At 43.6% G+C, this 72,089-nt stretch overlaps 2 protein-coding genes and 1 long non-coding RNA gene across 3 annotated transcripts; 2 read left to right on the forward strand and 1 right to left on the reverse strand.

The window, feature by feature from the left end:
• Positions 1 to 24,423: 24,423 nt before the first annotated feature.
• LOC125544463 (uncharacterized) lies at positions 24,424 to 33,601 on the reverse strand. Its single transcript, XR_007299497.2, has 3 exons — positions 33,074 to 33,601; positions 26,039 to 29,202; positions 24,424 to 25,354 (listed from the first exon to the last, which is right to left on the reverse strand). It is a non-coding gene; the product is annotated as an uncharacterized LOC125544463 (long non-coding RNA).
• On the forward strand, positions 24,815 to 31,993 carry LOC125544462 (ABC transporter B family member 5). The gene is made up of 12 exons (XM_048708165.2): positions 24,815 to 25,180; positions 25,260 to 25,314; positions 26,056 to 26,231; positions 26,519 to 26,740; positions 26,830 to 27,068; positions 28,371 to 28,896; positions 28,970 to 29,243; positions 29,345 to 29,978; positions 30,062 to 30,290; positions 30,396 to 30,662; positions 30,752 to 31,015; positions 31,248 to 31,993. Exons 1-12 carry the CDS (start codon positions 24,815 to 24,817, stop codon positions 31,890 to 31,892), a joined length of 3,897 nt encoding a protein of 1,298 aa, XP_048564122.2. The 3' UTR covers positions 31,893 to 31,993.
• Positions 33,602 to 38,724: 5,123 nt separating the features above from the next.
• On the forward strand, positions 38,725 to 41,855 carry LOC125544464 (GDSL esterase/lipase At5g45910). Its single transcript, XM_048708166.2, has 5 exons — positions 38,725 to 39,259; positions 39,378 to 39,593; positions 39,685 to 39,836; positions 39,918 to 40,191; positions 41,343 to 41,855. The coding sequence occupies exons 1-5, from the start codon at positions 38,740 to 38,742 to the stop codon at positions 41,576 to 41,578; spliced, it is 1,398 nt and encodes a 465-aa protein (XP_048564123.1). The 5' UTR covers positions 38,725 to 38,739; the 3' UTR covers positions 41,579 to 41,855.
• The last annotated feature ends 30,234 nt before the right edge of the window (positions 41,856 to 72,089 follow it).

The raw sequence follows: 72,089 nt of genomic DNA on the forward strand, positions 1-72,089 counted from the left end.
TCCTCACTTGATGATTTTCGCTCAAAGTCATCGGAGGATGGGTTGCTCTCAAATGACAAGTGTCGGTTTCTCTTGGAGCAGCCAACCAGCTAGTGGTTGTAAGGGGGCGGCTATTTATAGCCTAGTGAGCAGCCCGACATGATAAGACATAAACGCCCTTCAATGATATGACCGTTAGGTGGATAGATATTTTGGGACAGTTGGCGCATAGCACAGCAACGGTCGGAATTCTAAGTAGCAAAATCCTCAGGGCTATCATGTTCCTCACTGTGTAGGCAATCCGCACTGGCGAATTCCTAACTCCTCAGTCAAGATAAATTCCTCATAGACCAGAAGAACTTCGTCTCTGTCACTGAAGAAATTGACTAAACTGTATGAGATTTCCAATGGCTTCACTCGAAGGGATTGGTAGACGTAGGATTTTGAGTTGAGCATCACATGGAAATTTTTCCTTATTATTTCCTCGACCCCCTTTAACAGTACGGTGTTTCCTATGACTCAAGAAAGAGAAAAACAAAACTATGAAAACGAAAGTCTTCAAGCTTCATATTCCTCGCATGAATATCAAGTCTTCACGGACACACCAATTTCTTCACTTTCAAAGTCTTCATGAAAGTCTTCAGAAATACCAAAATCTTCAGTCGAAGATATTCATTTTTAGGGGTCGACTTTTCCTGTAAATATCAAACTCCTCTTAGACTTATAGACCCGTGTACACTCACAAATGCATTAGTCCCTTAACCTATAAGTCTTCAATACACCAAAATCACTAAGGGGCACTAGATCCACTTACAATCTCCCCCTTTTTGGTGATTGATGATAATGTAGGTTAAGTTTTCAATGGGGATAAACATATGAAGTGTAACTACTGATATTGAGGAATTTGATTGCAAGATATAGAAGAACTCCCCCTGAAGATGTGCATAGTGAGGAATTTGCTTTTGAAGCAATGCACACTTGAAGAGTTGAATCATGGAGATCTCCCCTTATATCTTGTAATTCATACACGCATTTAACATATAATATGAAGAATTTGAAATGCATGATGAAATATGGTGCCTGATGAAATTCAGCATGCGTGCAATAATATTTAACGGGGAATAAGCATGCAGAATAGTGCATCAAAAGTATCAGAGCACAGTGCATCAAAAGTATCAGGGCACCATCGGGTTTAAGATTACAACTCGATCCAATAAAGTTTCAGAAGAACGAGAGTTGTAACTTAGCAAAAAAACGCCCATATAGTAGACCCGCTTGAAGACTAACTCATATTTCTCCCCCTTTGTCATCAAATGACCAAAAGGATCAAAAATGAGGACTATCACCCCTAAAGATAATCATGTTGCTGAAGGAGCGCCAGAATTGTTGGGGTCGTTTGTTGATGTAGGGCCTGCTGCAGTGTCGTCCAAATCTTCATGTTCATCAGTGTCGCGTGATGAAGAAAATGAGCTGGCCACCAGAGAAGGAACTTGGACCTTCTTGAATTTCTTCGGTGGAGGTGCGGACCAGTCAAAATCTTCTTTGAGACCCATGTTCTTCAGATTTTCTTCACCATATAGATGTGACAGGATTGCCCAGGTGCGACCGAAGACTTGATGGAGGTAGTAGTGGTTTTTCTTCACTGCATTGTGTGTGGCAGTCATGTTGTGAAGAAGTGAACCAAACTGACGCTTAACCCATTTGTGATTTCGATCCACCTTCTGGTGAAGACTAAGAAGAAGTTCACGGTCAGTCATCACGCGTGGAGCAATGGCTTGAGGAGTGGACTTAGGTGCATTGGCAGAGTCATGTGTGGCAGAGTCATCATTGGTGGAATAAGATGCAGCTTTGCGAAACTGACCATCCAATGGACGAATGCCTTCATCTACTACAGCTGGTGCCTTGCCCTTTCCATCAAGTGAGAAATATGTCTGCTTGAGGACTTCAATTGGGGGCAAGTAGCTGAGGTGATTCTGGAAATCAGCTTTGTAGTTGAGTGAAGACCTTGTCCTGAGGAATCTCATGATCCAAGGTGCATAGGGCTTCAGCTCAAACGGAGATGGTGCAACATTGGCCATAGTCCTCATAAAGAAATTGTGATAATTGACAGGAATGCCATGAACGATGTTGAATACCAGATTCTTCATGATGCCAACAATTTCCTCATCAGATGAGCCATGGCCTTTGATAGGACTGATTGTCCTCATAAGAATACGATAGGCAGTTCTGGGCACGTACAGCAATTCCTTCACGAGGAATTTGGTTCTTGGTGCTTGACCTGGCTTCAAAGGTTTCATTAGCACCTGCATGTAATGATGTGTGAGCTCAGGTTCACTGTAGATGCAGCGAGCTTCTTCAAGGGGAGGACTGAGTGGTAGAGCACGAAGCAATTTAGAGGCTGGTGCAGTGTAGTGAGTGTTTTCAGACATCCAGTCCAGCACCCATGAATTCACATCTTCAGCATCTCCGGTGATGTGCAGTGTTGCATAGAATTGAAGAATCAATTCTTCATTCCAATCGCAGATGTTAGAGCAAAAGTGGAGCAGTCCAGCGTCGTGAAGAACACTCAGGACTGGTGCGAAGCACGGTAGAGATTCCATATCCACATGAGGAATATGCTCATGGTAGAAAATCTTCTCCTTGTTGAACAGCATTGAGGAATATAAATTGGCTTGACTGGTAGTCCAGAAACGCCTCTTCCTAATGCGAGCAGAGTCATATGGGTTGTAGTCTTCGAAGAAGACGTACTCGCCGAAGAAATCATCAGCCTTGAACTTTTGCTTGCGTGAGAATGGATCCTTTGGCTTCGGCAGAGGAGTGTCAGTGAGTTGCATCACGACCTCAGGAATCTCAATCGCAGGTTCTTCAGGCTGAGGAATTTCTGGTTCCTCCTCAGTGGCAGTCTGCATCGTTGGTTGTTCAGCAGCAGCAGTTTCTTCAGCGCTAGTGGCTGGAATTTCCTCATGGACAGATGCAGTGGGATGAGTTTCTTCAGAGCCCATGTGAACAGTTTGTGTGGGGGACTGAGGAATTTGCTGTAGAGGGGTGAACATTGGAGAGTTTCGATGCTAACTTTCCCAAAATTCATCACTGATTACGGGTGTGGAGCAGCCAATGTCCACATCTTCATCTTCCATTTCTTCAACGCCAGCCTCTTCAGTTGTGAACTGAGGCATGGGCGAGGAGATGATAAGTGTTGAAGGGATCGCATCCACTTCGATTTCTTCATCCAATGGTTCGGACGAAGCAGCAGAAGGAGTTTCTTCATCAGATCCGCCGGGGATCACATATTCTTTATCAAAAGGAACGAGGTCCTTTGATGGCCTGGTTGAGATGGGAACAGCATCAATCGGATTTGCAAATGAGCTTGTCATAGGCTTCATTTTCTTCGAAGCTGAAGAATCTGAAGCAGCTGATGCTTTCCTTTTCTTCACTGCAGCATGCTCTACAGCCTTGGTCTTCTTCACATCTGATGCAGATGGAAGGATTGGAGTTGAAGTTGGTGCAGGAGCAGCTGAGGAATCTGGTTGATGTTCTCTAGGCACAACTGATGCAGTTGCCCTGAGTTCTTCAGTTTCTTCAGGCACACCACTAGTGGGTGCCCTGGCAATTTCTTCAGCGGCTGGAATGCAGTCATCAGCCCTGGAACTCACATTATCTTCAGCAGCCTGATTGTCATCAGCGGTGCTGGCATTTTCTTTAGTAGGCCGAGCAGATGCTTCAGCCTGAGGAATTTCCTGTTGCGTTGGGGCTACAACATTGGAAGTGAAGTTATCCGCAAGTTCCACAAAACGAACCTTGGCTCCAAGCCAATCAGCGCGATATGCGTCAAAGTCATCACTGAGTTTCTTAATCTCAGTATGAATAGTGACAAGTTCTTTAGTTGTCATAGAGACAACGTTTTTCTTCAAATAGCGCTCTTTCTTGTACTACGCTTTCTTGATCTGCCTGGCCTTCTCAAATTTCCACTTTTCTTCTTGAATGAAGTGGGTCAGCATGTGACTCTGGCCAGGAGTCAGCTTGAAGTCAGGCAAGGGAGTGTTTGGGTCCTTGTGCCAGACATCAATGTAGTCGAGGATTAACTTGGGATCCAAAAGCAGTGGCACCTCTGATCCTTTGGCTCTAGCGGCCCTGACTTGCCTGTCTCTGATGATTTCTGCAAGTTCATCATCATCAGCTTCGTCTTCTTCAGACGGTACTTGGAAAGCGACTTGTTTTTTTTGAGGACTTGGGTGAGGACCTCATCCAACAGTGACCTTTGTCTTCAGCAGTGAGGGGCCAGCTGAGGAACTAGCTGAGACACCTGAGGCAATGGAGATGCCGGCAGTCCTTTGGCACGAAGAGAGATGCGCAGGTGCTGAGGATTTGGTCGGAACAGCTGAAGGCTTTGGCAGAGGAGCTGAGGACTTTGGAGGAATAGAAGCAGCATGAGGAATTTGCCGTGAGGGCTTTGATGATTCTGGTCGTGAGGGCATTGCTGGTGAAGCACTTGGCTTGCGCGCAAGCTTCTTTGACATAGTCTTCTTTGGCTTGACAGCAAAGGCCTCAGCAGAGGCAGCAGCAGCAGCAACAGAGTCTTCATTGAATTTCCTCACTGCTTCTTTGGCTTGCATAACCAACTTGCCTTGGCGCTTGGCCCATTCATCAGGATAGTCTTCACCGCGCTTGAGGCTGGTGGGATCAGCGATTTGGCCAGGTGCCAATGGTGCTCTTGGGCATGGAGGATTGAGTGTGAATTTCTTCATATACTTAGGAGTGACATATTTGTACTCCCTCCATTCTCTTGCCCATCTCCTCTCTATCTTCTGAATGCGCACTTTGCGCTCATTCTTGGTTTCCTCAGTAGGTGTGCAGTACCCAGCATATATGTCATCAGGGATTTCAAACGCTGTATTTACCTCAAGCCTCTTTCCTCCCTTTTGTGGCTTCTTACCATCAGCCATTTTCTTTAGTTGAGGAATTTGAACAATCGAATTCTCTGAAGAAGTATGCAACTTTTCTTCGAGGAACGCTGCAAATGAGTTAAGTTGATGAGAACCTAGTGATTCAGCAGCTGACATGTGTACCTATGAACAGATTATAGTTGCGAGGAATGTGGAGAGGTCATATGCGTTCTCAGAAGGTTTTTCAAAATGAACAAGTTTGAGGAATTTGACCAGATGAGTCTTGAAGATTTTCACTAAGCGTTCTTTGTCTTAGGTTCCAGAGTTGTATAGATCAAAGATCCACACAATTGAGGAATCTTGAAGAAAAATGATGCTTAGAGAAACGAATCAAGAACGGATGACTTGTGAGGTGTTCAGTGTGTGAAGATATGAAGAAAAACACTTTTGAAGATTTTGTCGATAATCATTCGAATCAACGAGGGCAGTAAAAGTAACTTTTAATTACCCTGGACAAAGAACATGACGAACTGGAGTGAGGAGATGTGAAGTTCGTCTATGCAGATCTTCCACGCCCTAACTTGGCAGAGGAAGACGGCTACGGCGGCGGTGGAGTGAAGATGTCCGCGGTCGGCGCGAGTACGTCGGCGACGAGGTCGAGGCAGTGAAGCTCTTCCTCACCGGCGGCGATGAAGTAGCGGCGGCGCTAGGGTTTGAGAAGCTCGATCTGGAGAGAGAGGTCGAGCGGAGTAAAAGAAGTGAGGAAGGGAAGGAGGGGTATTTATAGCCACGGTGAAAAAACTGCTCGCCTGAAGAAATTGGACGAATGTGCCCCTGACCCTTCTCATTCGCATGACATGTGTCACCCATGCAGTGAGAGGTGGAGATCGTGTTAGATCGTGGGTGAGTGGATAAGTGTATCATGGGATGCGAAACGGTTTGAGCTGTAAAACCGACAATTTCGATAAGATAGGTTTTAAAGTTCCGTTCGCACTTTCTTCAGCTGACAAGGACACAGTGAAGATTTTGAACGAGTTTCAAATAGAATGCACATGAAGAATTTGTGAACAGATTGGGTTGAGTATAGCATAGAGGGGAAGGGTCCGATCACATTAACTTAGCAGAAAACCAACTTGAAGAAATAGCAATAAGTGAATGTTGTAGAGGACATAAACTCATATATATATATATAGCCAATGAAGAAAAACTACGGAACCAGTGAAGACTATGCAAAGTTGAAGAATATGAATAATTTGAGGAATTTCAACTTTTGGTGGTGGCGTGACCCACCGTATAAGAATGATGATTTCAGACACCGCGTACAATTATCGTAGGGTTCTGAGAATCAAATTCTTCGTTAATTTCTTCACACTAAGAGTGTTATTCTTCATTGATTGAAGAAAAACGTTTCTTCATGTGTTGCACATCTAAGTCATCAATTTTGCATAAGTGTTAGGATGAGTGTCCTTTTCAAAGAACATTCGAAGATTCTAGGATATTTGGCTCACACTGCAACTTGCTAAATCTCTTCTCATCCAAGGGCTTTGTGAAGATATCGGCTAGCTGTTCTTCAGTCTTCACATGCTCAATGGAAATGTCGCCCTTCAACACATGATCACGAAGAAAATCATGACGAATCTGAATGTGCTTTGTCTTCGAGTGCTGAACTGGGTTGTGAGCAATCTTGATGGCACTCTCATTGTCACAGAAGAGAGGCACATTCTTCATGTTGACGCCGTAGTCCTTGAGAGTTTGCTTCATCCATAGCAATTGGGCACAGCAAGAACCAGCGACAATGTACTCAGCTTCAGCAGTAGATAGTGATATGCAGTTTTGTTTCTTCGAGGACCAACAGACCAAAGATCGTCCGAGGAAATGACATGTACCAGATGTTGACTTGCGATCCACACGATCACCAGCATAGTCAGAGTCAGAATATCCAACAAGATCAAAAGTCGAGCCCTTGGGGTACCATAATCCAAGTGTTGGTGTGTGAGCTAGATATCGAAGAATATGCTTCACAGCCTTATGGTGTGATTCCTTCGGTGCAGCTTGAAATAGGGCACACATGCAAACACTAAGCATTATATCTGGCCTAGATGCACATAAGTATAATAAGGAACCTATCATGGAGCGGTATACCTTATGATCGAAGTCAATACCATTTTCATTAGTGCACAGATGGCCATTTGTGGGCATAGGGATTTTGACGCCTTTGCAATCTTGCATGCCGAATTTCCTCAGTACATCCTTGAGGTATTTCTCCTGAGATATGAATATGCCATTGTGTTGTTGACGAATTTGAAGACCTAAGAAGAATTTCAACTCTCCCATCCTAGACACTTGATATTCTTCACTCATCATATAGGCAAATTCATCACTATAATGTTGGTCAGTACAGCCAAAGATAATATCATCAACATATACTTGGCACACAAACAATTCACCATCATAAGATTTAGTGAAAAGAGTAGGGTCGAGTGAACCGGGTTTGAAGCCTTTCTTCATGAAGAGTTCCTTCAAAGTATCATACCAAGCCCGTGGGGCCTGCTTGAGGCCATAGAGGGCCTTGTTGAGTCTGAAGACTTTGTCAGGATTCTTTGGATCTTCAAAACCTGGGGGTTGAGCAACATATACTTCTTCCTCAAGCTTACCATTGAGGAATGCACTTTTCACATCCATTTGATATAAAGTGATATCATGACGGTTAGCATAAGCAAGTAATATGCGAATAGCCTCAAGTCTAGCAACAGGTGCAAAAGTTTCATCGAAATCAATTCCTTCAACCTGTGTGTAGCCTTGAGCTACAAGTTGTGCCTTATTCCTCACCACAAGGCCATTTTCATCTTGCTTGTTGCGGTAGATTCACTTTGTGACGATGATATTGTGCTTGCGAGGATCTGGACGTTTGACCAGTTCCCAGACATTGTTAAGCTCGAACTGATGTAATTCCTCTTGCATGGTATGAATCCACTCAGGCTCCAGAAATGCTTCATCTGCCTTAGTGGGCTCTGTAATAGAGACAAAAGCATACTGCCCACAAAAGTTAGACAAATGTGATGCTTTTGAGCGTGTGAGAGGACCTGGCACTTTGATGTCATTGATGATCTTTTCAACTTGCACTTCTTTTGCAATGCGAGGATGAGCTGGTTGTCGTTGAAGAATTTGATCAGCGTTTTCTTCAGCATCATTTTCTTCAGCATTTTCTTCAGGTGCATTAGCTCGATGTTCTTCATGTTCTGGAATGAATTCTTCAGCAGATTCTTCAGTAGGAATGACATCCTCAGTAGCCTTGAACTTGATAGTTTCCTCAAGTGCTGGTTCATCTATCACAGTAGGTAGGTGCTCTCTTTGCGAGCCATTAGTTTCATCGAACCGCACATCTACAGTTTCAACAACTTTGTGAAGAACGTTGTTGAAGACTCTGTAGGTGTGCGAGTCCTTTCCGTAACCAAGCATAAAACCTTCATGTCCTTTCGGTGCAAATTTTGAGTTGTGATGAGGATATCTAATCCAACATTTAGCACCGAAGACTTTGAAATAACTTACATTGGGTTTCTTATCAGTGAGGAGTTCATAGGTAGTCTTTTTGAAGAATTTATGAAGATATACTCTGTTGATGATGTGGCACGCAGTATCAATTGCCTCAGTCCAGAAATGACGAGGCGTTTTGTATTCATCAAGCATAGTCCGAGCCATCTCAGCAAGAGTCCTGTTCTTGCGCTCCACGACGCCATTCTGCTGAGGAGTGTAAGGAGCAGATAACTCATGAGTAATACCAAGTTCATCAAGATAGTCATCGAGACCAGAATTCTTGAACTCAGTGCCATTGTCACTTCTGATGTGCTTGATCTTCACACCAAAGTTGGTTGAAGCCCTCGAGGAAAATCGTTTGAAGACTTCATGCACTTCGTGTTTGTAAGTAACAAGGTGTACCCATGTGTAGCGAGAATAATCATCAACAATAACAAAGCCATATTGAGATGCTTCATTTGAAACAGCAGAATAATGATTAGGACCAAAGAGATCCATGTGAAGAAATTCAAACGGGCGAGTGGTGGTCATGATAGACTTTGCTGGATGCTTGGCCTTGGTCATCTTCCCAGCTTCATAGGCTCCGCATAGGTGATCCTTGAGGAATTTGACATTCTCGATACCAATGACATGCTTCTTCTTCGCAAGCGTGTGCAAATTCCTCATGCCTGCATGACCAGGTCGTCGATGCCAGAGCCAGCCTTCTGAAGCTTTTGCAAGCAAGCACACGGCTGGTTGTGGTCCTGTAGAGAAATCAACAATATACAGGTCTCATCTCCTAAAGCCTTCGAAGACTTTGGAATTGTCAGCTTTCATAACCACAACATAACGGTACTTGCCAAAACAACAACCATATCAAGATCACATAGCATTGAGACAGACATAAGGTTGTATCCTAAGGACTCAACAAGCATGACTTTGTCCATGTGTCGATCCTTTGTAATCGCAACCTTACCTAGACCCAGTACCTGACTTTTGCCTTTGTCAGCAAAGATGATATGCTTCAGATGCGACGGAGATAATGGAGCATCCATCAATAGATTCTTGTCACCAGTCATGTGGTTTGTACATCCATTATCGAGGACCCACTCAGTGGCTTTGGGTTGATCATCCTGCAGATGAATTAGTGCAGCTTACAAACTCATATACTTCATCAGTGAAGAATATGACATCAATTCATCAGATCAATTTCATCAAGTAGAAGAACTAATGACGCAATATGAGGACATGAGAAATGAAAGTTCATTTCTTCATGGTTAGCCTGCATCCTTTCAGGCATGCTCAGGTCTCCAGCAAATTTTTCAGACGATTATGTGCGTCTAGAGACCTGACCCTGCAAAAGAGATTAGTTCTTTTTCTTCACCACCCACATCTGAAGGGGTGGCAAAGAGTTCATCATTCTGCGAGCTCCATACGAGAAGGATGGCATAGAAGCCAGTCCATTTCGTTTCACATAAGAGGGGTTAGAGTAAGCATAAGAGTATGCAGAGAAATTCTTCGAGGACTTATGGACATAATGATTTGAAGAATAATGCATATATCCATAATCCTTAGATCTTCCCTGCGAAACAGACGTGTTAGCACGATGATGTTCATATGAGGACTTTGCTCCATATGAGGAATTTGGTCCATATGAAGAATTTGATCTGGGGTTCCTATTCTTCACAGGTGGCGTCATGATGAGATTCACCTGAAGATTTTCAAGACATCTTTTGGGAACCCAGATTTTCTTCATAGGGGAGCCGTTCCTGCAGTTAGTGCCAACATATCTAGCAAATACTTCACCATTCTGATTTTTGAATAGTTTATAGTTGGAGTCAATTGACTCATCATCAGAATGAGGAGATTCACATGCAAATCCAGATAAGTTAGATGGATCAACTGGAGGTCCCTTTGCAGCGACCCATTAGTTTTGGGGTACTGCTCAGGCTTCCAATATGTACCATCAGCATTGAGTTTCCTCTCAAAGGAGATACCCTCTTTCCTAGGGTTCCTGTTGAGGATCTGCTTTTTAAGCACATCACAAAGAGCCCGATGCCCTTTGAGGCTTTTGTACATGCCTGTCGTGTACAATTCCTTCAGCCCTGCATCGTCAGTGATACTAGCAATGTCCTCATATGAGGAATTAGTGATAGCAGAGGCATGTGAAGAATTTGAAACATTAGCAGCATTTGAACATTCAGGTGAAGAATTAGCAGATTCAGGTTCAATGCACTTCAAGCATGGTGGAACAAATTCTTCCTGAGAAGCGCTGATTTGTTGAGCAAGTAATGAATCGCGCTCCTTCTAAAGATCTTCATAACTCACTCTTAGATTCTCAAGGTCTTGCTTTCTTTGAAGAAATTCATAAGAAAGTTTCTCATGATCCGATAAGAGAGTGTTATGATGACTTTGATGTTTGTCAAGCTTGGACTGAAGTCTCTGAAGATTTTCAGTCAAAGTTTCAGTGTGATCCATTTCTTCACCCAACATATCATCACTTTTATTTAGCATATAGTGAGCTTTTTCCAAAGCTCTTTGTTGTTTAGTAGCAAGGGAAGCAAGTTTGACATAGCTGGGTCCAAATTCATCACCAGATTCATCATCACTGGACTCGGATAGGTAGCATTCAGTTACCTCAGCATCTTTTGCCATAAGGCATGATGCAGAAGATGATGATTCTGGTTCTAATGTCATCATTTTGAGAGATTCCTTGAAGTCCTCAAACCAAGGATCATGACAGGTTCGATGACCTTCATAGACCTCAGAGAGACGGTCCCAGATGAGCTTCGCATGATCGAGATGCATGATATTCCTGAACTGATTTTGTGACAGGCTGGAGCAGATGACATCCTTCGCCGTGAGGTTGAGAAGAGTATACTTGCGAATGTCATCAGCATCCGCCATCTTGCACAGATCAGTCAGGCCAATCTCAGTGACGGTCCACAACTCGCTGTTCATCGCCATGAGGCGTTTCTTCATCATGGCCTTCCACTTGGGATACTCGTGACCGTCAAAGATGGTGCATGTAACCTTCGTCATACCTGCGGTCGACATAACTAAAACTCTAGGAGGTTAAACCAAAATCACACAGAACAAGGGAGTACCTTGTTCTGATACCAATTGAAAGTGCGTTATATCGACTAGAGGGGGGTGAATAGGCGATTTTTATGAAATTCTTCACTGAGGAATTTGCCGGTGAGGAAATTCCTTAGCGAAGAACTACTAGCAACGGAATAAGTACTCAAAAGTAAACATAACAGAATACAAGCATAGTCATCATGATGAAATGAAGACAGGCACAGAGTACAGGAAGCGTAATCATAGGATAACACAGGATGAAGACAAACAGACTGAAGAAATTGAACTGAGGAAATTGAGAAAGTCTTCAGTCAAAGTCTTCAAACACTGATATGAACAAGCACACAACACAGTTATGAGAAAATGAAAGAGTTGAGGAAATAGAACCAGTAAGCTTGATGAAGACAATGATTTGGTAGACCAGTTCCAACTGCTGTCTCAGTTGTACGTCTGGTTGGAGCGGCTGAGTATTTAAACTCGAGGACACACAGTCCCGGACACCCAGTCAAGGACACTTAGTCCAAGACACCCAGTCCTCACTGTATTCTCCTTGAACTAAGGTCACACAGACCTCGTCCAATCACTCGTGTTAAGTCTTCAGGCGACTTCCAAACCATCACAAACTTGGTCACTCGGCGATCCACAATTCCTCTTGGATGCTCTAGACCATGACGCCTAACCGTCTGGAAGAAGCACACTCTTCAAAGGTAACAAGCGTCGGATCCACTCAGGATCAATCTCTTCAGTGACGCTCAATCACTTGGGGTTTGTAGGTGTTTGGGTTTTGGGTTTTTGGTTTTTCCTCACTTGATGATTTTCGCTCAAAGTCCTCGGAGGATGGGTTGCTCTCAAATGACAAGTGTCAGTTTCTCTTGGAGCAGCCAACCAGCTAGTGGTTGTAAGGGGCGGCTATTTATAGCCTAGGGAGCAGCCCGACATGATAAGACATAAATGCCCTTCAATGATATGACCGTTAGGTGGATAGATATTTTGGGACAGTTGGCGCATAGCACAGCAACGGTCGGAATTCTAAGTAGCAAAATCCTCAGGGCTATCATGTTCCTCACTGTGTAGGCAATCCGCACTGGCGAATTCCTAACTCCTCAGTCAGGACAAATTCCTTAGAGACCAGAAGAACTTCGTCTCTGTCACTGAAGAAATTGACTGAACGGTATGAGATTTCCAATGGCTTCACTCGAAGGGATTGGTAGACGTAGGATTTTGAGTTGAGCATCACATGGAAATTTTTCCTTAGTATTTCCTCGACCCCCTTTAACAGTATGGTGTTTCCTATGACTCAAGAAAGAGAAAAACAAAACTATGAAAACGAAAGTCTTCAAGCTTCATATTCCTCGCATGAATATCAAGTCTTCACGGACACACCAATTTCTTCACTTTCAAAGTCTTCATGAAAGTCTTCAGAAATACCAAAATCTTCAGTCGAAGATATTCATTTTTAGGGGTCGACTTTTCCTGTAAATATCAAACTCCTCATAGACTTATAGATCTGTGTACACTCACAAACGCATTAGTCCCTTAACCTATAAGTCTTCAATACACCAAAATCACTGAGGGGCACTAGATGCACTTACACTAGTTCTGTGTCACCCTAGGTTATGGCTGTTACATGATGAACCGCATCCGGCATAATTCTCTATCACCGATCCATTGCCTATGAGCTTTTCATATATTGTTCTTCGCTTATTTACTTTTCCGTTGCTATTGCTATCATCACTACAAAATACCAAAAACATTACTTTTACTATTGTTACCTTTTGCCACCGTTATCACCACTATCATATTACTTTGCTACTAAACACTTTGCTGCAGATATTAAGTTTCCAGGTGTGGTTGAATTGACAACTCAGCTGCTAATACTTGAGAATATTATTTGGCTCCCCTTGTGTCGAATCAATAAATTTGGGTTGAATACTCTACCCTCAAAAACTGTTGCGATCCCCTATACTTGTGGGTTATCAATACTACTTTCTGGCGCCGTTGCCGGGGAGCATAGCTTTATTCTTTGAGTCACTTGAGATATATATATATCTGCTTATCATTATGAAGAACTTGAGAGATCCAAAAACCAAGATCTATCCCTCAACTATGAGGGGAGGTAAGGAACTGCCATCTAGCTCTTCACTTGATTCACCTTCTGTTATGAGTAAGTTTGCGACACCTACACCTGCTTCTGCTATTCGTTCTGATATGTCGCATGTTATTGACGATGCCACTTCTGCTATGCATGATACTTATGATGAAAGTACCCTTATGCCTGATACTACTGTGCCACTTAGTGATTTTCTTGATGAACAACTTGCTAGGGATAGAGAAATTGAAAATATTGAATTTGATGATACTGATGAAAGTGATGATGAAGAATCACTTGTTATTCCTAAGGGTTATGTTTTTGATCAAGAAGCTTCTTTAGCTTCTTTAGCTTGCGAAAATAGAAATGAACTCAAAAGGTTATTAGCTAAATGGAGTAAGCAATCCCTAAATGCTAGAATGAAACCTGACCCTGCTTTTGCTACTTCACCTATCTTTGTTACTGATAAGGATTATGAATTCTCTGTTGATCCTGATATAATTACTTTGGTTGAATCTGATCCTTTTCATGGTTATGAATCTGAAACTGTTGTGGCACATCTTACTAAATTAAATGATATAGCTACCCTGTTCACTAATGATGAGAGAACTCGTTACTTTTATATCCTTAAAATATTTCCGTTCTCATTAAAGGGTGATGCTAAGATATGGTTTAACTCTCTTGATCCTTGTTGTGTGCGTAGTCCCCAGGATATGATTTATTACTTCTCTGCTAAATATTTCCCTGCTCATAAGAAACAAGCTGCTTTAAGGGATATATATAATTTTGTGCAAATTGAAGAAGAGAGTCTCCCACAAGCTTGGGAGAGGCTTCTCCAATTACTTAATGCTTTGCCTGATCATCCTCTTAAGAAAAATGAAATACTTGATATCTTTTATAATGGACTAACCGATGCCTCCAGAGATTACCTGGATAGTTGTGCTGGTTCTGTTTTCAGGGAAAGAACACCGGATGAAGCTGAAATTCTATTGAATAATATGTTGACAAATGAAAATAATTGGACACCTCCGGAGCCAATTCCTGAGCCTATTCCTAAACCAACTCCGAAGAAGAGGGGTATTCTATTTCTCAGTCCTGAAGATATGCAAGAGGCAAAGAAATCTATGAAAGAAAAAGGTATTAAAGTTGAAGATGTTAAGAATTTACCTCCTATTGAAGAAATACATGGTCTTAATTTACCGCCTATTGAAGAAACATATAATCTTAATCCATTACCTATTGAAGAAACTCATGGTCTTGATAACCCGACACAGGTAGTAAAGGTAAATTCTCTCTATAGATATGATAAAGCTGTAATCCCATTTAATAAATTTGCTAGCCCATGCTTAGATGAGTTTGATAAATTTATGGCTAAGCAAGAAGACTTTAATGCTTATTTTGGTAGACAATTGAAAAACAATTCAAATATGCTTGAACACTTGGGTGATTATATGGCCAATGTTAAAGGTGAACTTAAACTTATTAGTAAACATGCTTCTATGGTTACGACTCAAGTAGAACAAGTACTTAAAGCTCAAAATGATTTGCTCAATGAATTGAACAGTAAAGATAATGATTATGCTATTAGAGTGGCTACTAGAACTGGTAGAATGACTCAGGAACCTTTGTATCCTGAAGGCCATCCTAAGAGAATTGAGCAAGATTCTCAGAGAAATAATATAGATGCACCTAGTTCTTCTAAAAAGAAGAAAAAGAAAAATGATAGGACTTTGCATGCTTCTAGTGATCCTATTGTTGAAACACCTGAGAATCCAAATAATATTTCTATTTCTGATGCTGAAACTCAATCTGGTAATGAACCTGAAACTAGTGGTAATGTTAATGATAATGTTCATGATGATGCCCAACCTAGTAATGATAATGATATAGAAATTGAACCTGCTGTTGATCTTGATAACCCACAATAAAAGAATCAATGTTATTATAAGAAAGACTTTGTTGCTAGGAAACATGGTAAAGAAAGAGAGCCTTGGGTTCAGAAACCCATGCCTTTTCCTCCCAAACCATTCAAGAAAAAGGACGATGAGGATTTTGAGCACTTTGCTGAAATGATTAGACCTATCTTTTTGCGTATGCGATTAACTGGTATGCTCAAAACCAATCCTTATGCTAAGTACATGAAAGATATTATTACAAATAAAAGAAAGATACCGGAAGCTGAAATTTCCACCATGCTTGCTAATTATACTTTTAAGGGTGGAATACCAAAGAAACTTGGAGATCCAGGAGTACCCACTATACCTTGCTCCATTAAAAGAAACCATGTTAAAACTGCTTTATGTGATCTTGGAGCCGGTGTTAGTGTTATGCCTCTCTCTTTATATTGTAGACTTGATTTGAATAAGTTGACACCTACTGAAATATCTTTGCAAATGGCTGATAAATCAACTGCTATACCTGTCGGTATTTGTGAGGATGTGCCTGTTGTAGTTGCAAACGTTACTATTTTAATGGACTTTGTTATTCTTGATATTCCCGAGGACGATAGTATGTCTATTATTCTTGGAAGACCATTTCTGAATACTGCAGGGGCTGTTATTGATTGCACTAAAGGCAATGTAACTTTTCATGTTAATGGTAATGAGCATACGGTACACTTTCCGAGGAAACAACCTCAAGTTCATAGTATCAACTCTATTGGAAAAATTCCATCAATTATATTTGGAGGTTTTGAATTTCCTCTTCCTACTGTCAAGAAGAAATATGATATTCTTATTATTGGGGATGTGCATATCCCCGTTGAGGTAACATAGTGTTATTCGAAATTTCTCTGGTTCCATGTTATTCAGAATGAGTTCGTTAACAAGACTTGATCAACCTTGTTAGTGGATTCCTTTTGATGATCATGAGATGGATGAAACTAGAAGACACAACCTTCTGTACCCCACTTTTACTTTCTGTTATTTATATTAAATAAAATAAAATAAATATTTTTCTGTCTATTATCTGATTATCCGTGCAACATAAAATACCTCGAAAATAAAAGTTCTCCAAATGACCTGAAATTTAAATATGATTTTTTTCCAGAATATTTGAGAATATTTGGCACAAAGAACACAGCAGGGGGGGCCAACCACCTGCCCACGAGGGTGGAGGGCGCGCCCTACCCCCCTGGGCGCCCCCCCTGCCTCGTGGGCCTACGGTGGCCCTCCTCCACTTATTCTTGCACCCACACACTTCATCTTCCTCCCACAAACACGAATATCTAGATCAAGCACGAGTTCTAGCTTACTTTGCTGCCATTTTCGATCTCCTTGCTCAAAGCACCTCTCACAAAACTGCTTGGGGAGATTGTTCCTTGGTATGTGACTCCTCCATTGGTCCAATTAGTTTTTGTTCTAGTGCTTTCTTCATTGCAAATTTTTGCTGCTTAGGTGACCCTGTTCTTGAGCTTGCATGTCAAATTTATATGGTCAAAAGTAGTTTTGATGCATGATATAGGCCCTAGGCACTTGTAGGAGTAGTTGCTATCAATATTATTGAGTTTGGCTTACTTTTATTTTGAAGTTACTAAATTTTTTTAGAATTTTTCAGAGGAAGAAATATGCTTAGGAAAATGTTCCAAGGTGGTTCCTCAAGGAAGCAAGGACCCAGGCTTGCAATGCGTGATGCTGATGAAGAGCCACCAAGAGACGCTCCAGTGCGTCCTTGTGAGTGGCCCTCTGAGAACTTTATGGATCGAGCAGGAATTAAAGAAGAATTCAATGCATATTTGCGTAACGCTGATCTTGTGAGCTTCGAGGAAGAGAAGTGCAGCCAGTATCACAACCTCACCAGTACCTTTGTGAGGAGGTTTGAATTTTCAACCTCACGTAATTCTCCAACTGTCTTGTTTGATCTTTATGATAAATCTTACACTATGGACTTGGAGGATTTTACCACTGCTTGCAAACTTCCACAATGGGGTAGTATAAGGGATCCTCGCAAATCTGAAATTAGAGATTTTCTTGCTAGCATAAATGTGGAGAATCTAGAGATATTACACAAGCTACCATAGGGAGCATTCACTTTCCTGCTATACATTATTTTGCTCTCTTCATAGGTAGATGCATTAATGGTAAAGATGGGGCATGTCACATGTGTGTCCCCGATCTTAGTATTCTTAGGAGTGTTGTGTTAGGAGACAAATCATATAATTTGGGAGCCATTGTTGCACGTAGGTTGCATCTTAATAGACTTAATGGAGATTTCTTTGGTTGAATTTATGCAACCCGCATAGCTAATTTTCTTGGTATAGCCATACGCGAAGGTGATATTGAATTACCTCCTGCTTATCTAAATTTTAATGCTATGGTTCACCGCCAGTTTGTTGAGAGGAACAAATCACCTCTCCAGTATCGACTAATCTTTGACAGACGCCGCGCTGTCCGTATTACTCTCCCCGCTCCTGCCTTCTTTGATTATCAGGAAAGAGGAGGATATACTATTACCAGAGAGGAGGCAGATGAGTACGAGAGGAGAGAGGAGGACGCTCGTCGCCACGTTGCAGCTCAGCAGGCGATAGCTGCTGCATGTAGTATGACCCCAACTATTATTATGGATATCCGCCAGGCTAGCCGTGGCCATAGACCAACTTAGGCCAAAAGCCTAAGCTTGGGGAGTACGTATTCCCACCGACATTACATTTATGTTCACACACTCGTTGCTAGATGTCGGTGCTCATACTTTTTCATTGTATCATTCATGCTAGTTTATTTTCCTTTTTATGCTTTCTTCTTGTGTGTTTAATAAACCTTAAGAAAAACCAAAAAAATTAATTGTAGTTTTTAATCAGTTTAATTTTCATGCTTGTAGTAGTAATTAAAAAGAAAACCCAAAAAGATTTCCCATTCTTCTTTTGCTTGTTGGGAGCTTTCCCGTGTAAATAGTTTTATTTCTTTTCTTTTCTTTGGGGGTCGATAGGAGAAGACTATAGTTAAATTGTTGAAGTGGCTCTTATATGCATTATTGTTTATCTGACAAAAGATCCCATATTGCCTTGTCTTCTCCTGTTTATTGAATGCTTGCAGATTCCAGCTTAGTCCAATGCACGTGCACTATTATTATTATTCACATCATTTGATCGTTCAAGTGAAAGGCAATTATGATGATATATGATGGACTGGCTGAGATGAGAAAAACTGGTATGAACTCGACCTCTTTTGTTTTTGTAAATATGATTAGTTCATCGTCCCTGATTCAGCCCATTATGAATAAACATGTTTGCAATGACAACTAGAGATCATAGTTTCTTGTGCCATGCTTGATTAGCTATGAGTTATAATGGTTTACCTTGCGTGTCAACATGCTATTAAAATGGTTATGATGTGGTATGATAGGGTGGTATCCTCCTCTGAATGATTTAAGTGACTTGACTTGGCGCATGTTCACGCATGTAGTTGAAACAAAATCAACATAGCCTTCACGATATTTATGTTCATGGTGGATTATATCCTACTCATGCTTGCATTCGGTGTTGATTAATTTTAATGCATGTTCATGACTGTTGTCGCTCTCTAGCTGGTCGCTTCCCAGTCTTTTGCTAGCCTTCACCTGTACTAAGCAGGAATACTGCTTGTGCATCCAAACTCCTTAAACCCCAAAGTTATTCCACATGAGTCCACTATACCTACCTATATACGGTATCTACCTACCGTTCCAAGTAAATTTGTATGTGCCAAACTCTAAATCTTCAAATAATTATCCTGTTTTGTATGCTCGAATAGCTCATGTATCAACTAGGGTTGTCCGTATCTTCCATGTTAGGCGGGTTATTCTCAAGAGGAGTGGACTCCGCTCCTCACTCACGAGATAAATGGCTGGTCACCGGGATGCCTAGTCCCATGCTTTATGCAAACTAAATCAAAATAATTGCAAACAAAACTCCCCCTGGGACTCTTGTTAGTTGGAGGCACTCATTATTTCGAGCAAGCCATGGATTGATGCTTGTTGGTGGAAGGGGAGTATAAACTTTACCATTCTGTTTGGGAACCGCCTATAATGTGTGTAGCATGGAAGATATCGCCATCTCTTGGTTGTTATGTTGACAATGAAAGTATACCGCTCAAAATATTATTCACCTCTATTTCAAAACCGAGCTCTGGCACCTCTATAAATCCCTGGTTCCCTCTGCGAAGGGCCTATCTATTTACTTTTATGCTGAGTCATCATCCTCTTATTAAAAAAGCACCAGCTGGAGAGCACCGCTGTCATTTGCATTCATTACTGTTAGTTTACATTGAGTATGACTTCACTGGATCTCTTTTAACATGAATTACAATGTCTAGTCAGTCCTTAGTCTTTAAAGGTGCTCTGCATTTATGTTTTGCGGTCTTAGAAAGGGCTAGCGAGATACCATCTTATTATATCATATTATGATTGTTTTGAGAAAGTGTTGTCATCCGAGATTTATTATTATGGCTCGCTAGTTGATTATGCCATTGATATGAGTAAACTTGAGACCTATGCGTTATTGTGAATGTGGTTAGTTATAATCTTTGCTGAAAACTTGAATGCTGGCTTTACATATTTACAACAACAAGAGCAAACAGAGTTTGTAAAAGTTTTTCTTTATCACTTTCAGTTTGTCAACTGAATTGCTTGAGGACAAGCAAAGGTTTAAGCTTGGGGGAGTTGATACGTCTCCAACGTATCTACTTTTCCAAACGCTTTTGCCCTTGTTTTGGACTCTAATTTGCATGATTTGAATGGAACTAACCCGGACTGACGCTGTTTTCAGCAGAATTACCATGGTGTTATTTATGTGCAGGAGCAAACATTTTCGGAATGACCTGAAACTTCACGGAGCCACTTTTCAGAAAATAAGAAAAATACCTGCAAAAGATGAAGGCCAGGGGGCCCACCACCTCTCCACAAGGGTGGGGGCGCGCCTACCCCCTAGGGCGTGCCCCCCTACCTCGTGGCCCCCTGTTGCCTCTCCGACTCCAACTCCAACTCCATATATTGAGTTTCGGGGAGAAAAAAATTAGAGAGAAGAAATCATCGCGTTTTACGATACGGAGCCGCCGCCAAGCCCTAAAACCTCTCGGGAGGGCTGATCTGGAGTCCGTTCGGGGCTCCGGAGAGGGGAATCCGTCGCCATCGTCATCATCAACCATCCTCCACCACCAATTTCATGATGCTCACCGCCGTGTGTGAGTAATTCCATCATAGGCTTGCTGGATGGTGATGGGTTGGATGGGATCTATCATGTAATCGAGTTAGTTTTGTTAGGGTTTGATCCCTAGTGTCCACTATGTTCTGAGATTGATGTTGCTATGACTTTGCTATGCTTAATGCTTGTCACTAGGGCCCGAGTGGCATGATTTCAGATCTGAACCTATTATGTTTTCATCTATATATGAGTGTTCTTGATCCTATCTTGCAAGTCTATGGTCACCTATTATGTGTTATGATCCGTTAACCCCGAAGTGACAATAACCGGGATACTTACCGGTGATGACCGTAGTTTGAGGAGTTCATGTATTCACTATGTTTTAATGCTTTGTTCCGGTACTCTATTAAAAGGAGGCCTTAATATCCCTTAGTTTCCATAAGGACCCCGCTGCCACGGGAGGGTAGGACAAAAGATGTCATGCGAGTTCTTTTCCATAAGCACGTATGACTATATTCGGAATACATGCCTACATTATATCAACGAACTGGAGCTAGTTCTATGTCACCCTAGGTTATGACTGTTACATGATGAACCACATCCGGCATAATTCTCTATCACCGATCCATTGCCTACGAGCTTTTCATATATTATTCTTCGCTTATTTACTTTTCCGTTGCTATTGCTATCATCACTACAAAATACCAAAAACACTACTTTTACTATTGTTACCTTTTGCTACCGTTATCACCACTATCATATTACTTTGCTACTAAACACTTTGTTGCAGATATTAAGTTTCCAGGTGTGGTTGAATTGACAACTCAGCTGCTAATACTTGAGAATATTCTTTGGCTCCCCTTGTGTCGAATCAATAAATTTGGGTTGAATACTCTACCCTCGAAAACTGTTGCGATCCCCTATACTTGTGGGTTATCAGCGTGCCCCCACCCTCGTGGACAGGGTGTGGGCCCCCTGGCGTGGATCTTTCTTCCAGTATTTTTTATATATTCTAAAATAATTCAACGTTAATTTCCAGGTCATCCCGAGAACTTTTATTTCTGCACAAAAATAACACCATGGCAATTCTGCTGAAAACAACATCAGTCCGGGTTAGTTCCATTCAAATCATGCAAGCTAGAGTCCAAAACAAGGGCAAAAGTGTTTGGAAAAGTAGATACGACAGAGACGTATCAACCCACACCCCCTGGCGCGCGGCGGTGCCTAGTGGGCACCCCATAAGTCGGTTGGGGCTCTTCTTCAGCCGCAAGGAAGCTTATATCCGGAAAAAAATCGTGTTAAAATTCTAGCGTGATCAGATTTACGGATCTCCGGATATTTAAGAAACGGTGAAAGGCCAGAAAACAGGAACGCGAAACAAAAGAGAACAGAGAGATAGATCCAATCATGGACTAGAGGGGAAACTCCCCTCCCATCTAGGGGGGGAGGCCATGGAAGAAGAAGAAGGGGGGCTCTCTCCCCCTCTCTCCCGGTGGCGCCGGAGTGCCACCGGGGCAAGGATTGTGACGGCGATCTACACCAACAACATTGCTACCATCAACACCAACTTTCTCCCCCTCTATGAAGTGGTGTAATCTCTCTATTCCCGCTGCAATTATTTACTTAAACTTGGTGCTCAACAATATATATTATTATCCAATGATATGTGGTTATCCTACGATGTTTGAGTAGATGTGTTTTGTCCTATGGGTTAATTGATGATTGTGATTGGTTTGAGTTGTATATTTTATTTTGGTGTTGTCCTATGGTGCCCTCTGTGTCGCGCAAACGTGAGGGATCCCCGCTGTAGGGTGTTGTAATACGTTCATGATTCTCTTATAGTGGGTGGGGAGAGTGACATAAACCTATACCCGAGTATGGGGGTTGTTGCGTATGGGATAGAGGACTTGATACTTAATGTTATGGTTGGATTTTACCTTAATCATCTTTGGTAGTTGCGGATGCTTGCTAGAGTTTCAATCATAAGTGCATATGATCCAAGTACAGAAAGTATGTTAGCTCATGCTTCTTCTTCATATAAAATTGCAATAATGATTACCGGTCTAGTTATCAATTGCCTAGGGACAAATAACTTTCTTGTGTGACAAAAGCTTTCTACTAAACTACTAAATTTATTATCTTGTAATTTATTCATAGTTTTATTCTCGCAAATTACTTTCTAGTTTTATTCGTGTTCTAGGTAAAGCAAACGTAAAGTGTGCATAGAGTTGTATCAGTGGTCGATAGAACTTGAGAGAATATGAATCCTACCTTTAGCTCTTCGTTGGGTTCGACACTCTTATTTATCAAAAAAGCTACAGTTGATCCTCTATACTTGTGGGTTATCACTCGACCATGAAGGATGAGGTGTTGTGCGATGCGTGGTTGACCGTATCCATGGATTTCGTAGGCAGGAGTAGAGGAGGGGTCCTTTTGGGAGCAAGTGCATGAAAAATCTCACGCACAAAAACACATTGCGCCCTATGACATGTACATCATTCAACCACGCAACGTGGGGTCGTTGTCGTATTGCTAGCACGCAATCGAGATCAGCGTCACCAAGTTTTACGACATGGTTCGTCAGCTCGAGGCAAGGTGGCCATTGCACGCGGCAGAGGACGAGATTGTAAGTTTTTCTTCCTCTTGCTTAACTTGTTGATTGATACATTCACTCAATGTTGGTCTACACATTATATGTAGCCCGCACGCGCTGCGGTGGTGTACCACGGGATAGAGGGACGGCCATTTACGTGCACACACTGTTGGATGAAGATGAAAGGGGAGTTTGTGCGGAATGATATGATCCGTTCATGAAAAACTTGTTGGACATACAAGATCTTGTTGTACTAGACTTAATCTGCGTGGTATATATGGACGATTTATGCTATTTACTATCCGAACTTTGATGAATATCGTCTAGTTTATATGAATTTCATCAGATTTATTAATATGGGTTGAAATGTATGTGGCTAGCGTTAAATGACGTTTTTCCACATTTGTATCTGCAGAACGAATGCGGGAGGAAATTTACATATCTCCGTTGGAGATACTAAGGAAAACAAATGCTGATCGGCGGTCGAAGGTGCTGACCAAGACAAGCAAAGTCAAGAACGGACTCTTGTGTGGACTAGTTAGGTCGGCACCTCCGGAAAAAGAAGGGACCACGTGCGGGGTGCATGCTTGGCACCCAAGGAATGCCTGCCGTCCGTTCTTGAGCCCACACGTGCAATGGGCCCTCGAGAATAGCTGGACGAATTTTCTCTGCTGATTGCTCCTCTTTTTTTTTTCTTTTGAACTCCTGATTGCACCTTCTTGGTAACTTGGATGTGAAGCAGGCATAGTAGTAGAGTGGAACAAAACGCCTCGTGTTCTTTAACCGTGCCAGGTGTCTGGATAGTGTGGTCGAAACGTTGTGCCCAAGTTGCTGCATCAGCGTGTGTGCTGACGTCTGTACAGCCAACCTTCGCCCGGCCAAAATGTCCGTCGCCCATCCTCCACGGTCGATGCAATTTTTATTTTTTTGAACACTGGTGCCAGCGAGCACCCCAAAAGAAACGTATAGATTTTTAACGTTTTTCACCTCTTCAAAATCATGAACTTGTCATTTTTATGTAGCTCACATGTTAACTTATTTCATCATCAGACTTTACACCATATAGTATACATCCATATTACCATGCAGGATTTCTTTTGCTAGCTTTTTTTTGAAACCTCAAAACATAGTTTTCAAACTATTCAAAATAAAGTGCTCACTGGCACTGTGCTCCAAAAATGCACGCTCATGAATACATCCATATTTGTTTTTTGACGTTTTCATACTACACTGTCAAATCAAAAAGTAAAACGTGGTGTGACCTTTTCTTTTTTTCCAAGAGTAATTATCTGTGAACACCAAAGAGCCCAACTAGCTTAGCGCACCTCAGGCCACAAGATTAACGCAATCCATCCGACTGACTACGCTGACAAAGCACAAAAGTACGCTATGAATCTTGAATTGTCGCACCTACAGCAGCAAGAGTTGTGAACTTTCCCATAATTAATCACATGCCGTAACAATAGTCCGTGTAATTTTCCATGGCAAACTTTCCCGGTCGCTTCCAGCTCCGGAGCACCCAATCAGCCCAACAGTCAAAGGCACTCCGGGCGGCCCGCAAGATGCGTATATATAGTGCCTCCACCACCCCCGGGGACAGGAACTACACACAGCGCAGTGCGGCCGGGCTCGTCGTTGGGCTCATCAACAAAGCAAGTAGCAGCCAGGAAATGGACGCGACAGCAGAAGCTAGTAGTGGAGAAGGAGCACGCCACGCCCACGGCGCAAAAGATGACCGGCCGGAGAAGGTGCCGTTGCTCGGCATGTTCAGGTACGCCGACCGCCTCGACATGCTGCTCATGGTGGTCGGTTCGCTCGGGGCGGTGGGCAACGGCGTGTCGGAGCCCCTCATCTCGGTCCTCTTTGGAGACGTCATCAACTCCTTCGGCGAGAGCACGACCAGCACCGTCCTCCGTGCTGTCACCAAGGTGCGCCACGGCTTATGGTGATCACTTAACTTGAAGAATGGCTAGTTGAGTTAACAGAGAATATTCTTTTTATCTCCAGGTTGTTCTCAACTTCATATATTTGGGCATTGGGACAACAGTTGCTGCCTTTCTTCGTAAGTGGAACTTCCATTCAATTCTTGGAATGCATGTTTTCTGTCAATGAAACCTTAGATTAGATGTCAAGCAATAGTACACACAAGAAGATAGTTACACATTCAGCGGAAATCCGTTGGTGCGTTTTTTTTTTTGAAATGTCAAAAATATTCCAACAAAAATTTACTAGTATATATTTTTTTGTTTAATATTCATGCAGGAGTGCGTGCTCCCAGGAGCCAAAACGCCATTCTCACATTCAGTATATACCATTTTCAAATAAACTGAACTTGCAGAGGACAATTAACAAGGTTATTTAATATCACATGGAAACCAACTTCTCCATGAAAATTCTATGGGCAGAGCTGGTACTCTATAAACTTGTCAATTTTCAGTACCAACTCAACTGCATTTCCTTTCGCAAAAAAAGAGAGAGAGAGAACTCAACTGCATTTCAAAGATATAAAATTGGCCAGTAGTGATCAATGAATGTGCAATCATATAGCGCTGCGTTTGCGTTTAGTTAGCTGTGGATGCCGCCACCTTCTCAGCGTCGTCTTAATAAAAAATGACACACAAATTTGTTCTAGCTAAGGAACATGCAGATATAATGATCATAACAGAGCAATCGTCATCAGTTATCATGTATTCACTCCATGAGAAGTACCAATTGAATTCCTAATAATTGGATATGTTTAGTTAAATTATATGCTAATGGTAGAGATGTTAGTAAAAAAGGCTCACCCTTCATTTTCTTCCAGAGGTGGCATGCTGGACTATGGCAGGAGAAAGGCAATCAGCCCGTATCCGTTCTTTGTACCTGAAATCTGTTCTGAGACAGGATATTGCATTCTTCGACACAGAAATGACAACTGGTGAAGCAGTTTCTAGAATGTCTAGCGATACGGTTATAATTCAAGATGCTCTTGGTGAGAAGGTAATACTTCCTTTGTACTCCCTATCTAGAACTAAAATACATCTAGATACATCCATTTCTGCGACGAGTAATTCGGAACGGAGGGAGTAGTACCAAATAAAGAAGAATTGCAATATTTTTCATCACATTGCAAAGTGCGCACAGACCCGCAGGCACGAGTATCAGTATTTTTTATTGATACAACATAAGCTTTTGTGTTACTTACCTAAGTGTATTTCATAGTTCGTACATTCTATGCAGCCCACCTAGTGCTGCCGGTGCTGACATTCGTGCATTCTGATTTACAGGCAGGGAAGCTTGTGCAACTCGCATCTGCCTTCTTTGGGGGTTTTATCATAGCATTCACAAAAGGCTGGCTCCTAACTCTTGTCATGCTAACATCACTACCACTAATTGCTATCGCTGGTGCAGTGTCTGCACAGCTGCTAACCCGGGTTTCCAGCAAGCGACTAACATCGTATAGTGATGCTGCAGACACAGTTGAACAGACAATTGGATCTATTCGAACAGTGAGTTCAAATTATATCAGTTATTCATCAATTATCTCAGTTCATATAAATTGTGGTAAACATTAATTTAGCAACACTCGTGTAAACAGGTTGTGTCCTTCAATGGCGAGAAGAAAGCTATAGAAATGTACAATAAATTCATAAAAAATGCATACAAGACTGTTGTTGAGGAAGGCATTGTCAATGGGTTTGGCATGGGCTCTGTCTTCTGCATCTTATTTAGCAGTTATGGTCTAGCCTTCTGGTATGGTGGAAAGCTGATCATTGACAAAGGTTATACCGGAGGGAAGGTCCTCACTATATTGTTTGCCGTACTGACTGGCGCAACGTGAGTTTCTGAAATCTTTACATTGCAAATACCTTTGCTGAGAAGTAGTAATATTTATTGTATATAAATTGAAGGACTACTTGAATGGAAGGAAATATATACATTATATACCAAAGTTTAAAATTCAAGATAACCCTTTCTCTTACGGATGACCTGCGAATACATATTTTTCCGTAAATTATATAAGGAACTTTACATGGCAGTTTGATGTTCCTTTTAAGGAGTGTTCAGAGATTACCTTTAGATAGCTAATCTTGTTTACTTATTTATGTTTAGTTGTAAATAATGTAAATTGGTAATGCTTGAGTTCAAGGCTAATAATTGTTTTATAAATACAAATAGCCCACGAGATTCAAGGTGACTCCTTCCCTTTGAGGTAAAAGAAATTCAACTATAATCCTAAAAAAATGTACCATAAATTTAGAAGAAAAATAGAATGATCGAAATTGCTATTTATTTTGGATCAGATTATATATGAAAAAAAAGTCTTTCTAAAAAGATCAACCCAATCGACCACTGGAAGTACAATTTTGAAACAGGTGTAAATTGCAATTATTGCAACCTCACAGCAGGATCCCATGAATCCCGAGAAAGCTCTAACAGCAATCGCTAGATATTGTCGAAGCTACTTCAGATTCAATCATTATGTTTTAAGTATGGAATTATCATTACTCTAGTGTTGGTGAGAACTAAAACATTCCGTCAAACAATAAATATGACAAGCTTATATATTGCAGATAGCACTATCAAATTCTAGCAAACAAATCAACTACACTATTTATACTAAGTATGAACAATAATCCTACTTAAAAAAATAAGTTAAATGAAATTGTAAAAGTTATACATAGTATCATTAGAATTGTAAAACGAAGACAAGTAAAGGCAGAGAGAAATTTAAGCTTCGAAGAAGTATTCACCTGGAAGTTACAAGTACGTTGCATGTGATATGCGTAAATTTAATTTAGTAATGCTCTGTACCTACATGCCACTTATCTAAGTTCAATAAACTTTTCGACCTACAACACATGAGCAGATGAACTTGAATCAAATCAAATCACTAGTTGGTTTACATTTTTCAGTAGATGAGTATAATTCATCGGATAACCAGCTTGCAAACCCTCCACAGGACGCTAATTATTTTATTTACATTGCTCTATCTTCATCTTATGTTACCTCAGCAAAGCATACATATGTGAAGGACTAGTAGTTTAAACTGTATTTCATGCCAAGAAATAGAAAAGGCGACCATTGCATATGGTATGTTAATGTCCTAAGCCTGGCACTTACAATTTTTTGTAACAGTTCATTAGGTAATGCAACACCATCAATTTCTGCAATTGCTGAAGGTCAATCTGCAGCATACAGACTGTTCGAAACGATTGAGAGGAAGCCTGAAATAGATTCAGATGATACCAGCGGCATGATCATGGAAAATATCAAGGGTGATGTTGAACTAAAGGATGTGTGCTTTCGCTACCCTGCAAGACCCGGGCAGTTAATATTAGATGGATTGTCATTACAAGTAGCCAGTGGAACAACAATGGCCATAGTTGGAGAGAGTGGAAGTGGCAAGTCAACTGTTGTCAGCCTAGTTGAAAGATTCTACGATCCACAGGCTGGAGAAGTTTTGATAGATGGAGTCAACATCAAGAATCTGAATCTTGATTGGATAAGAGGGAAGATCGGCCTTGTTAGCCAAGAACCATTGCTGTTTATGACCTCCATTAAAGATAACATAATCTATGGTAAAGAAGAGGCAACACTTGAAGAGATCAAGAGAGCAGCCGAGCTTGCAAATGCAGCAAACTTCATCGACAAGTTACCAAATGTACGTAAATAAGATTGCATGCTTCAAATGAATTCTTGAACTTTAAATTAACAACATTTTAATTTCATACCAGGGCTACGATACATTGGTTGGTCAACGTGGCACTCTGCTTTCTGGGGGCCAAAAACAAAGAATTGCAATTGCGAGAGCCATCCTTAAAGATCCAAAAATCCTTTTGCTAGATGAAGCAACAAGTGCATTGGATGTAGAATCTGAGAGGATAGTTCAGGAGGCACTCAATAGGATAATGGTACAAAGAACCACACTCGTCGTTGCCCATCGTTTGAGCACTGTAAGGAATGTTGACTGCATCACAGTTGTTCATCAAGGGAAAATAGTGGAACAAGGTTAGAATCTCTTGAATATACATTATTTTTCCCATTCTAGATATATCTATTGTCAACCTATAATGAATCATTCACCCCACAAACATATCCTATGTGTACAGGTCCTCATCATGCATTAATGAAGGATCCCAATGGAGCTTACTCACAGCTTATTAGGCTACAAGAAACTCGTGGTGATGAAAGACGTAAAATACAGGATTCTGGAGTGCCCAATTCCTTATCAAAAAGCACTAGTTTGTCAAATAGACGGTCAATGACTAAAGATTCTTTTGGCAACAGCAACAGATACTCCTTCAAGAACCCCTTAGGATTATCAGTTGAGTTGCATGAGGATGAAATCACAGGTGAACAGAACAAAGACGACCTTTCCAATGGGAAGACCCTTCAGAAAGCACCAATTGGACGTCTTTTTTATCTTAACAAGCCGGAGGTACCATTTCTTCTGCTCGGTGCTATAGCAGCATCGGCGCATGGAGTCATTTTCCCATTGTTTGGCATACTAATGTCTGGCGTTATAAAATCATTCTACGAGCCACCAGATAAGCTGCGGAAAGATTCTAGCTTTTGGGCATTGATATCTGTAGTTCTGGGGTTTGCATCATTCATTGCAATCCCAGCAGAGTACCTTTTGTTTGGAATTGCTGGTGGCAAGCTTATAGAGCGTGTTCGTACTCTGTCATTTCAAAATATTGTTCATCAGGAAGTTGCTTGGTTCGATAATCCCTCAAATTCCAGGTAACATATTCAAATGGTCTCAATTACTTTATCTTCTCATACATAGATCTACACAGATGCTAAGATTCTGCTTTCACTTACAGTGGTGCACTTGGTACACGACTCTCAGTTGATGCATTAAATGTTCGACGCTTAGTAGGAGATAACCTGGGCCTTATAGTGCAGTCTACAGCTGCACTAATCACTGGCTTTGTCATAGCATTTACGGCGGACTGGAGGCTTGCACTGATTATCACTTGTGTCATTCCTTTAGTGGGTGCACAGGGTTATGCTCAAGTGAAGTTCTTGAAAGGGTTTAGTGAAGAAGCTAAGGTAACGTATAACAACTCTAAAATTTACTTCCTGTTTGATTCAGGATGAGCAATCCTAAGGACCCTGGAATCGACTATCACAATAATATATTCAATTATTGTGCAGGAGATGTATGAAGATGCAAGTCAGGTTGCAACTGATGCTGTTGGTAGTATCAGAACTATAGCATCTTTCTGTGCAGAGAAAAGAGTGGTTACAACGTATAACAAGAAATGTGAAGCTTTAAGGAAACAGGGAATTCGAAGTGGAATCGTTGGAGGGCTTGGTTTTGGTTTCTCATTCTTAGTGTTGTATCTTACATATGCTCTATGTTTCTATGTTGGTGCACAGTTTGTACGTCAGGGAAAAACTACTTTTGCAGATGTTTTCAAAGTAAGAGATCCTAAATCATTTCGAGTTACAGTTTCTGTATGGGTATCAACTTTTAATAATCAGTCACAAATGCATTGGATGTTTTTCAGGTTTTCTTTGCCTTGGTTTTGGCAGCTGTTGGGGTTTCGCAGGCAAGTGCATTGGCATCTAATGCAACAAAGGCAAGGGATTCAGCCATTTCTGTTTTCAGTATTCTAGACAGGAAGTCGAAAATTGACACAAGTAATGACGAGGGCCTGGTATTGGAAAATGTCACTGGCGACATTCATTTCAGTAACGTCAGTTTCAAGTACCCATCACGCCCTGATGTCCAAATATTCAGTGACTTCACCTTGCACATTCCTTCCAGAAAGGTATGATTTGCATCCTTTAATAGTCTTGTTTATCATTGTTGCACCCAATTGTTTTCCATTCAGATAACCAACTTAAAGTACCACCTCATAAAACCAAGAATAATACTTGAAAACAGGTGATGCATCTAGTTACAGTGTTACAATATAAGAAGCTTTCAGCTGATTTATTTCACATATGATCATTCAGAACCACAAAAACTGCTATGTTGACACTTTTTCCTTCCTTTTTCAGACCATAGCACTAGTTGGAGAAAGTGGTAGTGGCAAGTCCACTATAATTGCTTTACTGGAACGCTTCTATGATCCTGATTCTGGTAGAATCTCAGTAGATGGAGTCGAAATTAAGAGCTTGAGAATTAGCTGGTTGAGGGATCAGATGGGGCTGGTAGGCCAGGAGCCAGTACTTTTCAATGACACAATCCGTGCAAACATAACATATGGGAAACACGGAGAAGTGACAGAGGAAGAAGTCACAGCTGTGGCCAAGGCAGCAAATGCTCATGAGTTCATATCAAGCTTGCCACAGGGATACGACACTCTGGTTGGCGAGAAAGGCGTGCAACTATCTGGTGGACAGAAGCAGAGGGTAGCTATCGCAAGGGCCATTATAAAGGACCCGAAGATACTACTACTTGATGAGGCAACCAGTGCCCTGGATGCGGAATCAGAGCGCATTGTTCAAGATGCATTGGATCGAGTCATGGTGAGCAGGACCACCATAGTGGTGGCTCACCGCCTCTCCACAATAAAAGGGGCTGATATGATTGCAGTCCTCAAGGAAGGCAAAATTGCAGAAAAGGGAAAGCATGAGGCCCTGATGCGAATCAAGGGTGGAGTCTATGCTTCACTAGTAGAACTCCGCTCAAATTCCGAGTAGAATTGTGTATTATTTGACTTTTTTTCTTTTTTTCTTACTGCATTTGTTTGTTCCTAGTACAACTATTTCACCATGCAATACAATGATTTTTTATTTGAGAAGTGAATGCAAGAGGTTAGCGGTTTGTTGCAAGGAAGACCTATGAGCATGGTAAGTAATGAGAATAACAACTATGTGTGTAGCAACTGATAATACAGAAGATTAGACCAACATCATTAAATAGTTGTCTTTAAATACTAACATGCATCAATATGATAGAAGGAAGAAGAGACAGGATTTCTACCTCCGTCCCTAAAGAAATCGAGATCTGAGGTGCTACTTCACAAAAACTGCAGGTTCGACGCAAACGACTCGCACGTAGCATTACAGATAGTCTTCTCGCATACTCAAGCAAATATCATTTGGCTACAAACACATACAAGAAGTGGCGAACGCAGAGGAAAATGGAGGGTGGGCTCAAAGTTAATGGTGACTAAACTAAATCGGCATCATCATAGAAAAAATAGTCTCATGTATTCTGAATCCACACAACAATACATCAGTACAAGAGAAACAACAATAAAAAGGGAAATGTATTCCCAAGTGCCCAGCCGCAAGTTTGAAATTACCGCAATTATTAGTACTATAACATGCATCAATATAAGAAAGGAGAAAAGGATCAAAGATCCCAGGGTGTCACACAGAATGTGGCCTCACAGACTCAGCAAAACAGACAAGAAAGAAGAAAGGAGAAAGGAGGATAAACACTATCTAAAAGCCTCTGAAAAGATTTGCTGCTTTGGCTAGAGATGAGCTGAATCTTTTCAGAGAGGCTTTGTAATTGCTGCTTTGGCTAGAGATGGGCTGAATCTTTCCAGAGAGGCCTTTAGATAGTGTAACTTTGGCTAGAGATGAGCTGAATCTTTTCAGAGAGGCTTTTAGATAGTGTAATTGCTGCTTTGGCTAGAGATGAGCTGAATCTTTTCAGAGAGGCTTTTAGATAGTGTTTACCCTCCTTTCTCCTTTTAAATAGCTTTGTTTCGCCCATTCAACAAATACGCACTTTCCGATTCACTTCTAAGTTCAGAGGCATAATCTTCTATTCTTACATTGGTATTCTAAGCCCGGGATCGACTAGCAGTTCATAAACTACCTATTAGTGTTAGTCACTTAGCAAAATAGTTTGAGATTTAGAGATATACCTGTGGCGGCTTGGCCCTCCAGCGGCCGATGTGGAGATGCGTGCACCCAGATGCCCAGGTCGCGGACCGGTCGGCCGGCCGGGGAGCTCCTGCGGGCTGAGGTCCTGCCCTGCCTTGGCGCCCGGCTCCCCAGCCCCCCGCGGGCTGCCGCTTGCGCTAGCCGCAAAGGTGTTTGCAGACGCGGTCCTGTGTTTTTTTTCTCCCTGTGTGTGCGTGGGAAGCTGCAGACTGCAGAACGGAAGGAGACGACACGGCGAATGGGCCGTAATAGATGGGCAAGTAGCTGGGCCGGCTAGAATAGTAGTAGTACAATGTTTTTTATTTTGAAATATGTCGCAAAAGTATTATTATTTTGTGCTTTAGCAAAACTGTTTTTTGAAATAAGTTCATATTTCAACGACAAAATGTACCGAAATTTATTGGTGCTCGTTGCAACAAAATGTTGATTAACCGCACAGAAAGTGTACTGATGGGCCAGCCAATTAGCTAGCGAGATTGGTGCTAGAGGATTCCGGTTTTAGGAAGGTTACAGCTTTGGGTTTCTTTGGCTCAAAAAAATGCGGCTTTGGTTTTCCCGGCCTTTAGGGACCTTTTGAAAGGTTCTTTTTTGGTTTTTCTGTTTATTCCATATCAGTTTCTTTTTGTTTGTTTGTGCTTTTCTTACCTTTTTATTTTTTTGCCTTTTCTTTTCCCTTTTAAAATGTTTATATTTTTGCCAAATGTTCACAAAAAATAAAAATATTCTAGACTTAAAAATATAGATAGTTTTTTTTAAAATATTCATCTATAAAAAATATTTTATTTAAAAAATCAAATAATTTTGGCTTTTTGGAATACCAATTGAAAAAATGACCAAAAATAATAAAGTAGAGAAAAAAGGCTAAAAACTAGTACAAAAAGCTCCCTCGCTTAGTTATTGTCTCATGTGGGCTAGGTTGGATCAATTAGATGGAATAGATGGGTTGAAATGCCAAGAATTTTTGTCACTTAACATACAAATATGCGTTGCGATGTATTAATGAGCTTAATGAGCTAATTATGAAACTTGCTCATTAAGGTCGCTAAGTTTAATGAGTTGAAACTTATGTTTGACTCTATTCAAGAGCGAAAGAGGAGATTAATGAGTCGAGCTATCGAGTGTTCATTAAACTCGCCAGCTACGAGCTTTTGGTCTGATCCGGCTGAGACCAACCACGTACAGCACGAACGTGCCGACCAGTACACCATTACAGCTCTTGTGTCTAAGCAGAGCCAGATTGAGGCCCTGTTTGGTTCATAAGTCCTAGGACTTTTTTTAGTCCCAACTTATAAGTCCCAAGTCCGTAAAAAGTCCCTACCTGTTTGGTTACTGGTACTTATAAGTCTCTATAAGACCATATTACAACTATAAGTCCCTATAAGTCCCTCCTTGAGAGTCTTATTTCATAAGTCCCAAATGCCCACTTTAAGTCCCTATAAGTCCCTCATGTTTGGTTTAGATGGGACTCATAAAGACTTATTTAAATCCCTAGACCAATAAGTCTCTGAAAACAAACACCCTCTGACACAGAGCCAAATTTACTTCTAATCTTATAGCTTCAGACACATCCTGGCCGGTCGATGATCAGCTTTGCTGAAGTTGGCTTCCAGACCGACCGTACTTTTTCAGCTGTTTCGTTTCTTTACGTGTGTTTTCTGTTTTGTTTTTATCTTCTTTTCAGATATTTGGTTTTCTTCATATTCTTTTATTTTTGCACACTTCTATTTTTATGTAGGTTTTGCAATATATGGTAAACCTTTTTTTAATATATGGTGAACATATTTTTCAAATACATACTGAACTTTTTACTATACGTTGAAGATTTCAGAAGTACACTCTGAAAATTATCATATACATGCACACTAAACATGATAATATAATGTCGACCATTTTTTATGTACATTGAACATTTTTTAATATGCAATGAACTTTTTAAATTAGACGACGAACATTTTTTTGATACACACTAAACATTGTTTTAATATATGGTTAATTTTTAATATATACTGGACTTTTTTATAAAACACACACGGAACATATTTTTTTCGAGCAACCGGCAAGAGCTCTGCCTTTTCATTAAGAAGAATAGAATTGACCAGTTTATACGGGAAACTAGCCAAAAACCGAATACTGAACACATTTTCTAAAATATATTTTCTATTTTTAATAGGTTTTAAAAAACATCCAGCTTCTAAAAAACAATAACCGTTTTTGGGTTAAAAATCGACTAAAAATTGTATTAAGTTATCTAATCAAACTGCATTTGCAAACAGTTGTTGTTAGATGACATATTAAACTATTTAATGTTGAAACCATACGACAACCAACAAAGTATGTCCAAACTATTAGAACTAGTTTCGTGAGAGCGTGAAAAGGCTATGAGGTTTTTTCGAAGGATGAAAGGGTCCATCTATCTCAGCTTTGACAAGAATACTGGAGTAGTCTAGTGGTTAGCAAGCGCGCCAGCAAATGCTTGGTCCCTCTTTTGCGTAGCGCGCACTTTTTTGTTGTTGCTTTTAGCTATGTATCCGACTCACAAGAACTCTTAGAGAGAGAGGGAGGGAGTGCGAGAGAGAATGGTGAGGAATTTTCAGAGGGCGTGGATCAAGGAGAGAGCCGCCGGAGCAGCTTCGGAGCACCAGTTTGAGCGACGAGGCAAATCAGAGTAGATTGGTCAAAATCGGCAAGATGTACCTAAACACTTACCCGACGCCATCCTTGGATTATAGATGTTGGATCCCCGTTAATCGCCGGGCCCAAGAATCTGTCAAAAATATGATCCTACCAAGTTTAAAGATTGTAGAACTATACCGGCAAGTGGCACTGATAAGTTTTAACAACTTCCTCCAATTATTGTTAAGATGCAAAAATTGCAATTCATACACGTGCATATCTTGTTATGAAAGTTTGTGTGAGTGTGTGAGAGAAAGAGAGGGATTTTGCTGCCACCAGGATCTCATCATCGCCTCACAACCTTTGGCCCTTAAAAAGCATCTGTTTCATGCCTCAATCATTTGGCCACACCACAGCTACGAGATTAGGTTGTGGTTTGCTTTTCTTTTCTTTCTTGGAAAGAGGTGCACATGCGAATACAACTAGAAAAACCAGAGCCTGTATTTTTTTCTCTCTAACAACTGACAATTTGACAAATGACAACAACGTTTCGAGAGGAAACCACTTCCTTACACAATGTTTTCTTATGGTTAGACCAACTTGCTTTGGAAGGGTTTGGTTTGGTTTGGTGCTGGCTAGCTGCAGACCTGTCACCTACCGTTGCAAGAGATTATTAGAGGGAAACATGGGGATTGATTTCTTTTCTGATATACGGGTGATTCGTCTGGAGCCCATCGATCGCCCCGGCATATGCAGCAGCGACGGCCGGTTTGTAGCATCTCGTCCCCGTGGCATAAGTCACAGCCCGACTCAACTCGTTCACGATATATGAAATGTCTGCGAGGCGTGACAATGGCGAGGCGAGCGACGAAGAAGGAGCACGCGTATATATCATTTCTCAAGCTCTTGGTAGCATGCAAAGAAACCAATATTATATGTTGGTTCAATATACCCTTCACAGTTGGGACTACTAAACTTTCCACACTCTTTTATCATGCATAAATGGGCCATACATGCCTTTGATTTTTTCAGGAATTATTGAAAATAATAAACGAGCTAAACGCTAATAACTTCAACATGCGCATCCCGGCTTGCAGCAGCATAGCGACGTCCACCATCACCATGTCTACTTGGTCTTTTTGATGTCGTTAAATTACTATTTTTATTTTTCTTCAAATTTAATTTATTGTAGAACCGGTTGAAATTGGATGAACCGTTACAATACTTATTTGCTTGGTTGGTCACACATAATAGAATTTGGACTGTAGATAGCGCCTTGGGTGGCCAAACTGCGACCGATGCCCGTTGTGCAATCAGATGCGCGAGTCGGCAGCCCACCTCCTCTTCAGATGCCGTTTCTCCATGCGTGTTTGGAATGATGTGATCTCGTGGCTTGATCTGCATGTCAGCACCGCGTCTTGGCACCAATTAATTCGACATAGTTAAATCTTGGTGGGAAGGCGACCTCACCAACAATGCTCGGCCAAGGATAGCTCTAGCCTCATTGCTTCATCTTGTTAGTTGGGAGATTTGGAAGGAGCAAAATGCACACGTTTGCAGGGCCAAGGCGTCGCCGGTGGCGGTGATTGTGCGCATCATCAAGGACGGAGCTTGTATCTGGGCCTTAGCCGGGGCTAAGCGGCTGTGTAATATTATGCCGCGAGAGTAGCTATATGTTTTGCTTCGGCTGTTGCGGGTTCTGTCCCTCAAACTTTTTTTCTTAATCAATAAAAATGGCAAATCTTTTGCCTCGTTTGAAAAAACAATACTTATTTGCTTCCAGGGACGATCCGTCATTTTTGAAGCGGCTATAGGTTGACGAACGGGAAATTGTAATTAGGTGTATGTATACAATAAATCCTTCTTCTATGAAACAAAGTATTTAAAAATGGTTTCAACATATACAACAATAACAAGGTTAACACCCCGCAGAAAAAGAAGCAATAACAAGGTTAACAGATCAAGCGTGAAAGAACACAATGATAAAATCACTTTGCAAATAAACTATTACAACAACAAAAATTGCGAGTAACTATTTCAAAATATTAGCCACATGCGACACATAGAAAAAATCATAGGTAGTTGCAACATGTCCAAACAACCGATGCAACATCAAAGAGTTTTAAAAAATGGCCAACACCACCGTCATTGTCAGTCAGTTGCCTTGCTGCCAGACTATCGCCGTCGATGGATCTAACGGCGCACAACAACTCGCCATGGCATTTTACGTATAGTATACTAGTCTATGTACCCACAAAAAGAAAAAATACAAGTGTATGTAGTGCAGCAAGGAGCCAACGGCTACGGCTTGTCGTGGTATACTACTAGTACTACTGTAGCGCAACGATGCGGTAGCGACCCGTGTGGAAAGGGAAGAGAAGCAGACCAAAAACAGAAAGGAAAAAATGGGCAAGGTGGGCAGCCCGGGGACCAGGCACATGCGCTGGGATCGAGCCCTCGGAGATCGGACGGCGCGGCGTGAGAAATCAGTCGGTGGAGTGGAGTAGGAGTAGGAACGTTCCCCGTATTTTTTATATGATGATTATAATTAGACCAACTTGCTTTGCTTTGGAAGCGTTTGGTCTTTGGCCAAAAATGCTACACTTACGGCATTCTAGTACGGACTGCCTTCACGGACTGCTCTCTCGCCAATCAACCCCCTTGATTTTCGCTGGTGGGACCTCTTCTCCTTAATCTTCTCCAACTATAACTCTTCCGTGCGTCCGTAACCGAAATTCTGCGGAAATACGTCCGTAAGTCTAGCATCTCTGGGTCTTTGGCGCTGGCTGGCTGCTGACTTCCCACCTACCGTTGCATGCGAGAGATTAGGAGGATCCATTTCTTTTCTGATCCCATGTTATGTCACCGTGCATCGCGGGCGGTAGAGAAAGGTATTATCCACCTAACCCAATATTCCGTACCAAACCCAGCCCGATTTGTATTTGACCCATTTGGTGCCACCAGCTTCTATTTTTCTCCTCTTTCTCTCTTTCGGAACGGGAACGGAACACGATTGGTTCGTGGTTGGTGGGTGATGGCGCACTGTCATTTTCCTGCTGGTGTGGTTTTAAAATTCGGCAACCGGGGAAAGCGCCACACGAGCAGCCGCCACCGGCCGCGCCAGCAGGCAGCACCGCGTCCCCCTCCCTCTCCTACAAACAGCGACGACCGAGCGAGCGGTTCGACCCACCACCTCGTCTTCCGTCTCCCGCTTCTCTTCCTCCTCTCGCCCGCCCCGCGTGGAACCGAGCGACCCACAGACACCCAAGGAGCGGCCGGCATGGGGAGAAGGGAGGCGCTCGCGGTTCTCCTCGCGGTCGTAGTCCTCGCGGCGTCGGCGGCCGGGGAGGCGGACGCGGCCAAGGCCAAGGGGAAGGCCAAGGGGAAGTACCGGGCGCTGTTCAACTTCGGGGACTCGCTGGCCGACGCCGGCAACCTCATCGCCAACGGCGTGCCGGACATCCTCGCCACCGCCAGGCTGCCCTACGGCCAGACCTACTTCGGCAAGCCCACCGGCCGCTGCTCCGACGGCCGCCTCGTCATCGACCACCTGGGTGAGTTGACTGACTGACTGCCGTGTTTGATTTTGGTTTGGCTGCTTGCTTCCTCTGCCTCCGAGATTCGGTGGGTCCTGTCCTGACGCGCTTGCTCGATCGGCCACCGCAACTGCAGCGCAGGAATTCGGGCTGCCCCTGCTGCCGCCGTCCAAGGCCAATCGCTCCGACTTGAGTCACGGCGCCAACTTCGCCATCACCGGCGCCACCGCGCTCGACACGCCCTACTTCGAGGCCAGGGGCCTCGGCGCCGTCGTCTGGAACTCCGGCGCCCTCATGACCCAAATCCAGTGGTTCCGTGACCTCAAGCCTTTCTTCTGCAACGGCACCAAGGGTAAACAAACGTCAAAAGCAATCGCGCCTTTGCAGCCATATACGTGCTGGATTGTGATCAACTAATTGGTGATTTGGGAATGTTTCTGCAGAGGAATGCAAGGAGTTCTATGCCAACTCGCTGTTCGTCGTCGGTGAGTTCGGTGGGAACGACTACAACGCGCCCCTGTTCGCCGGGAAGGGCCTCTCAGAGGCGTACAAGTTCATGCCGGATGTCATCCAGGGCATCTCCGATGGCGTCGAGGTAGCCATTGCTTCTTCCTTGTTACTCACATATCTGTTTCCTCGCTGTCAACCACGATTCCTCATGTACGGCATGGTGCAGGAATTGATCGCCGAGGGGGCAGTGGATCTCATCGTGCCAGGGGTGATGCCCACTGGGTGCTTCCCCGTGTACCTGAACATGCTCGACATGCCAGCCCACGAGTATGGCGCCCGGAGCGGGTGCATCCGTCAGTACAACACCTTCTCATGGGTGCACAATGCACACCTCAAGAGAGCACTCGAGAAGCTCCGGCCCAAGCACCCCAATGTGCGGATCATATATGGCGACTACTACACGCCAGTTGTCCAGTTCATGCTCCAGCCTGAGAAGTTTGGTTAGTTCTCAAACACCTCGACTTTTGCCATAGCTAACTCACGAAGCATCAGAATTTAGTGATTTACAAATTGTTCCGGTTGTAGTATGCATATGTTGTTGCTGATGTGCTACTAATTACTGTAGATGGATCTTAATTACTAGTGTGCATGTGCTTATTTTTGTCTGGTGTAAAGTCAACTGTTAGGCAGTCAGCGATTTCCTTCCGTTCGCCTTGAAAGGAACACAATACTATAAATAATTAGACAGTTCAGATCTGGGCAGAGAGCAAGAGATGCTTTCGCCTGGATTGGAGCACATAGCATATAATACAAAAATGGCCAACACAACTTGCAGCCAGAATATCAACTCAAGCACCTTCACCCATGTTCAGAGTATATTAGAAGCAAAGGTTGCTAATCCGATGCTCTAGGATCATTTATCTAGTCTGTAAAGGGGAAGTACTAGCTATCACTTCAATTAGTACTTCAAAGCTCGTCCAATTGGTAGCTGTCTTGTTTAGTGGTCATGTGGGGCTAATAGTTGGGATGGTTAGATCATCTACTCCAATCAGAACTTACACAACCTGCCCGTACTCCCACCTAGGCTAAAGGACTCACGTTTTTTGCATTTAGTGTTCTAGTACAGTAAAATGCTGGCGTATGAGTTGTACAGGTTACTGTAATATCCTTATAACCTTAACTCAAAACGCATATGTACTCCATGAACTGTAAACACGTGTTTTTTTTTGTATCAGAAAATCACTTCCTTTTTATTGTGTATACTTCTCCCAATGTATGCCTTCACCTATTGGCAATTAACCTTCGTTATGATTTATGCTTGTATCTTTCACTTACTAGTTTTCTCTTTTCGAAGAAGATCTTCATTAGTTTAGAGTACTGGATGGTAGCGCATTTTGTCAATACATGACTACATGTCCCTGCCATATCTAGATCCCATGTACTCGTCCTCTAGAGTTTCCATTTCAGTGTTGCCTTGTAACAGAAAGTACACCCTGTACTTTCTCAGGGCATGCATGCCTTTGCCAACCTGATCTTGCTGGCAGGGATGATGTTTCTGTCTCAACTACTAAATCGGAAGTATGCGGATGCTTTATTGTTTGATGAGAATGGCACAATGCAGGGGCCTAACCATTTCCTCTTTATAATTCAGGATTCTACAAGCAGTTACCTAGGGCATGCTGTGGGGCTCCTGGGTCCGTTGCCAAAGCCGCTTACAACTTCAACGTGACAGCCAAATGCGGGGAGCCTGGTGCCACCGCTTGTGCTGACCCAACCACCCACTGGAGCTGGGACGGTATTCACTTGACGGAGGCTGCTTATGGGCATATCGCCAGGGGCTGGCTATATGGCCCTTTTGCAGACCAACCGATTGTTCAGTCCTCGTGAGCATTCCACCTCTGCTGTTGCACGTGTAGAGCGTCTGAGAATAGCACACTAAACTGGACAAGGGAAAGTAGTTCTTCCATATAGTCCCAATGGTTCATACGTGTATATTTTCATTTGATTGAATTCATTGCAAGTGGGGTACAAAGGTGAAATAGGGGATACCAAAAGCATGATTTGTTTTATCTGTGAGGTGGTATAAATGTAAAATGTAATGAACATCACGATTACCAATCAATATTGCCTCTGCGAAATATGATACTGATAGAATTTTGGAGTACTTCTGGCTTTCTCATGTGTGCATTCTTGCATACAAACTAGCATCAATCTTGTGCTTTGCTGCGATGAGATGTTTCTCTCATGTTAATTGTTATGAATTATTAAGGAAAATGGTCCGGTTAACATTATTCATTTGTTTCGCAAAAAAACATTATTCATTTGTTATGTAGTACTATGGTTTTGAAGAATGTTACAGTATGTTACCAGGATTACGTGATCACGCTCTATCTCCTTCTCAAGCTCCAAAGCACGTTTCCTATATAGCAGCTCCACACTCTTTGGATCTCGAAGGAAAATGAACTACGAAAGAACACGACGTGTTCATTCTTCTCTGCTGCGGTCATTATTTCTCGGACGCCACAGAGCCGTTCTCCTATTGATGAGGTGAAGATCATGCTCAAGAGTGAGTTTGAGATGAAGTATTTGGGTATGGACATCCGCCTTGACAGGTCTTTAGGTAGGCTTCATCTCTCACTTTTTTTTTGGGAAAAAGAGGATAGACCCCCGGCCTCTGCATTTAAACGATGCATGCAGCCATTTTATTAATTATTTACGGAGGCCATACAAAATAATACATCAGTCAGCCTAAAGCCACCATCTAGGCAACACCCGTTGCTACTCCTATCCCATTGATGAAGGTGTGCCGAATATCCAGGTCTAATACCAAACGGACATCGCACCAAACCCTAACATCTAAACCTGGATGCCCCAGCCCATCCACACACCGGGACTGGGTCCATACCGGACCGATGCACTCTCAGAGACTGCCGCCGCCATCTTCCACCGGTCCATCTCCAGAGTAGAAACTGACCCATCGACCTTTCCTGGCCCGCCGTCGACGCCACCACGACGCCAGACAACTCCATCATCATGCACGTCCGTCCACACACGCCCGTCGACGAACCTCCACAGCACCATGCCACCGGGATCCGCCGTCGGCCTTGCGGTGTATGCGGCACCGTTCTTCTGCTTGTCCTGCCCAACTAGCACTTGCTCCAAAACAATGCCCTCGGGAGGGACAATGACATCAAAGGTACCATCATCGTCCGATCCGGTAGATCCGGATCTAGGGTTTTCCCTGGAGTATCACGAGTAGGGTGCCACGACCTGCAACAACGATGCCTCGAGAAGGGAACGACGTCATAGATGCCGCCATCGTCCTCCATGACCGAAGTCGGCGCGATTTTCACCGGAAGTTGCGTCCCCCAACCTCGCAGCTGGATGGAACCGAACGGAGCCTCGCCGTGGCGACGAGGGCCGCCATCGGCACGCCGGCAAGGAAATATGCCCTAGAGGCAATACTAAAGTTGTTATTTCCTTATATCATGATAAATGTTTATTATTCATGCTAGAATTGTATTAACCGAAAAGTTGATACATGTGTGGATACATAGACAAAACATCGTGTCCCTAGTAAGTCTCTACTAGACTAGCTTGTTAATCAAAGATGGTTAAGTTTCCTAACCATAGACATGTGTTGACATTTGATGAACGGGATCACATCATTAGGAGAATGATGTGATGGACAAGACCCATCCATTAGCTTAGCATATTGATCGTTCAGTTCTATTGCTATTGCTTTCTTCATGTCAAATATATATTCCTTCGACTATGAGATTATGCAACTTCCGGATACCAGAGGAATACCTTGTGTGCTATCAAACGTCACAACGTAACTGGGTAATTATAAAGATGCTCTATAGGTATCTCCAAAGATGTTTGTTGGGTTGGCATAGATCGAGATTGGGATTTGTCACTCCGAGTATCGGAAAGGTATCTCTGGGCCCACTCGGTAATACACATCATAAGAAGCCTTGCAAGCAAAGTGACTAATGAGTTAGTTGCGGGATGATGTATTACGGAACGATTAAAGAGACTTGCCGGTAACGATATTGAACTAGGTATGAAGATACCGATGATCGAATCTCGGGCAAGTAACATACCGATGGACAAAGGGAATAACATATGCTGTCATAATGGTTTGACCGATAAAGATCTTCGTAGAATATGTAGGAGCCAATATGAGCATCCAGGTTCCGCTATTGGTTATTGACCAGAGAGGTGTCCCAGTCATGTCTACATACTTCTCGAACCCTTAGGGTCCACACGCTTAACATTCGATGACGATTCTGTATTATATGAGTTATGTGATTTGGTGACCTAATGTTGTTCGGAGTCTCGGATGAGATCACATACATGACGAGGAGTCTCGAAATGGTCGAGAGGTAAAGATTGATATGTAGGACGATAGTATTCGGACACCGGAAGTGTTCCGGAGGGTACCAGGTACATATCGGGTCACCGGAAGGGATTCCGGATACCCCCGACAAAAGATATGGGCCTAATGGGCCAAGAGGGGAAACACAACAGCCAGCACGAGCTGCCGCGCCCCCCATATGGGCCGCACCTGAGGGGAAGGAAAGAGGGGAAGAGAGAAGGAGGGGGGAGGGATTCGTCCTCCCCCTTCCTTCCCTCGTCCCTCCTCCTTCCTTTCCCCTCCGGAAAACATGGTAAGGGGGGAGGGGGCAAATTGGACAGGCCCCAAGTAGAATTCCTCCTACTTGGGGCGCCCCAAGGCTGTCCCCCTTCCCCTCCCATCTATATATATGTGGGGAGGGGGCGCCTATAATACACACCAACAATTGTTAGCCGTGTGCAGTGCCCCCCTCCACGGTTTACGCCTTCGGTCATATCTTCGTAGTGCTTAGGCGAAGCCCTGCGTGGATCACTTCACCATCACCGTCACCACGCCATCGTGTTGACGGAACTCATCTTCTTCATTGACACCTTTGCTGGATCAAGAGGACGAGGGACGTCATCGAGTTGAACGTGTGCAGAACTCGGAGGTACCGTACGTTCGGCGCTTAATCGGTCGGATCTAGAAGAAGTTCGACTACATAAACCGCGTTGTCAAACGCTTCCGCTTTCGGTCTACGAGGGTATGTTGACACACTCTACCCCTCTCGTTGCTATGCATCTCCTAGATAGATCTTGCGTGAGTGTAGGATTTTTTTTGAAAATTGCATGCTACATTTCCCAACACTGAGGTGTAGGGTAAGTGAGTAAATGTAAAAAGGTTCAACATTACTTTCACATGTCACAGGCAAATCCAATTTTACTCCTTTTACATCACATTTTAATCTGTTTACTTCATGGGGCCCTTCAAATAAAGAGGAAGAGTACATGTCTAAAGTTCCTTATGATTGTACAGTTGGCAGCTTGCTGTATGCTATGGTTTGCACATGTCTAAATTGCTCAAGCGGTTATTGCAGTGAGCCGTTTTATGTCAAGGCCGAGCAAAGAATACTAGAAGGTTGTACAATGTATCGTCGGGTACCTTCGTGGCACAAGTAAATACACATTGATGTTTGATCAAAGAGTAGTAAATTTAAGAAATATGCCCTAGAGGCAATAATACTGTATTATTATATTTCCATTTTCATAATTAAGAGTTTATATTTCATGCTATAACTGCTATGATTCTAGAATATGTGATTCAATGGAAAACTCATATGCACGTGTGAGATGATTAAAAGTAAAATAAAGGTTCCCGGTCTTGCCTCTAAGACTGGATCAAGTGTTGTTGGCCATCATGTTTTCTGGATCTCAGGATATCGTTAAGTGTAATGATAGTCCTGAAACAGCATTCAGAATATGACGTTAGAAGAACAATCATATCGAATCAACCCAATCTTGTTTTGTTATACTTTGAGATAATATCGTTTGTAACCAATTGTTATAACACAGAGTGTTAGCATGTGTTTTAGTTCCTCAGACTATGATAGTATCTTAATCACTTCCTACCATACGGTGGACTTTGGGGGTTGCTCAAACATCATCTGTAACTAGGTGATCATAACGACAACTTACTGGTACATTGAGAAGTTTGACAAGGGACTGGATAGCTTGAGAGTCGGATTTGGTCCTATGATGATGGAGAGATATTCTTAGGGCCCTCTCGGTGTGATGGCATCCATCATTGTCTGGCCAGACACAGGTGATTATGTCACGGGGGATGCCAGAACATTTCAACGAGAAAGAAGAACAATACCGGTAAGGGGATCAACGGTATAATGAGCATGTGTATGACTCGGGAGGATATCGATGCACCCCGAGCATTGTAAAGTATCATGAAGCAAAGGGAACATCACATGATAACCAAAAGGTTCACTCGAATATCATTGTGTGCTCATAGGGATCGATATGGACGCCCATGGTTCCGCTATCGGTCATTGAACGAAGGGGTTCCGTTCATGTCTATGAGTTACCGAACCTACGGGGTCACAAGCTTAAGGAAATAACAATCTGCTGAGTGTTAGCGAGATGGGAGTGATGAGAATATATTTGTGGCATTGTTTCATAAATATTCAAAACAGTCCCGAGAGGATCCAAAAGCGTTTCGGGGTCACCGAAAGGGTTCCGGAGAGTATCGGGTAATACCGATAAATAATATATAGGAGGAAAATGTTTTTGGTTATGTTTAATTATATATAAAAGGGTCTAGTAATTATTAGAAGGCTTTTATATTAAATTAAATATCAACGGGCCTTAAAAGGCCAAGAGGAGGAAGGCAACTTGTGTTGGGGAACGCAATATTTCAAAAATTTCCTACGATCACGCAAGATCTATCTAGGAGATGCATAGCAACAAGAGGCGAGAGTGTGTCCACATACCCTCATAGACTGAAAGCGGAAGCGTTTAGTAACGCGGTTGATATAGTCAAACGTCTTCGCGATCCAACCGATCCTAGCACTGAACATACGTCACCTACGTGTTCAGCACATGTTCAGCACGATGACGTCCCTCTAGCTCTTGATCTAGTTGAGGATGAGGGAGAGTTTCATCAGCATGACGATGTGTTGATGGTGATGATGAAGTTACCAGCGCAGGGCTTCGCCTAAGCGCTACAACGATATGACCGAGGTGTGTAACTATGGAGGGGGGCACCGCACACGGCTAAGAGAAGACTTGGTGTGCCTTTGGGGTGCCCCCTCCCACGTATATAAATGAGGGGGGAAGACGAGGCCGGCCCAAGGGGGGCGTGCCATAGGGGGGAGTCCTACTTGGACTCCCGGTCCAAGTAGGATTCTCCCCCCCTTTCCTATTCCAACTAGGAGAAGTAGGGAAGGAGGAAGAGGGGAGAAGGAAGGAGGGGGGCGCTGCCCCCTCCTAGTCCAATTCGGACTAGCCATGAGGGGGGCATGCGGCCACCCCTTGAGGCCCTTCTCTCCTTTCCCCTAAAGCCCATTAAGGCCCATTACTTCCCCGGGGGGTTCCGGTAACCTCCCGGCACTCCGGAAAATACCCGAAACACTTTGGAACCATTCCGGTGTCCGAATATAACCTTCCAATATACCGATCTTTACCTCTCGACTATTTTGAGACTCCTCGTCATGTCCGTGATCTCATCTGGGACTCTGAACAATCTTCGGTCATCAAATCACATAACTCATAATACAAATCGTCATCGAACGTTAAGCATGCGGAACCTACGGGTTCGAGAACTATGTAGACATGGCCGAGACACATCTCCGGTCAATAACCAATAGCGGAACCTGGATGCTCATATTGGCTCCTACATATTCTACGAAGATCTTTATCGGTCAAACCGCATAACAACATACGTTGTTCCCTTTGTCATCGGTATGTTACTTGCCTGAGATTCGATTATCGGTATCATCATACCTAGTTCAATCTCGTCACCGGCAAGTCTCTTTACTCGTTCAGTAATTCATCATCCCGTAACTAACTCATTAGTCACATTGCTTGCAAGGCTCATAGTGATGTGCATTACCGAGAGGGCCCAGAGGTATAGATACCTCTTCGATACATGGAGTGGCAAATCCTAATCTCGATCTATGCCAACTCAACAAACACCATCGGAGACACCTGTAGAGCATCTTTATAATCACCCAGTTATGTTGTGACGTTTGATAGCACATAAGGTGTTCCTCCAGGATTTGGGAGTTGCATAATCTCATAGTTAGAGGTCATTATGCTAAGCTAACGGATGGGTCTTGTCCATCACATCATTCTCTAATGATGTGATCCCGTTCATCAAATAACAACACATGTTTATGGTCAGAAAACATAACCATCTTTGATTAACGAGCTAGTCAACTAGAGGCATACTAGGGACATTCTGTTTCGTCTATGTATTCACACATGTATCAAGTTTCCGGTTAATACAATTCTAGAATGAATAATAAACATTTATCATGATATAAGGAAATATAAATAACAACTTTATTATTGCCTCTAGGGCATATTTCCTTCAGTCTCCCACTTGCACTAGAGTCAATAATCTAGATTATATTGTAATGATCCTAATGAAGGAAATATGCCCTAGAGGCAATAATAAAGTTATTATTTATTTCCTTATAGTCATGATAAATGTTTATTATTCATGCTAGAATTGTATTAACCGAAAACATAATACATGTGTGAATACATAGACAAACAAAGTGTCACTAGTATGCCTCTACTTGACTAGCTCGTTAATCAAAGATGGTTATGTTTCCTGACCATGAACAATGAGTTGTTATTTGATTAACGATGTCACATCATTAGTTGAATGATCTGATTGACATGACCCATTCCATTAGCTTAGCACCCGATCGTTTAGTATGTTGCTATTGCTTTCTTCATGACTTATACATGTTCCTATGACTATGAGATTATGCAACTCCCGTTTACCGGAGGAACACTTTGGGTGCTACCAAACGTCACAACGTAACTGGGTGATTATAAAGGAGCATTACAGGTGTCTCCAAAGGTAGATGTTGGGTTGGCGTATTTCGAGATTAGGATTTGTCATTCCGATTGTCGGAGAGGTATCTCTGGGCCCTCTCGGTAATACACATCACATAAGCCTTGCAAGCATTACAACTAATATGTTAGTTGTGAGATGATGTATTACGAAACGAGTAAAGAGACTTGCCGGTAACGAGATTGAACTAGGTATTGGATACCGACGATCGAATCTCGGGCAAGTAACATACCGATGACAAAGGGAACAACGTATGTTGTTATGCGGTCTGACCGATAAAGATCTTCATAGAATATGTAGGAGCCAATATGGGCATCCAGGTCCCGCTATTGGTTATTGACCGGAGACGTGTCTCGGTCATGTCTACATTGTTCTCGAACCCGTAGGGTCCGCACGCTTAAGGTTACGATGACAGTTACATTATGAGTTTATGCATTTTTGATGTACCGAAGGTTGTTCGGAGTCCCGGATGTGATCACGGACATGACGAGGAGTCTCGAAATGGTCGAGACGTAAAGATTGATATATTGGAAGCCTATGTTTGGACATCGGAAGTGTTCCGGGTGAAATCGGGATTTTACCGGGTTACCGGGAGGTTACCGGAACCCCCCCGGGAGCCATATGGGCCTTCATGGGCCTTAGTGGAAAGGAGAAAGGGGCAGCCCAAAGGGGCTGCGCACCTCCCCCCTCCCCTAGTCCTATTAGGACTAGGAGAGGTGGCCGGCCACCCCTCTCCCTCTTTCCCCCCTAGGGGAATCCTAGTTGGAATAGGATTGGGGGGGGGGGAGTCCTACTCCCGGAAGGAGTAGGACTCCTCCTGCGCCCTCTCCCTTGGTCGGCGCCCTCCTCCCCCCTTGGCTCCTTTATATACTGAGGTAGAGGCACCCTAGAACACACAAGTTGATCCACGTGATCTATTCCTTAGCCGTGTGCGGTGCCCCCTGCCACCATATACCTCGATAATACTGTAGCGGAGTTTAGGCGAAGCCCTGCTGCTGTAGTTCATCAAGATCGTCACCACGCCGTCGTGCTGACGAAACTCTACCCCGACACTTTGCTAGATCGGAGTCCGGGAATCGTCATCGAGCTGAACGTGTGCTCGAACTCGGAGGTGCCGTAGTTTCGGTGCTTGATCGGTTGGATCGTGAAGACGTACGACTACTTCCTCTACGTCGTGTCATCGCTTCCGCAGTCGGTCTGCGTTGGGTACGTAGACAACACTCTCCCCCTCGTTGCTATGCATCACATGATCTTGCGTGTGCGTAGGAAATTTTTTGAAATTACTACGAAACCCAACAGTGGCATCCGAGCCTAGGTTATTTATGTTGATGTTATATGCACGAGTAGAACACAAGTGAGTTGTGGACGATACAAGTCATACTGCCTACCAGCATGTCATACTTTGGTTCGGCGGTATTGTTGGACGAGACGACCCGGACCAACCTTACGCGTACGCTTACGCGAGACCGGTTCCCTCGACGTGCTTTGCACAGAGATGGCTTGCGGGCGACTGTCTCTCCAACTTTAGTTGAACCAAGTATGGCTACGCCCGGTCCTTGCGAAGGTTAAAACGGAGTCTATTTGACAAACTATCGTTGTGGTTTTGATGCGTAGGTGAGATTGGTTCTTACTTAAGCCCGTAGCAGCCACGTAAAACTTGCAACAACAAAGTAGAGGACGTCTAACTTGGTTTTGCAGGGCATGTTGTGATGTGATATGGTCAAGGCATGATGCTGAATTTTATTGTATGAGATGATCATGTTTTGTAACCGAGTTATCGGCAACTGGCAGGAGCCATATGGTTGTCGCTTTATTGTATGCAATGCAATCGCGATGTAATGCTTTACTTTATTACTGAACGGTAGTGATAGTCGTGGAAGCATAAGATTGGCGAGACGACAATGATGCTACGATGGAGATCAAGGTGTCGCGCCGGTGACGATGGTGATCATGACGGTGCTTCGGAGATGGAGATCACAAGCACAAGATGATGATGGCCATATCATATCACTTATATTGATTGCATGTGATGTTTATCTTTTTATGCATCTTATCTTGCTTTGATTGACGGTAGCATTATAAGATGATCTCTCACTAAATTATCAAGAAGTGTTCTCCCTGAGTATGCACCGTTGCCAAAGTTCGTCGTGCCCAGACACCACGTGATGATCGGGTGTGATAAGCTCTACGTCCATCTACAACGGGTGCAAGCCAGTTTTGCACACGCAGAATACTCAGGTTAAACTTGACGAGCCTAGCATATGCAGATATGGCCTCGGAACACGGAGACCGAAAGGTCGAGCGTGAATCATATAGTAGATATGATCAACATAAACGATGTTCACCATTGAAAACTACTCCATCTCACGTGATGATCGGTTATGGTTTAGTTGATTTGGATCACGTAATCACTTAGAAGATTAGAGGGATGTCTATCTAAGTGGGAGTTCTTAAGTAATATGATTAATTGAACTTAAATTTATCATGAACTTAGTACCTGATAGTATCTTGCTTGTTTATGTTGATTGTAGATAGATGGCTCGTGCTGTTGTTCCGTTGAATTTTAATGCGTTCCTTGAGAAAGCAAAGTTGAAAGATGATGGTAGCAATTACACGGACTGGGTCCGTAACTTGAGGATTATCCTCATTGCTGCACAGAAGAATTACGTCCTGGAAGCACCGCTGGGTGCCAGGCCTGCTGCTGGAGCAACACCAGATGTTATGAACGTCTGGCAGAGCAAAGCTGATGACTACTCGATAGTTCAGTGTGCCATGCTTTACGGCTTAGAATCGGGACTTCAACGACGTTTTGAACATCATGGAGCATATGAGATGTTCCAGGAGTTGAAGTTAATATTTCAAGCAAATGCCCGAATTGAGAGATATGAAGTCTCCAATAAGTTCTATAGCTGCAAGATGGAGGAGAACAGTTCTGTTAGTGAGCATATACTCAAAATGTCTGGGTATAATAATCACTTGATTCAATTGGGAGTTAATCTTCCGGATGATTGCGTCATTGACAGAATTCTCCAATCACTGCCACCAAGCTACAAGAGCTTCGTGATGAACTATAATATGCAAGGGATGAACAAGACTATTCCCGAGCTCTTCGCAATGCTGAAAGCTGTGGAGGTAGAAATCAAAAAGGAGCATCAAGTGTTGATGGTTAACAAAACCACTAGTTTCAAGAAAAAGGGCAAAGGGAAGAAGAAGGGGAACTTCAAGAAGAACGGCAAACAAGTTGCTGCTCAGGAGAAGAAACCCAAGTCTGGACCTAAGCCTGAAACTAAGTGCTTCTACTGCAAGCAGACTGGTCACTGGAAGCGGAACTGCCCCAAGTATTTGGCGGATAAGAAGGATGGCAAGGTGAACAAAGGTATATGTGATATACATGTTATTGATGTGTACCTTACTAGAGCTCGCAGTAGCACCTGGGTATTTGATACTGGTTCTGTTGCTAATATTTGCAACTCGAAACAGGGACTACGGAATAAGCAGGCACTGGCAAAGGACGAGGTGACGATGCGCGTGGGAAACGGTTCCAAAGTCGATGTGATCGCGGTCGGCACGCTACCTCTACATCTACCTTCGGGATTAATATTAGACCTAAATAATTGTTATTTGGTGCCAGCGTTGAGCATGAACATTATATCTGGATCTTGTTTAATGCGAGACGGTTATTCATTTAAATCAGAGAATAATGGTTGTTCTATTTATATGAGTAATATCTTTTATGGTCATGCACCCTTGAAGAGTGGTCTATTCTTATTGAATCTCGATAGTAGTAATACACATATTCATAATGTTGAAGCCAAAAAATGCAGAGTTGATAATGAAAGTGCAACTTATTTGTGGCACTGTCGTTTAGGTCATATCGGTATAAAGCGCATGAAGAAACTCCATACTGATGGACTTTTGGAACCACTTGATTATGAATCACTTGGTACTTGCGAACCATGCCTCATGGGCAAGATGACTAAAACACCGTTCTCCGGTACTATGGAGAGAGCAACAGATTTGTTGGAAATCATACATACCGATGTATGTGGTCCGATGAATATTGAGGCTCGTGGCGGATATCGTTATTTTCTCACCTTCACAGATGATTTAAGCAGATATGGGTATATCTACTTAATGAAACATAAGTCTGAAACATTTGAAAAGTTCAAAGAATTTCAGAGTGAAGTTGAAAATCATCGTAACAAGAAAATAAAGTTTCTACGATCTGGTTGTGGAGGAGAATATTTGAGTTACGAGTTTGGTGTACATTTGAAAAACTGTGGAATAGTTTCGCAACTCACGCCACCCGGAACACCACAGCGTAATGGTGTGTCCGAACGTCGTAATCGTACTTTACTAGATATGGTGCGATCTATGATGTCTCTTACTGATTTACCTCTATCGTTTTGGGGTTATGCTTTAGAGACGGCCGCATTCACGTTAAATAGGGCACCATCAAAATCCGTTGAGACGACGCCTTATGAACTATGGTTTGGCAAGAAACCAAAGTTGTCGTTTCTTAAAGTTTGGGGCTGCGATGCTTATGTGAAAAGGCTTCAACCTGATAAGCTCGAACCCAAATCGGAGAAATGTGTCTTCATAGGATACCCAAAGGAAACTGTTGGGTACACCTTCTATCACAGATCCGAAGGCAAGACATTCGTTGCCAAGAATGGATCCTTTCTGGAGAAGGAGTTTCTCTCGAAAGAAGTGAGTGGGAGGAAAGTAGAACTTGACGAGGTAACTGTACCTGCTCCCTTACTGGAAAGTAGTTCATCACAGAAAACTGTTTCAGTGACACCTACACCAGTTAGTGAGGAAGCCAATGATAATGATCATGAAACTTCAGATCAAGATACTACTGAACCTCGTAGATCAACCAGAGTAAGATCCGCACCAGAGTGGTACGGTAATCCTGTTCTGGAAGTCATGATACTAGATCATGATGAACCTACAAACTATGAAGAAGCGATGGTGAGCCCAGATTCCGCAAAATGGCTTGAAGCCATGAAATCTGAGATGGGATCCATGTATGAGAACAAAGTATGGACTTTGGTTGACTTGCCCGATGATCGGCAAGCAATTGAGAATAAATGGATCTTCAAGAAGAAGACTGACGCTGATGGTAATGTTACTGTCTACAAAGCTCGACTTGTCGCAAAAGGTTTTCGGCAAGTTCAAGGGATTGACTACGATGAGACCTTCTCACCCGTAGCGATGCTTAAGTCCGTCCGAATCATGTTAGCGATTGCCGCATTTTATGATTATGAAATTTGGCAGATGGATGTCAAAACTGCATTTCTGAATGGATTTCTGGAAGAAGAGTTGTATATGATGCAACCGGAAGGTTTTGTCGATCCAAAGGGAGCTAACAAAGTGTGCAAGCTCCAGCGATCCATTTATGGACTGGTGCAAGCCTCTCGGAGTTGGAATAAACGTTTTGATAGTGTGATCAAAGCATTTGGTTTTATACAGACTTTCGGAGAAGCCTGTATTTACAAGAAAGTGAGTGGGAGCTCTGTAGCATTTCTGATATTATATGTGGATGACATATTGCTAATTGGAAATGATATAGAATTTCTGGATAACATAAAGGGATACTTGAATAAAAGTTTTTCAATGAAAGACCTCGGTGAAGCTGCTTACATATTAGGCATTAAGATCTATAGAGATAGATCAAGACGCTTAATTGGACTTTCACAAAGCACATACCTTGACAAAATTTTGAAGAAGTTCAAAATGGATCAAGCAAAGAAAGGGTTCTTGCCTGTGTTACAAGGTGTGAAGTTGAGTAAGACTCAATGCCCGACCACTGCAGAAGGTAGAGAGAATATGAAAGATGTTCCCTATGCATCAGCCATAGGATCTATCATGTATGCAATGCTGTGTACCAGACCTGATGTGTGCCTTGCTATAAGTTTAGCAGGGAGGTACCAAAGTAATCCAGAAGTGGATCACTGGACAGCGGTCAAGAACATCCTGAAATACCTGAAAAGGACTAAGGATATGTTTCTCGTATATGGAGGTGACAAAGAGCTCACCGTAAAAGGTTACGTTGATGCAAGCTTTGACACTGATCCGGACAATTCTAAATCGCAAACCGGATACGTGTTTACATTAAACGGTGGAGCTGTCAGTTGGTGCAGTTCTAAACAAAGCGTCGTAGCGGGATCTACATGTGAAGCGGAGTACATAGCTGCTTCGGAAGCAGCGAACGAAGGAGTCTGGATGAAGGAGTTCATATCCGATCTAGGTGTCATACCTAATGCATCGGGTCCAATGAAAATCTTTTGTGACAATACTGGTGCAATTGCCTTGGCAAAGGAATCCAGATTTCACAAAAGGACCAAACACATCAAGAGACGCTTCAACTCCATCCGGGATCTAGTCCAGGTGGGAGACATAGAGATTTGCAAGATACATACGGATCTGAATGTTGCAGACCCGTTGACTAAGCCTCTTCCACGAGCAAAACATGATCAGCACCAAAGCTCCATGGGTGTTAGATTCATTACAGTGTAATCTAGATTATTGACTCTAGTGCAAGTGGGAGACTGAAGGAAATATGCCCTAGAGGCAATAATAAAGTTATTATTTATTTCCTTATAATCATGATAAATGTTTATTATTCATGCTAGAATTGTATTAACCGGAAACATAATACATGTGTGAATACATAGACAAACAAAGTGTCACTAGTATGCCTCTACTTGACTAGCTCGTTAATCAAAGATGGTTATGTTTCCTGACCATGAACAATGAGTTGTTATTTGATTAACGAGGTCACATCATTAGTTGAATGATCTGATTGACATGACCCATTCCATTAGCTTAGCACCCGATTGTTTAGTATGTTGCTATTGCTTTCTTCATGACTTATACATGTTCCTATGACTATGAGATTATGCAACTCCCGTTTACCGGAGGAACACTTTGGGTGCTACCAAACGTCACAACGTAACTGGGTGATTATAAAGGAGCATTACAGGTGTCTCCAAAGGTAGATGTTGGGTTGGCGTATTTCGAGATTAGGATTTGTCACTCCGATTGTCGGAGAGGTATCTCTGGGCCCTCTCGGTAATACACATCACATAAGCCTTGCAAGCATTACAACTAATATGTTAGTTGTGATTTGATGTATTACGGAACGAGTAAAGAGACTTGCCGGTAACGAGATTGAACTAGGTATTGGATACCGACGATCGAATCTCGGGCAAGTAACATACCGATGACAAAGGGAACAACGTATGTTGTTATGCGGTCTGACCGATAAAGATCTTCGTAGAATATGTAGGAGCCAATATGGGCATCCAGGTCCCGCTATTGGTTATTGACCGGAGACGTGTCTCGGTCATGTCTACATTGTTCTCGAACCCGTAGGGTCCGCACGCTTAAGGTTACGATGACAGTTACATTATGAGTTTATGCATTTTTGATGTACCGAAGGTTGTTCGGAGTCCCGGATGTGATCACGGACATGACGAGGAGTCTCGAAATGGTCGAGATGTAAAGATTGATATATTGGAAGCCTATGTTTGGACATCGGAAGTGTTCCGGGTGAAATCGGGATTTTACCGGGTTACCGGGAGGTTACCGGAACCCCCCCGGGAGCCATATGGGCCTTCATGGGCCTTAGTGGAAAGGAGAAAGGGGCAGCCCAAAGGGGCTGCGCACCTCCCCCCTCCCCTAGTCCTATTATGACTAGGAGAGGTGGCTGGCCACCCCTCTCCCTCTTTCCCCCCTTGGGGAATCCTAGTTGGAATAGGATTGGGGGGGGAGTCCTACTCCCGGAAGGAGTAGGACTCCTCCTGCGCCCTCTCCCTTGGCCGGCGCCCTCCTCCCCCCTTGGCTCCTTTATATACTGAGGTAGAGGCACCCTAGAACACACAAGTTGATCCACGTGATCTATTCCTTAGCCGTGTGCGGTGCCCCCTGCCACCATATACCTCGATAATACTGTAGCGGAGTTTAGGCGAAGCCCTGCTGCTGTAGTTCATCAAGATCGTCACCACGCTGTCGTGCTGACGAAACTCTACCCCGACACTTTGCTGGATCGGAGTCCGGGGATCGTCATCGAGCTGAACGTGTGCTCGAACTCGGAGGTGCCGTAGTTTCGGTGCTTGATCGGTTGGATCGTGAAGACGTACGACTACTTCCTCTACGTCGTGTCATCGCTTCCGCAGTCGGTCTGCGTTGGGTACGTAGACAACACTCTCCCCCTCGTTGCTATGCATCACATGATCTTGCGTGTGCGTAGGAAATTTTTTGAAATTACTACGAAACCCAACACCTAACACCCATGGAGTCTTGGTGCTGATCATGTTTTGCTCGTGGAAGAGGCTTGGTCAATGGGTCTGCAACATTCAGATCCGTATCTATTTTGCAAATTCCTATGTCTCCCTCCTTGACTTGATCGCAGATGGAGTTGTAGCGTTTCTTGATGTGTTTGGTTCTCTTGTGAAATCTGGATTCCTTCGCTAAGGCAATTGCTCTAGTATTATCACAAAAGATTTTCATTGGACCCGATGGACTAGGTATTACACCTAGATCCGATATGAACTCCTTCATCCAGACTCCTTCATTTTCTGCTTCCGAAGCAGCTATGTACTCCACTTCACATGTAGATCCCGCCACGACGCTTTACTTGGAACTGCACCAACTGACAGCTCCACCATTCAATATAAATACATATTCGGTTTGTGACTTAGAGTCATCCGGATCAGTGTCAAAGCTAGCATCAACGTAACCATTTACGACAAGCTCTTTGTCACCCCCATAAACAAGAAACATATCCTTAGTCCTTTTCAGGTACTTCAGGATGTTCTTGACCGATGTCCAGTGATCCACTCCTGGATTACTTTGGTACCTCCTTGCTGAACTTATAGCAAGGCACACATCAGGTCTGGTACACAACATTGCATACATGATAGAACCTAGCTATGGCTGAGGCATAGGGAATGACTTTCATTTTCTCTCTATCTTCTGCAGTGGTCGGGCATTGAGTCTGACTCAACTTCACACCTTGTAACATAGGCAAGAACCCTTTCTTTGACTAATCCATTTTGAACCTTTTCAAAACTTTATAAAGGTATGTGCTTTGTAAAAGTCCAATTAAGCGTCTTGATCTATCTCTATAGATCTTGATGCCCAATATATAAGCAGCTTCACCGACGTCTTTCATTGTAAAATTCTTGTTCAAGTATCCTTTTATGCTATCCAGAAATTCTATATCATTTCCAATCAACAATATGTCATTCACATATAATATTAGAAATGCTAAAGAGCTCCCACTCACTTTCTTGTAAATACAGGCTTCTTCGAAAGTCTGTATAAAACCATATGCTTTGATCATACTATCAACACTGGCAAAAAAGATACATCTGTAACATTTTGGGTCGAACGATTTTTTTTCCTGTCATGCTTATGACACTTCTATGATGATAATTGTGACAAAACCCGGTATCATCATAGATGTGGGGGCTCCTACTTTTATGACAAAAAATCATGACAGAAAATGGGCTTTTCGTCCTGGGCGGGCCAGAGACGCAACTGCATGACATTCTTTGGGCCGTGCATGACGGCGTGGTAGAAGCAAGGGCGAGGAAAATATCGAGGAGTTCCCAGTTACGGTGGGTGGTCAGGGGCCGAGCGATGCGCGTTTCTCTCGTACACGTACGCGCGTGTGTGTGAGGCGTTGCGCTCTAACTGAACCCGAGCGAGGTGTTGGGCTCTAACTGAACCTGAGCGATTGCACTAGCTACGTTACTGAACCCGAGCGATCGATCCCTTGCTGTTAACTGAACCCGAGTGATTCCTTCGCTACTGCTGCTAACTGAAACTAATTGAACCTTCTACCTCCTTCCCTTGATGAACAGTGAGCGTTGTTGGGGGGGGTTGATGAACAGTTCCTGGTGGGGGGTTGGATGAACAGGACCCCGTGGTAGTAGAGGCCGTTGCCGCTGGATGAACATGACCTCGATCGAGCCGGTTGGGGGTGGATGAATAGGACCCCATGGAGGGCTGGATGAATAGGACCCCGTGGAGGGCTAGTTGAAAAGTAGCCGGTGGAGGGGTGGTTGAACAGGACCCCGTGGAGAGGGCTGGTTGAACAGTAGCTGGTGGAGGAGCGGTGGAGGCTGGATGAACAGGAGCCCGTGGATGAATAATCGTAGGTGGAGGCTGGAGGAGGTCGACGGTGGATGAACAGTAGCCCGTGGAGGCAGTCGACGGTGGATATGAACGGTATCCCGTGGAGTCCCGTTTTGTGGTACGCTACAGCCCTCCTGATGAACAGGACCCCCATTTCGACCGTAGCGCTCCAACGCGAGTCCGTTTCCTCCGTTTTGCGGTACGTCACACCCCTCCCGATCAACAGGACCCCATTTCGACTGTAGGAGGTCCAAGAGAAGTACGGTTCCTCCGTTTTGCGGCACACCAGACCCCTCCCGATGAAAAAGATCCCGTTTCAACCGTGGCCGGTCGAACACAAGGCCGTTTCCTTCGTTTTGCGGTACGCCAAGCCTTGTTTCGATCGGCTATTTCGTCCAAGCCGGTTGGCTCCTGATGAACACGACGTATCCCGTTGCCTCCTGATGAACACGGCGCATTCTGTTGCCTCCCCATGAACACGACGATGGCGCAGCTTCTCCATTCCAACCCAGCCATGTACACGAGCCCTGGTCATACGTATGCGCGATTAGGCGTTCGAAACCCCGCCCATATGTACGTATGTGGCCGTATTTACTTTCTTGCACCCTGGCTGTACGTACGTGTACATGCTACATGCGTGCCTCTTCTACGACACATGCGCGTCTATACTACGACACATGCCCTTCTTTACACGGCCACGGTTCATCGCTGCAGCCTACAGACAGACCGATCGTATGTACGTACACGTTCGCGACCAGAATGACAACGCTACGTACGCTTCGACCAGGTGGGTCCCGGCTGTCAGGAACTTCCTTGCGTGCGAAGATGTAGCTGGTGGGTCCTAGAAGTTAGGGGGCGAATCATTTTTTTGCCAGTAATATGGACACACTTCCTTGTGTGCGAAGATGTAGCTGGTGGGTCCCAGCAGTCAGGGGGCGAATCATTTTTTTTGTGAAATAAGTTGGCCCGTCCGGTGGGTCCCTGCTGTCAGGTGGAGGAATCATTATTTTCTGCGTAATAAGGATGCACTTCCTTGCTGCGGCCATGGACCCAGCTGTCAGCCTCTCCACGTACAGCACTCTTCCGATGGAAGTCGTTCCTTGACCACGTTGACCACGCCGCGCCGAGAGCACCAGGGCGGTGGACGACGGTGAGGCCTAGGAAGGGGACAACGCGGAGCCGGGGAAGACACGCAGTGGAAGCCCACACGGAGAGGAGTACGAGGGTTCACTGGTTTGGCTGCGGTGTGAGGATGCCGTCGCTGTAGAATAACAGGGGGTGTGGGTGAGTGGATGGCCTGGCCAATGGTGGGAGTAGTAGGTGGCGGTGAGGCCTCCGCGGCAGCACAGCCGGCCATGGAAGGCAGGAGCAGGCAGCACGACCGTCACTGGTTTGGGCGGCTGGGGCAAGAAGACCAGAGGTTGAAGAAGCACTACGACCGTCGGATGGACATCGTACGGTCATTGGATCTAGAATCGTTCATATTGACTAAGTTGACAAAGCCTTCCGTCCCCGACAACTAAGTAGGCCCACAAGTCAGCCTCGCACTATGGTGGGTGATACGTCTCCAATGTATCTATAATTTTTGATTGCTCCATGCCATACTATCTATTGTTTTGGACATTATTGGGATTTATTATCCACTTTTATATTATTTTTGGGACTAACTTATTAACAGGAGGCCCAACCCAGAATTGCTGTTTTTTGCCTGTTTTAGGGTTTTGAAGAAAAGGAATATCAAACGGAGTCCAAACGGAATGAAACCTTCGGGAACGTGATTTTCTCACCGAATACAACTCAGGAGACTTGGACCCTACGTCAAGCCAACTAACAGGAGGCCACGAGGTAGGGGGGCGCACCTGCCCTCCCAGGCGCGCCCTCCACCCTCGTGGGCCCCCTGTTGCTCCACCGACGTACTTCTTCCTCCTATATATACCCATGTACCCCCAAACGATCAAATACGGAGCCAAAACCCTAATTCAACCGCCGTAACTTTCTGTATTCACGAGATCCCATCTTGGGGCCTGTTCCGAAGCACCGCCGGAGGGGGCATCGATCATGGAGGGCTTCTACATCAACACCATAGCCTCTTCGATGAAGTGTGAGTAGTTTACTTCATACCTACGTGTCCATAGTTAGTAGCTAGATGGCTTCTTCTCTATTTTTGGATCTCAATACAATGTTCTCCCCCTCTCTCGTGGAGATCTATTCGATGTAATCTTCTTTTAGCGGTGTGTTTGTTGAGCCGATGAATTATGGGTTTATGATCAAGTCTATCTATGAATAATATTTGAATCTTCTCTAAATTTTTTATGTATGATTGGTTATCTTTGCAAGTCTCTTCGAATTATCATTTTGGTTTGGCCTACTAGATTGATCTTTCTTGCAATGGGAGAAGTGCTTAGCTTTGGGTTCAATCTTGCGGTGTCCTTTCCCGGTGACAGTAAGGGCAGTATGGCACATATTGTATTGTTGTCATCGAGGATAACAAGATGGGGTTTTCTTCATATTGCATGAGTCTATCCCTCTACATCATGTCATCTTGCATAAGGCGTTACTCTGTTTTTAACTTAATACTCTAGATGCATGCTGGATAGCGGTCGATGAGTGGAGTAATAGTAGTAGATGCAGGCAGGAGTCGGTCTACTTGTCTCGGACGTGATGCCTATATACATGATCATACCTAGATATTCTCATAACCATGCTCAATTCTGTCAATTGCTCAACAGTAATTTGTTCACCCACCGTAGAATACTTATGCTCTCGAGAGAAGCCACTAGTGAAACCTATGGCCCCCGGGTCTATCTTTATCATATCAATCTCCTACTACTTAGTTATTTACTTTGCCTTTATTTTACTTTGCATCTTTATCATAAAAATACCAAAAATATTATCTTTATCATATCTATCAGATCTCACTCTCGTAAGTGGCCTTATAGGAATTGACAACCCCTATTTGCGTTGGTTGCGAGGATTTATTTGTTTTGTATAGGTACGAGGGACTTGTGTGTAGCCTCCTACTGGATTGATACCTTGGTTCTCAAAAACTGAGGGAAATACTTACGCTACTTTGCTGCATCATCCCTTCCTCTTCGGGGAAAACCAACACAGTGCTAAAAGAGGTAGCAAGAAGGATTTCTGGCGCTGTTGCTGGGGAGGTCTACGCAAAAGTCAACATACCAAGTACCCATCACATACCCTCATCTCCCGCATTACATTATTTGCCATTTGCCTCTAGTTTTCCTCTCCCCCCCAATTCACCCTTGCTGTTTTATTCGCCCTCTCTCTCTATCCTCCCTCTCTATTTGCCCTTTTTATCCGCTTGCTTTTTGTTTGCTTGTGTGTTAGTTTGCTTGCTTGTCGTTATGGCTAGTCCCTTATCTTCTCTGTTGTCTCCCGAGAATGAAATTCTAAATTTTAAGCAAAGGGAGGGTGAAAATCTAAAAGATGCTTGGTATAGAATTTCCAATGCTCAAAATAAATCTGCTAGGAAGCAATCTACTACCATTCTCCTTCGCAATTTTTATGTAGGCATTACTCCTTGGCACCATTATGTTCTTGATACTATTACCGGAGGGAATTTTTTGGGTAGCCATACTTTTGATTCTTATAATGCTATGTTAGATTTATTTGGCTCCCCCCTCTTTTGGTTAATGGAACTATATTAACTTTGGAGCATGTAATGAAAAGGCTTGAAATTATTGAAAATAAGGTTGCTACCGTAGAGTTAATTAAAAATTTGGATAAAAAGATCCACAGCCGAATCTCTCAATATGGATCTAAAGTAGGAGTTACTTTGAAAGATATTAAAGAAAAGGAACCCATAGTTAATGAGAAAATAAATCACGATTCCGTTAGGATCGATAAACTTGAGAATGTTATTACCAACTTGGGAACCGCTTTTTCTTCCAGAAAGAACACTCCAAGTCCTTCCACTGAAGTTGCCAAGCTTATGTACGTTCCTAAAAATAAGGGTGAATCATCTAGTAAGGAAAATGCGGATCTCAAATCTATAAGTGTTCATCCCAATCTTTTTGCTATCATTAAGGAACCATTTGTTACTAATGAATTTTTTGATCTTGTGCCTAAAAGTTTGGTAATTAATAAAAATAAAGAAATTCCTAAATATGGTAGATGCTTTGAAGAATTTCCTACCAAAGAGGGCAATACCTAGATCTATTCTTGCTTGTTATGCCTAGCTAGGGGCGTTAAACGATAGAGCTTGTTGGGAGGCAACCCAATTTTATTTTTATTCCTTGCTTTTTGCTCCTGCTTAGTAATAAATAAATTATTTAGCTTCTGTTTTGGTTGTGTCTTTTTGTGTTTAATTAGTGTTTGTGCCAAGTAGAACCGTTGGGAAGACTTGAGGAAAGTCTTGTTGAACTTGCTGTAAAAAACAGAAACTTTAGCGCTCACGAGAACTGCTGCCATTTTTATTTGGAAAGTGCTATTTAGTTAATTCTTTTTGCAGATGATTAATAGATAAATTTCTCACGTACAGCAATTTATTTTAGAATTTTTGGGGTTCCAGATATTGCGCTAGCTACAGATTACTACAGACTGTTCTGTTTTTTACAGATTCTGTTTTTCGTGTGTTGTTTGCTTATTTTGATGAATCTATGGCTAGTAAATTAGTTTATAAACCATAGAGAAGTTGGAATAAAGTAGGTATAACACAAATATAAATAAATAATGAGTTCATTACAGTACCTTGAAGTGGTCTTTTGTTTTCTTTCGTTAACGGAGCTCACGAGATTTTCTACTTTAAGTTTTGTGTTGTGAAGTTTTCAAGTTTTGGGTAAAGATTTGATGGATTATGGAACAAGGAGTGGCAAGAGACTAAGCTTGGGGATGCCCATGGCACCCCCAAGATAATCTAAGGACACCTAAAAGTCAAAGCTTGGGGATGCCCCGGAAGGCATCCCCTCTTTCGTCTACTTCTATCGGTAACTTTACTTGGAGCTATATTTTTATTCGCCACATGATATGTGTTTTGCTTGGAGCGTCTTGTATTATTTGAGTCTTTGCTTGTTAGTTTACCACAATCATCCTTGCTGTACACACCTTTTGAGAGAGCCATACATGATTTGGAATTTGTTAGAATACTCTATGTGCTTCGCTTATATCTTTTCAGTTATATAATTTTTGCTCTAGTACTTCACTTATTTTCTTTTAGAGCACGGTGATGGATTTTTTTATAGAAACTATTGATATCTCATGCTTCACTTAGATTATTTTTAGAGTCTTAATAGCATGGTAATTTTGCTTAAAATCCTAATATGCTAGGTATTCAAAGTTAGTAAAATTTTCTTAAGAGTGTTTTGAATACTAAGAGAAGTTTGATGCTTGATGATTGTTTTGATATATGGAGGTAATAATATCAAAGTCGTGCTAGTTGAGTAGTTGTGAAATTGAGAAATACTTGTGTTGAGGTTTGCAAGTCCCGTAGCATGCACGTATGGTAAATGTTATGCAACAAATTTGAAACATGAGGTGTTATTTGATTGTCTTCCTTATGAGTGGCGGTCGGGGACGAGCGATGGTCTTTTCCTACCAATCTATCCCCCTAGGAGCATGCGCGTAGTACCAAGGTTTTTGATGACTTGTAGATTTTTGCAATAAGTATGTGAGTTCTTTATGACTAATGTTGAGTCCATGGATTATACGCACTCTCACCCTTCCATCCTTGCTAGCCTCTTCGGTACCGTGCATTGCCCTTTCTCACATTGAGAGTTGGCGCAAACTTCGCCGGTGCATCCAAACCCCGTGATATGATACGCTCTTTCACACATAAACCTCCTTATATCTTCCTCAAAACAGCCACCATACCTACCTATTATGGTATTTCCATAGCCATTCCGAGATATATTGCCATGCAACTTTCCATCATTCCGTTCATCATGATACATTCATTATTGTCATATTGCTTAGCATGATCATGTAGTTGACATAGTATTTGTGGCAAAGCCACCATTCATAATTCTTTCATACATGTCACTCTTGGTTCATTGCATATCCCGGTACACCGCCGGAGGCATTCATATAGAGTCATCTTTTGTTCTAGTATCGAGTTGTAATCATTGAGTTGTAAATAAATAGAAGTGTGATGATCATCATTTTCTAGAGCATTGTCCCAAGTGAGGAATATAAAAAAAGGGGAAAAGGCCATAAAAAGAGAGAAGGCCCCTGTTGGGGATATTACTACTGGGCGTAAACCGGCCAGGAAAGGCCGGGTTGACTTCATCCGTAGTTGATTATGCTTGAAGCCCATTTAGACAGAAGAGGAAAGGTCCAAGGCCCAGAACCGGTTTAAGGCCCGTAGCCGTGAACCAGCATTTGTATGAAACTTGTATTGTAAGATAGAAAGAGTGGATACCGAACCAGACATGTTTATGAGTCGGTCTCGGGACTCTGTAAACCGACGGGTGCCACCCATGTATATAAGGGGACGACCCGGCAGCGGTTCAGGACAACAGACAACAACTCGAGAGCCAGACAAAGCGGATTCGCTCCCTGGCCTTCAAAACCCTAGCAATACCAATCACAACTAGACGTAGGCTTTTACCTTCCTCGAAGGGGCCGAACAAGTATAAAATTCCCCGTGTCCCTTTATCCGGTTTAACCCCTTAAAGCTAACCCGTAGCGATGGCTCCACGACTAAGTCCTTTCACAAGGACATCTGCCGTGACAAACCCACGATAGTTGGTGCCCACCGTGGGGCTATCGCACGATGGTTTGGAGTTCTTGAAGGGCAGCTTCGATGGACTTAAGGGATATGCTGTGGGCTGGATGACGAAGAGTCGTCACGGCAAGCTCTACATCGACAATGCAGGATGGGGTCCCGAGGCCGATTCAATCGAGTACGGGTACCGGGTCCCCTTTGGTGGGATTCACGTCTTCATCGGCAAGATCGGTGAACCGGCCCCTGAGCCGGACATCTGCACCGACATCATCGAAACAGCTCGGCGTGCAAGTTCTTCGCCGGTTCAGCCCGAGGCAAGGCATCTTTTCGTGGGTGTCATCCATGGATCCAGGTACGAGGACGGGCCGGTGTCAGATGGAGAGACCGTGGTCTGTTCTGATGACGAGTCTTCTGGAGAGACCGAATCACTTTACCAGTTGCAGGACGGCCGGATTGATGGAGGATCCGAGGGCAACAATATTCCGGATTCCCCCGATCTACCAAACCGGGCCGCCATCTTCATGGCCAGCACACAATCGGCGCCTCATTCATCTACCGCCGCAGCAATGCTCTCCGGTTCAACAATGGCCACACCAGCAGGGGCAGGAAGCTCAGCGCCGCCTCCGGCCCAAGTCTTGTCTGATTTGTTCGACGCTTTGGCAACGTTGATGGTCGCGGAGGTGGATGCAGCAGCCAGGGATCAGCACAATGCGGAGATTGCAAAGGTGAAAGATCAGATTGCCCAGGCTAAAGCGGACCTGGCAACAGAGAATGTTAGGATGGCTATAGAGCGGGATGAATTGGAAGCACAGGCCTACCGGATTAGACTGGATCAGAATGCTTCAGAGGAAGTCATGAGAAGAAGGTATCGATCACGTCTCCCGTCAGTTTATGAGCCGCAGAATCTCTTTAACACACCAGGAGAAGGAGCTGGTAGCCAACCCACACTAAACCGGACGGGGGCGCCGGGAACAGGAGCGCCGGTTCAACCACGCACGACGGACCCGCCTCGCCAGAACAACATTGTGCCAAAGTATGTATCAATGCCGCCCGGGCATTCCAACCTGTTGGACAACATTGTGGCCGCCACTTCATGCCTGGAGGCCCTCCCAACTGACGGCGAGTCACCAGTTGCAGTGGAAGCACGTCGGGTCAGGGATCTCCTTCAAACAGCACTAAATCAACAGTAGGCGTATTCACACAGTCGTGAGAGGATTCATTCCACTCCCCGTTCAAGCCGGAGTTATAGCAGACACGTGGAGGACGAACCGGGCGTGTCCAGTAGTGCACATCGCCAAAATTCACCACGAGGGAACAACCCGGCCGGGGGAGGCGCTAATGCGCAAGATGTTGTGGACCATGGCCGCGCACGTCGGGAGGCCGAGTTGGCAGCTCGACACGGAGCACGACAACATACTCCGGTTCACCCCACGGCCTCTGTGGAGCCAGGAGTGATGTTCAGTTCCTTAGTGGTGCCGTGTTTAACCCCCGCTTTGCGTAATGTGAGACTTCCCAAGGATTTCAAGGGACCTCGTAAGGTACCAAATTACACCACCGATTTGCAACCAGAGGCGTGGGTGGAGAGCTATGAGATGGCAATGGAGATGTTAGATGTGGATGAGGCAGTGTGTGCTAAATATTTCACCATGATGTTGGAAGGAACAACTCGCACTTGGTTGAAGAGCTTGCCGACCAACTCTGTTGGATCTTGGGCCGAGTTGAAGCACCGGTTTATCCAGAACTTCAAGGATACGTGTAAGCAGCCGATGTCAATCGTAGATCTGGCCGCTTGTGTCCAAGAGGAAGGGGAGTCCACGACCCATTGGGTCAAACGGGTCTCAGCGATTTTGCATTCATCAGATCGTATCAATGCAGACACTGCAGTGTTAACATTAGAGGGCAATTGTCGTTTCAAACCATTAAAACAGAAGTTGGGAAGGCTCAAACGTCACTGCAATGACATGTCAACACTCATGGCCGCTTTGGTTAAATACGCCGATTCAGATAATACCAAGGATCCGGATTCAGAGGAGGACAAACCGGAGAAAGGTAAGAAGAACGGCAATGCCAAAGGTCAACAGCATAATCCGTCAGGGCATGGACACGGTGGTAAGCGCAAGGCCAACAGTAGCTTGGACTTTGTTGCAAATACCAACGCGTAGGAGAATGGCCAGCGCCGTAAGGGCAAGCAGCCCCAGAGGGGTGGCGGTTCAGGCAACAATTTGGAGCGGTTGTTAAATCAGCCCTGTCCAAAGCATGGATCGAAGGAGAAGCCGGCATCACATCTTTGGATGGACTATTATATCATGCAGGATTTCAAGAATTCCAATATGTTCCAATATGACAATGGCCCGCCCGGTAGTTCAGGAGGAGGTTTCCACGGGCCGGGTTACGGAGGTAATAGTTCCGGTTTAGGGTTTCCAGGCAACCAAACCGGACACGTCAATCAAGGGCACCAAGGCAACCAGGGAGGTTACAACCATCAGGGGAGTCAGCAGCAGCAGCAGCAGTCGGGTTATCAGATCAATCCCAAACAGGTGAACAGTGGGCAATATCATGTCTTCACTACTAGTTTGTGCAAACGTGATCAGAAGCTTCACAAAAGGGCAGTAAACTCTGTTGAGCCGGCAGTACCTCAGTATTTATGCTGGTCTGAGCAACCTATTTTGTGGAGTAGAGATGATCACCCACCCCGGGTTGATAATCCAGGTCATTTGGCCCTGGTGGTAGCCCCTCAAGTTGGGGGATACAAGTTCACTAAAGTGCTCATGGATGGGGGAAGTAGTATCAATATTTTGTATTATGATACATTCCGCCATATGGGGTTGACAGATAAGGATCTTAAACCGTCAAATACGGTCTTTCATGGTGTGGTGCCTGGTAAGTCTGCATATCCTGTTGGCAAGATAGCTTTGGAGGTAGCTTTTGGAGATGACTATGATTCAAGGTCAGAAACATTGACATTTGAGGTGGTAAAGATCAAAAGTCCGTACCACGCCTTGTTTGGGCGGCCGGTTTATGCTAAGTTTATCGCAAGGCCATGTTATGTTTATCTACAGCTTAAAATGCCAGGTCATAAAGGGACTATCACAGTACATGGAAGTAGAAAGATTGCTTTGGAGTGTGAAGAAGGTGATGCGGCTTATGCTGAGTCGGTTTGTGCCACGGAGGAGTTGAAATTCTATAAGGAGCAAGTTGATCCGGCAGACATGACCTCTTTAAAAAAGTCAACTACGGAACATGATCCAGCGTTGAAGTTCAAATCGGCTACATACACTAAGATGGTTGAATTTGTTCCTGGCGATTCATCCAAACAGTTCAGCATCAGCGCTAACCTGGATCCCAAATAGGAAAGCGCGCTCATCGAGTTCATCCGTGAGAATCGGGACATCTTTGCATGGAAACCTTCTAACATGCCAGGTGTACCGAGGGAACTCGCTGAGCACACACTCAACATTGATCCTAAGTTCAAACCGCTCCGGCAGTTCCTCCGCCGTTTCAATGAGGAGAGACATAAGGGTATAGGTGAAGAGGTAGCCCGTCTGTTGGCTGCTGGGTTTTTTGTCAAAGTTTTTCATCCAGAGTGGTTGGCCAATCTGGTGTTGGTTCTTAAGAAAAACGGCACTTGGCGCATGTGTGTGGACTACACAGATTTAAACAAGGCTTGCCCTGCAGACCCCTTTGCTCTCCCTCGCATTGATCAGATAATTGATGCTACGGCGGGTTGTGACCATTTGTGTTTTCTGGATGCCTACTCTGGTTATCATCAGATCAAAATGGCGGTTAAGGACCAGGAGAAGACAACTTTCATAACTCCCTTTGGAGCCTTCTGCTATGTTTCCATGCCGTTTGGGCTCAAGAGTGCTCAGGCAACTTACCAGCGATGTGTTCAGAATTGTCTTCATAAATAAATTGGGCGCAATGTTCATGCATATGTGGATGATATTGTGGTCAAGTACAGAAAGGAGGAGACATTGATAGATGATCTACGAGAAACCTTTGACAATCTCCGGGTTTACAAGATGATGCTTAATCCGGAGAAGTGTGTCTTCGGTGTCCCAGCAGGCAAGATCTTAGGCTTTCTGGTATCAAACAGAGGCACTGAGGCTAATCCGGAAAAGATTGCAGCAACTACATCCTTGGCTAAACCGGCGTGTATTAATGATGTTCAACGTCTGGCCGGCCGGATTACAGCCTTGAGCCGGTTTATCAGTCGCCTTGGAGAGAAGGCCATCCCCTTATATCAGATGCTCAAGAAAACAGATAACTTTGTCTGGAGTGAGGCAGCTGATAAGGCGTTCGAGGATCTGAAGAGGCAGCTAGCTGAACCGCCCGTGCTTGCGGCACCGATCGATAAAGAGCCATTATTATTATATGTGGCTGCTAATGCCCGGGCTGTTAGCGTAGCCATTGTGGTAAAACGCAAGGAGCTTGGTAAGGAATATCCGGTTCAATGACCGGTTTATTATATCAGCGAGGTGCTCATTGAGTCAAAGCAGAGGTATCTGCATTGGCAGAAGCTGGTATATGGGGTATTCATGGCAAGACGGAAGCTTAAACATTATTTTCAGAGCCATCCTATCACAGTGGTCAGTTCAGCTCCTCTGGGTGACATCATTCAAAACAGAGAAGCAACTGGCCGGATTGCCAAGTGGGCCATTGAGCTTGGACCTCATGGGCTCAAATATATACCCCGCACGGCGACCAAGTCACAAGCACTCGTGGATTTCATCAACGATTGGACGGAGTTACAGGCACCTGAAGAGAAACCAGATAATACATATTGGACTATTCATTTTGATGGATCCAGACAGTTGGAGGGCTCGGGGGCTGGAGTCGTACTAACTTCCCCACGAGGTGACAAGTTTTGTTATGTCCTCCTTTAATGTTCCCTTGTACTAACAATGCAGCTGAATATGAGGCTTTGCTCCACGGTCTTCGGATGGCTAAAGAGATGAATTTAAGCCGGGTTAAGTGCTTCGGCGATTCAGATCTAGTGGCTCAGCAGGTGTCTGGCACTTGGGATTCTAAGGACCCACTCATGGCTGCGTATTGGCGAGAGGTGGACGCAGTGGCTGGTCACTTTAAGGGTTATCAGGTGGACCATATAGACCGGCGGAAGAATGAAGCGGCAGACGCTTTAAGTCGTCTTGGTTCCCAACGTAAACCGGTCCCGCCCAATGTCTTTCTTGATGTGTTGCACAATCCGTCAGTCAAAGTACCAACCGAAGAAGATTTGGCTATTCCTGATCCGGAGGCTCAGTTGGTGGCTGCTCTGCATGCCATATCGGATTGGACGATCCCATATCTAGATTACATGAACCGGGGCGAGTTACCAGACGATGAAACGTTGGCTCGACAGATAATCTGGCGTTCCAAGTCCATGACCATACTCAATGGGGAGTTACATCGTTACAGTGTTTCAGGAGCAATTCAGCGCCGTGTTTCTCCTCAAGAAGGTTGTGAGATTTTGCGAGAAATCCATGAAGGGGATTGCGGTCACCACGCCGGTTCAAAGTCGTTGGTTGCCAAAGCTTTTCACCACGGTTTTTACTGGTTGACGGCACATGCTGATGCGGAGGATTTAGTCAAGAGATGTGATGGATGTCAAAAATTTGCCCGCCGTGCGCACGTTCCGGCTCAAGAGTTGCGGATGATTCCAATTACATGGCCGTTTGCAACTTGGGGGCTTGATATGGTTGGACCCTTCAAGCGTTCTAAGGACAAAAGGACCCACCTGTTAGTAGCAGTTGATAAATTCACTAAACGGGTGGAGGCAGGGCCAGTCAGCAAGTGTGATGCAGCCACGACGGTTCAATTCATCAAGAATGTGATATTCCGGTTTGGTTTTCCACACAGCATTATAACAGATAATGGTACTAATCTGTCAAAAGGGGAGATGGAAGAATTCTGTCAACGTGAGCACATGCGACTTGATCTAGCATCGGTGGCTCACCCCCAATCTAATGGTCAAGCAGAAAGGGCAAATCAAGAAATTCTATGGGGTATCAAACCAAGGCTTGTGGTTCCTTTAGAGCGGATGCCGGGTTGTTGGGTTGAGGAGATACCTTCTATATTATGGAGCATCAACACCACACCCAATAGGTCTACGGGTTACACACCTTTCTTCATGGTTTATGGAGCGGAGGCCGTTCTTCCTAGTGACATCCGTCATGATTCGCCCCGTGTGGCAGCTTATGTTGAAGCTGATAATGAGAAAGCACGTCAGGATTCACTGGACCTGTTGGATGATGAGCGTGATCTTGCAGCAGCACGTTCGGCGATTTATCAACAAGATCTCCGACGTTATCACAGCCGCCGGGTTAAAACCAGAACCTTTCAAGAAGGTGATTTGGTGCTCCGGCTCATCCAGGATCAAACTGATATGCACAAGTTATCCCCACCTTGGGAAGGACCCTTTGTGGTCAGCAAAAATCTGCACAACGGATCTTACTACCTCATTGATGTTCGAGAGCATGAAGACTCACGTCAATCGGAGGAGGAGACCAAGCGGCCATGGAACATAGCTCTCCTTCGGCCTTATTATACTTGAAGCCATAGGCTCTTCATCTGTACATATTTATGACAGTGTATATATCATATAATAAACCGGAGCCTCCGTTATAAGCGGGGTA

This window comes from Triticum urartu, chromosome 3A, assembly GCF_056163025.1.
Source record: "Triticum urartu cultivar PI428250 chromosome 3A, HENAU_Tu73, whole genome shotgun sequence".
Classification (NCBI taxonomy): Eukaryota; Viridiplantae; Streptophyta; class Magnoliopsida; order Poales; family Poaceae; genus Triticum; species Triticum urartu.

What these genes read in the sequence shown, in the direction of transcription:
- LOC125544462 (XM_048708165.2), top strand. Translation starts at nt 24,815, where the DNA reads ATGCGTATATATAGTGCCTCCACCACCCCCGGGGACAGGAACTACACA. An exon ending in CAATTGGATCTATTCGAACA is followed by an intron (nt 26,741 to 26,829) that starts GTGAGTTCAAAT and finishes TCGTGTAAACAG; the next exon opens with GTTGTGTCCTTCAATGGCGA. An exon ending in CTTTTGCAGATGTTTTCAAA is followed by an intron (nt 30,663 to 30,751) that starts GTAAGAGATCCT and finishes GATGTTTTTCAG; the next exon opens with GTTTTCTTTGCCTTGGTTTT.
- LOC125544464 (XM_048708166.2), top strand. Translation starts at nt 38,740, where the DNA reads ATGGCGCACTGTCATTTTCCTGCTGGTGTGGTTTTAAAATTCGGCAAC. An exon ending in GCATCTCCGATGGCGTCGAG is followed by an intron (nt 39,837 to 39,917) that starts GTAGCCATTGCT and finishes GGCATGGTGCAG; the next exon opens with GAATTGATCGCCGAGGGGGC. An exon ending in GCTCCAGCCTGAGAAGTTTG is followed by an intron (nt 40,192 to 41,342) that starts GTTAGTTCTCAA and finishes TTTATAATTCAG; the next exon opens with GATTCTACAAGCAGTTACCT.